Raw genomic sequence first — 72089 nt, forward strand, 5'->3', positions numbered from 1 at the left:
GCGGCTACTGCGCACACAATTCACAAACACAGAAAAAATATTTTGTTATTTGGTTTGGAGTGTACTTTGGAGGTTACAGCACCCTTTAACGGTCAAGCCAGCCGGCCCTTTACTTATGACACAGGCGCACGCTTGGCACTACTTTGATGATGCACGTGCGGCTACTGCGCACACAATTCACAAACACAGAAAATAATTTTTTTTTTGGTTTGGACTGGAGTGTACTTTGGGGTTACAGCACCCTTTAACGGTCAAGCCAGCCAGCCCTTTACTTATGACACAGGCGCACGCTTGGCTCTACTTTGTTGATGCAAGTGCGGCTACTGCGCACACAATTCACAAACACAGAAAATAATTTTTTTTTTTGTTTGGACTGGAGTGTACTTTGGGGGTTACAGCATCCTTTAACGGTCAAGCCAGCCGGCCCTTTACTTATGACACAGGCGCACGCTTGGCACTACTTTGTTGATGCACGTGCGGCTACTGCGCACACAATTCACAAACACAGAAAATAATTTTTTTTTTGGTTTGGACTGGAGTGTACTTTGGGGGTTACAGCACCCTTTAACGGTCAAGCCAGCCGGCCCTTTACTTATGACACAGGCGCACGCTTGGCACTACTTTGTTGATGCACGTGCGGCTACTGCGCACACAATTCACAAACACAGAGAATAATTTTTTTTTTGGTTGGACTGGAGTGTACTTTGGGGGTTACAGCACTCTTTAACGGTCAAGCCAGCCGGCCGTTTACTTATGACACAGGCGCACGCTTGGCACTACTTTGTTGATGCACGTGCGGCTACTGCGCACACAATTCACAAACACAGAAAATATTTTTTTTTTTGGTTTGGACTGGAGTGTACTTTGGGGGTTACAGCACCCTTTAACAGTCAAGCCAGCTGGCCCTTTACTTATGACACAGGCGCACGCTTGGCACTACTTTGTTGATGCACGTGCGGCTACTGCGCACACAATTCACAAACACAGAAAAAATATTTTGTTATTTGGTCTGGAGTGTACTTTGGGGGTTACAGCACCCTTTAACGGTCAAGCCAGCCGGCCCTTTACTTATGACACAGGCGCATGCTTGGCACTACTTTGTTGATGCACGTGCGGCTACTGCGCACACAATTCACAAACACAGAAAAAATATTTAGTTATTTGGTTTGGAGTGTACTTTGGGGGTTACAGCACCCTTTAACGGTCAAGCCAGCCGGCCCTTTACTTATGACACAGGCGCACGTTTGGCACTACTTTGTTGATGCACGTGCGGCTTCTGCGCACACAATTCACAAACACAGAAAAAATATTTTGCTATTTGGTTAGGAGTGTACTTTGGGGGTTAAAGCACCCTTTAACGGTCAAGCCAGCCGGCCCTTTACTTATGACACAGGCGCACGCTTGGCACTACTTTGTTGATGCATGTGCGGCTAATGCGCACACAATTCACAAACACAGAAAATAATTTTTTTTTTGGTTTGGACTGGAGTGTACTTTGGGGGTTACAGCACCCTTTAACGGTCAAGCCAGCTGGCCCTTTACTTATGACACAGGCGCACGCTTGGCACTACTTTGTTGATGCACGTGCGGCTACTGCGCACACAATTCACAAACACAGGAAAAATATTTTGTTATTTGGTTTGTAGTGTACTTTGGGGGTTACAGCACCCTTTAACGGTCAAGCCAGCCGGCCCTTTACTTATGACACAGGCGCACGCTTGGCACTACTTTGATGATGCACGTGCGGCTACTGCGCACACAATTCACAAACACAGAAAATAATTTTTTTTTTGGTTTGGACTGGAGTGTACTTTTGGGTTACAGCACCCTTTAACGGTCAAGCCAGCCGGCCTTTTCCTTATGACACAGGTGCACGCTTGGCACTACTTTGTTGATGCACGTGCGGCTACTGCGCACACAATTCACAAACACAGAAAATAATTTTTTTTTTGTTTGGACTGGAGTGTACTTTGGGGGTTACAGCACCCTTTAACGGTCAAGCCAGCCGGCCCTTTACTTATGACACAGGCGCATGCTTGGCACTACTTTGTTGATGCACGTGCGGCTTCTGCGCACACAATTCACAAACACAGAAAATAATTTTTTTTTTTGGTTTGGACTGGAGTGTACTTTGGGGTTACAGCACCCTTTAACGGTCAAGCCAGCCGGCCCTTTACTTATGACACAGGCACACGCTTGGCACTACTTTGTTGATGCATGTGCGGCTGCTGCGCACACAATTCACAAACACAGAAAAAATATTTTGTTATTTGGTTTGGAGTGTACTTTGGGGGTTAAAGCACCCTTTAACGGTCAAGCCAGCCGGCCCTTTACTTATGACACAGGCGCACGCTTGGCACTACTTTGTTGATGCACGTGCGGCTACTGCGCACACAATTCACAAACACAGAGAATAATTTTTTTTTTGGTTTGGATTGGAGTGTACTTTAGAGGTTACAGCACCCTTTAACGGTCAAGCCAGCCGGTCATTTACTTATGACACAGGCGCACGCTTGGCACTACTTTGTTGATGCATGTGCCTCTACTGCGCACACAATTCACAAACACAGAAAATATTTTTTTTTTTGGTTTGGACTGGAGTGTACTTTGGGGGTTACAGCACCCTTTAACGGTCAAGCCAGCCGGCCCTTTACTTATGACACAGGCGCACGCTGGCACTACTTTGTTGATGCACGTGCGGCTACTGCGCACACAATTCACAAACACGGAAAAAAAAATTTTTTTTGGTTTGGACTGGAGTGTACTTTGGGGGTTATAGCACCCTTTAACATTCAAGCCAGTTGGCCCTTTACTTATGACATAGGCGCACGCTTGGCACTACTTTGTTGATGCACGTGCGGCTGCTGCGCACACAATTCACAAACACAGAAAAAATATTTTGTTATTTGGTTTGGAGTGTACTTTGGGGGTTACAGCACCCTTTAATGGTCAAGCCAGCCGGCCCTTTACTTATGACACAGGCGCACGCTTGGCACTACTTTGTTGATGCACGTGCGGCTACTGCGCACACAATTCACAAACACAGAAAATAATTTTTTTTTTGGTTTGGACTGGAGTGTACTTTGGGGGTTACAGCACCCTTTAACGGTCCAGCCAGCCGGCCCTTTACTTATAACACAGGCGCACGCTTGGCACTACTTTGTTGATGCACGTGCGGCTACTGCGCATACAATTCACAAACACAGAAAATATATATTTTTTTGTTTTGGACTGGAGTGTACTTTGGGGGTTACAGCACCCTTTAACGGTCAAGCCAGCCGGCCCCTTACTTATGACACAGGCGCACGCTTGGCACTACTTTGTTAATGCACGTGCGGCTACTGCGCACACAATTCACAAACACAGAAAAAATATTTTGTTATTTGGTTTGGAGTGTACTTTGGGGGTTACAGCACCCTTTAACAGTCAAGCCAGCTGGCCCTTTACTTATGACACAGGCGCACGCTTGGCACTACTTTGATGATGCACGTGCGGCTACTGCGCACACAATTCACAAACACAGAAAATAAATTTTTTTTTGGTTTGGACTGGAGTGTACTTTAGTGTTTACAGCACCCTTTAATGGTCAAGCCAGCTGGCCCTTTACTTATGACACAGGCGCACGCTTGGCACTACTTTGTTGATGCACGTGCGGCTACTGCGCACACAATTCACAAACACAGAAAAAATATTTTGTTATTTGGTTTGGAGTGTACTTTGGGGGTTACAGCACCCTTTAACGGTCAAGCCAGCCGGCCCTTTACTTATGACACAGGCGCATGCTTGGCACTACTTTGCTGATGCACGTGCGGCTTCTGCGCACACAATTCACAAACACAGAAAAAAAATTTTGTTATTTGGTTTGGAGTGTACTTTGGGGGTTACAGCACCCTTTAACGGTCAAGCCAGCTGGCCATTTACTTATGACACAGGCGCACGCTTGGCACTACTTTGTTGATGCACATGCGGCTACTGCGCACACAATTCACAAACACAGAAAATATTTTTTTTTTTGGTTTGGACTGGAGTGTACTTTGGGGGTTACAGCACCCTTTAACGGTCAAGCCAGCCGGCCCTTTACTTATGACACAGGCGCACGCTGGCACTACTTTGTTGATGCACGTGCGGCTACTGCGCACACAATTCACAAACACGGAAAAAAAATATTTTTTTGGTTTGGACTGGAGTGTACTTTGGGGGTTATAGCACCCTTTAATGGTCAAGCCAGCCGGCCCTTTACTTATGACACAGGCGCACGCTTGGCACTACTTTGTTGATGCAAGTGCGGCTGCTGCGTACACAATTCACAAACACAGAAAATAAATTTTTTTTTGGTTTGGACTGGAGTGTACTTTGGGGGTTACAGCACCCTTTAACGGTCAAGCCAGCCGGCCCTTTACTTATGACACAGGCGCACGCTTGGCACTACTTTGTTGATGCACGTGCGGCTGCTGCGCACACAATTCACAAACACAGAAAAAATATTTTGTTATTTGGTTTGGAGTGTACTTTGGGGGTTACAGCACCCTTTAACGGTCAAGCCAGCTGGCCCTTTACTTATGACACAGGCGCACGCTTGGCACTACTTTGTTGATGCACGTGCGGCTACTGCGCACACAATTCACAAACACAGAAAAAATATTTTGTTATTTGGTTTGTAGTGTACTTTGGGGGTTACAGCACCCTTTAACGGTCAAGCCAGCCGGCCCTTTACTTATGACACAGGCGCACGCTTGGCACTACTTTGTTGATGCACGTGCGGCTACTGCGCACACAATTCACAAACACAGAAAATAATTTTTTTTTTGGTTTGGACTGGAGTGTACTTTGGGGGTTACAGCACCCTTTAATGGTCAAGCCAGCCGGCCCTTTACTTATAACACAGGCGCACGCTTGGCACTACTTTGTTGATGCACGTGCGGCTACCGCGCACACAATTCACAAACACAGAAAATATATATTTTTTTGGTTTGGACTGGAGTGTACTTTGGGGGTTACAGCACCCATTAACGGTCAAGCCAGCTGGCCCTTTACTTATGACACAGGCGCACGCTTGGCACTACTTTGTTGATGCACGTGCGGCTACTGCGCACACAATTCACAAACACAGAAAAAATATTTTGTTATTTGGTTTGGAGTGTACTTTGGAGGTTACAGCACCCTTTAACGGTCAAGCCAGCCGGCCCTTTACTTATGACACAGGCGCACGCTTGGCACTACTTTGATGATGCACGTGCGGCTACTGCGCACACAATTCACAAACACAGAAAATAATTTTTTTTTTGGTTTGGACTGGAGTGTACTTTGGGGTTACAGCACCCTTTAACGGTCAAGCCAGCCAGCCCTTTACTTATGACACAGGCGCACGCTTGGCTCTACTTTGTTGATGCAAGTGCAGCTACTGCGCACACAATTCACAAACACAGAAAATAATTTTTTTTTTTGTTTGGACTGGAGTGTACTTTGGGGGTTACAGCATCCTTTAACGGTCAAGCCAGCCGGCCCTTTACTTATGACACAGGCGCACGCTTGGCACTACTTTGTTGATGCACGTGCGGCTACTGCGCACACAATTCACAAACACAGAAAATAATTTTTTTTTTGGTTTGGACTGGAGTGTACTTTGGGGGTTACAGCACCCTTTAACGGTCAAGCCAGCCGGCCCTTTACTTATGACACAGGCGCACGCTTGGCACTACTTTGTTGATGCACGTGCGGCTACTGCGCACACAATTCACAAACACAGAGAATAATTTTTTTTTTGGTTTGGACTGGAGTGTACTTTGGGGGTTACAGCACTCTTTAACGGTCAAGCCAGCCGGCCGTTTACTTATGACACAGGCGCACGCTTGGCACTACTTTGTTGATGCACGTGCGGCTACTGCGCACACAATTCACAAACACAGAAAATATTTTTTTTTTTGGTTTGGACTGGAGTGTACTTTGGGGGTTACAGCACCCTTTAACGGTCAAGCCAGCTGGCCCTTTACTTATGACACAGGCGCACGCTTGGCACTACTTTGTTGATGCACGTGCGGCTACTGCGCACACAATTCACAAACAAGGAAAAAATTTTTTTTTTTGGTTTGGACTGGAGTGTACTTTGGGGGTTATAGCACCCTTTAATGGTCAAGCCAGCCGGCCCTTTACTTATGACACAGGCGCACGCTTGGCACTACTTTGTTGATGCACGTGCGGCTGCTGCGCACACAATTCACAAACACAGAAAAAATATTTTGTTATTTGGTTTGGAGTGTACTTTGGGGGTTACAGCACCCTTTAATGGTCAAGCCAGCCGGCCCTTTACTTATGACACAGGCGCACGCTTGGCACTACTTTGTTGATGCACGTGCGGCTACTGCGCACACAATTCACAAACACAGAAAATATATATTTTTTTGGTTTGGACTGGAGTGTACTTTGGGGGTTACAGCACCCTTTAACGGTCAAGCCAGCCGGCCCTTTACTTATGACACAGGCGCATGCTTGGCACTACTTTGTTGATGCACGTGCTGCTACTGCGCACACAATTCACAAACACAGAGAATAATTTTTTTTTTGGTTTGGACTGGAGAGTACTTTGGGGGTTACAGCACCCTTTAACGGTCAAGCCAGCCGGTCATTTACTTATGACACAGGCGCACGCTTGGCACTACTTTGTTGATGCACATGCGGCTACTGCGCACACAATTCACAAACACAGAAAAAATATTTTGTTATTTGGTTTGGAGTGTACTTTGGGGGTTACAGCACCCTTTAACGGTCAAGCCAGCCGGCCCTTTACTTATGACACAGGCGCACGCTTGGCACTACTTTGTTGATGCACGTGCGGCTACTGCGCACACAATTCACAAACACAGAAAAAATATTTTGTTATTTGGTTTGGAGTGTACTTTGGGGGTTACAGCACCCTTTAACGGTCAAGCCAGCCGGCCCTTTACTTATGACACAGGCGCACGCTTGGCACTACTTTGTTGATGCACGTGCGGCTACTGCGCACACAATTCACAAACACAGAAAATAATTTTTTTTTTGGTTTGGACTGGAGTGTACTTTGGGGGTTACAGCACCCTTTAATGGTCAAGCCAGCCGGCCCTTTACTTATAACACAGGCGCACGCTTGGCACTACTTTGTTGATGCACGTGCGGCTACCGCGCACACAATTCACAAACACAGAAAATATATATTTTTTTGGTTTGGACTGGAGTGTACTTTGGGGGTTACAGCACCCTTTAACGGTCAAGCCAGCTGGCCCTTTACTTATGACACAGGCGCACGCTTGGCACTACTTTGTTGATGCACGTGCGGCTACTGCGCACACAATTCACAAACACAGAAAAAATATTTTGTTATTTGGTTTGGAGTGTACTTTGGGGGTTACAGCACCCTTTAACGGTCAAGCCAGCCGGCCCTTTACTTATGACACAGGCGCACGCTTGGCACTGCTTTGTTGATGCACGTGCGGCTACTGCGCACACAATTCACAAACACAGAAAATTATTTTTTTTTTGGTTTGGACTGGAGTGTACTTTGGGGGTTACAGCACCCTTTAACGGTCAAGCCAGCCGGCCCTTTACTTATGACACAGGCGCACGCTTGGCACTACTTTGTTGATGCACGTGCGGCTACTGCGCACACAATTCACAAACACAGAAAAAATATTTTGTTATTTGGTCTGGAGTGTACTTTGGGGGTTACAGCACCCTTTAACGGTCAAGCCAGCCGGCCCTTTACTTATGACACAGGCGCATGCTTGGCACTACTTTGTTGATGCACGTGCGGCTACTGTGCACACAATTCACAAACACAGAAAAAATATTTAGTTATTTGGTTTGGAGTGTACTTTGGGGGTTACAGCACCCTTTAACGGTCAAGCCAGCCGGCCCTTTACTTATGACACAGGCGCACGTTTGGCACTACTTTGTTGATGCACGTGCGGCTTCTGCGCACACAATTCACAAACACAGAAAAAATATTTTGCTATTTGGTTAGGAGTGTACTTTGGGGGTTAAAGCACCCTTTAACGGTCAAGCCAGCCGGCCCTTTACTTATGACACAGGCGCACGCTTGGCACTACTTTGTTGATGCACGTGCGGCTAATGCGCACACAATTCACAAACACAGAAAATAATTTTTTTTTTGGTTTGGACTGGAGTGTACTTTGGGGGTTACAGCACCCTTTAACGGTCAAGCCAGCTGGCCCTTTACTTATGACACAGGCGCACGCTTGGCACTACTTTGTTGATGCACGTGCGGCTACTGCGCACACAATTCACAAACACAGAAAAAATATTTTGTTATTTGGTTTGGAGTGTACTTTGGGGGTTACAGCACCCTTTAACGGTCAAGCCAGCCGGCCCTTTACTTATGACACAGGCGCACGCTTGGCACTACTTTGATGATGCACGTGCGGCTACTGCGCACACAATTCACAAACACAGAAAATAATTTTTTTTTTGGTTTGGACTGGAGTGTACTTTTGGGTTACAGCACCCTTTAACGGTCAAGCCAGCCGGCCTTTTCCTTATGACACAGGTGCACGCTTGGCACTACTTTGTTGATGCACGTGCGGCTACTGCGCACACAATTCACAAACACAGAAAATAATTTTTTTTTTGTTTGGACTGGAGTGTACTTTGGGGGTTACAGCACCCTTTAACGGTCAAGCCAGCCGGCCCTTTACTTATGACACAGGCGCATGCTTGGCACTACTTTGTTGATGCACGTGCGGCTTCTGCGCACACAATTCACAAACACAGAAAATAATTTTTTTTTTGGTTTGGACTGGAGTGTACTTTGGGGTTACAGCACCCTTTAACGGTCAAGCCAGCCGGCCCTTTACTTATTACACAGGCACACGCTTGGCACTACTTTGTTGATGCATGTGCGGCTGCTGCGCACACAATTCACAAACACAGAAAAAATATTTTGTTATTTGGTTTGGAGTGTACTTTGGGGGTTAAAGCACCCTTTAACGGTCAAGCCAGCCGGCCCTTTACTTATGACACAGGCGCACGCTTGGCACTACTTTGTTGATGCACGTGCGGCTACTGCGCACACAATTCACAAACACAGAGAATAATTTTTTTTTTGGTTTGGATTGGAGTGTACTTTAGAGGTTACAGCACCCTTTAACGGTCAAGCCAGCCGGTCATTTACTTATGACACAGGCGCACGCTTGGCACTACTTTGTTGATGCACGTGCCTCTACTGCGCACACAATTCACAAACACAGAAAATATTTTTTTTTTTGGTTTGGACTGGAGTGTACTTTGGGGGTTACAGCACCCTTTAACGGTCAAGCCAGCCGGCCCTTTACTTATGACACAGGCGCACGCTGGCACTACTTTGTTGATGCACGTGCGGCTACTGCGCACACAATTCACAAACACGGAAAAAAAAATTTTTTTTGGTTTGGACTGGAGTGTACTTTGGGGGTTATAGCACCCTTTAACAGTCAAGCCAGTTGGCCCTTTACTTATGACATAGGCGCACGCTTGGCACTACTTTGTTGATGCACGTGCGGCTGCTGCGCACACAATTCACAAACACAGAAAAAATATTTTGTTATTTGGTTTGGAGTGTACTTTGGGGGTTACAGCACCCTTTAATGGTCAAGCCAGCCGGCCCTTTACTTATGACACAGGCGCACGCTTGGCACTACTTTGTTGATGCACGTGCGGCTACTGCGCACACAATTCACAAACACAGAAAAAATATTTTGTTATTTGGTTTGTAGTGTACTTTGGGGGTTAGAGCACCCTTTAACAGTCAAGCCAGCCGGCACTGTACTTATGACACAGGCGCACGCTTGGCACTACTTTGTTGATGCACGTGCGGCTACTGCGCACACAATTCACAAACACAGAAAATAATTTTTTTTTTGGTTTGGACTGGAGTGTACTTTGGGGGTTACAGCACCCTTTAACGGTCCAGCCAGCCGGCCCTTTACTTATAACACAGGCGCACGCTTGGCACTACTTTGTTGATGCACGTGCGGCTACTGCGCATACAATTCACAAACACAGAAAATATATATTTTTTTGTTTTGGACTGGAGTGTACTTTGGGGGTTACAGCACCCTTTAACGGTCAAGCCAGCCGGCCCCTTACTTATGACACAGGCGCACGCTTGGCACTACTTTGTTAATGCACGTGCGGCTACTGCGCACACAATTCACAAACACAGAAAAAATATTTTGTTATTTGGTTTGGAGTGTACTTTGGGGGTTACAGCACCCTTTAACAGTCAAGCCAGCCGGCCCTTTACTTATGACACAGGCGCACGCTTGGCACTACTTTGATGATGCACGTGCGGCTACTGCGCACACAATTCACAAACACAGAAAATAAATTTTTTTTTGGTTTGGACTGGAGTGTACTTTAGTGTTTACAGCACCCTTTAATGGTCAAGCCAGCTGGCCCTTTACTTATGACACAGGCGCACGCTTGGCACTACTTTGTTGATGCACGTGCGGCTACTGCGCACACAATTCACAAACACAGAAAAAATATTTTGTTATTTGGTTTGGAGTGTACTTTGGGGGTTACAGCACCCTTTAACGGTCAAGCCAGCCGGCCCTTTACTTATGACACAGGCGCATGCTTGGCACTACTTTGCTGATGCACGTGCGGCTTCTGCGCACACAATTCACAAACACAGAAAAAATATTTTGTTATTTGGTTTGGAGTGTACTTTGGGGGTTACAGCACCCTTTAACGGTCAAGCCAGCTGGCCATTTACTTATGACACAGGCGCACGCTTGGCACTACTTTGTTGATGCACATGCGGCTACTGCGCACACAATTCACAAACACAGAAAATATTTTTTTTTTTGGTTTGGACTGGAGTGTACTTTGGGGGTTACAGCACCCTTTAACGGTCAAGCCAGCCGGCCCTTTACTTATGACACAGGCGCACGCTGGCACTACTTTGTTGATGCACGTGCGGCTACTGCGCACACAATTCACAAACACGGAAAAAAAATATTTTTTTGGTTTGGACTGGAGTGTACTTTGGGGGTTATAGCACCCTTTAATGGTCAAGCCAGCCGGCCCTTTACTTATGACACAGGCGCACGCTTGGCACTACTTTGTTGATGCAAGTGCGGCTGCTGCGTACACAATTCACAAACACAGAAAATAAATTTTTTTTGGTTTGGACTGGAGTGTACTTTGGGGGTTACAGCACCCTTTAACGGTCAAGCCAGCCGGCCCTTTACTTATGACACAGGCGCACGCTTGGCACTACTTTGTTGATGCACGTGCGGCTGCTGCGCACACAATTCACAAACACAGAAAAAATATTTTGTTATTTGGTTTGGAGTGTACTTTGGGGGTTACAGCACCCTTTAACGGTCAAGCCAGCTGGCCCTTTACTTATGACACAGGCGCACGCTTGGCACTACTTTGTTGATGCACGTGCGGCTACTGCGCACACAATTCACAAACACAGAAAAAATATTTTGTTATTTGGTTTGTAGTGTACTTTGGGGGTTACAGCACCCTTTAATGGTCAAGCCAGCCGGCCCTTTACTTATGACACAGGCGCACGCTTGGCACTACTTTGTTGATGCACGTGCGGCTACTGCGCACACAATTCACAAACACAGAAAATAATTTTTTTTTTGGTTTGGACTGGAGTGTACTTTGGGGGTTACAGCACCCTTTAATGGTCAAGCCAGCCGGCCCTTTACTTATAACACAGGCGCACGCTTGGCACTACTTTGTTGATGCACGTGCGGCTACCGCGCACACAATTCACAAACACAGAAAATATATATTTTTTTGGTTTGGACTGGAGTGTACTTTGGGGGTTACAGCACCCATTAACGGTCAAGCCAGCTGGCCCTTTACTTATGACACAGGCGCACGCTTGGCACTACTTTGTTGATGCACGTGCGGCTACTGCGCACACAATTCACAAACACAGAAAAAATATTTTGTTATTTGGTTTGGAGTGTACTTTGGAGGTTACAGCACCCTTTAACGGTCAAGCCAGCCGGCCCTTTACTTATGACACAGGCGCACGCTTGGCACTACTTTGATGATGCACGTGCGGCTACTGCGCACACAATTCACAAACACAGAAAATAATTTTTTTTTTGGTTTGGACTGGAGTGTACTTTGGGGTTACAGCACCCTTTAACGGTCAAGCCAGCCAGCCCTTTACTTATGACACAGGCGCACGCTTGGCTCTACTTTGTTGATGCAAGTGCGCCTACTGCGCACACAATTCACAAACACAGAAAAAATATTTTGTTATTTGGTTTGGAGTGTACTTTGGGGGTTACAGCACCCTTTAACAGTCAAGCCAGCCGGCCCTTTACTTATGACACAGGCGCACGCTTGGCACTACTTTGATGATGCACGTGCGGCTACTGCGCACACAATTCACAAACACAGAAAATAAATTTTTTTTTGGTTTGGACTGGAGTGTACTTTAGTGTTTACAGCACCCTTTAATGGTCAAGCCAGCTGGCCCTTTACTTATGACACAGGCGCACGCTTGGCACTACTTTGTTGATGCACGTGCGGCTACTGCGCACACAATTCACAAACACAGAAAAAATATTTTGTTATTTGGTTTGGAGTGTACTTTGGGGGTTACAGCACCCTTTAACGGTCAAGCCAGCCGGCCCTTTACTTATGACACAGGCGCATGCTTGGCACTACTTTGCTGATGCACGTGCGGCTTCTGCGCACACAATTCACAAACACAGAAAAAATATTTTGTTATTTGGTTTGGAGTGTACTTTGGGGGTTACAGCACCCTTTAACGGTCAAGCCAGCTGGCCATTTACTTATGACACAGGCGCACGCTTGGCACTACTTTGTTGATGCACATGCGGCTACTGCGCACACAATTCACAAACACAGAAAATATTTTTTTTTTTGGTTTGGACTGGAGTGTACTTTGGGGGTTACAGCACCCTTTAACGGTCAAGCCAGCCGGCCCTTTACTTATGACACAGGCGCACGCTGGCACTACTTTGTTGATGCACGTGCGGCTACTGCGCACACAATTCACAAACACGGAAAAAAAATATTTTTTTGGTTTGGACTGGAGTGTACTTTGGGGGTTATAGCACCCTTTAATGGTCAAGCCAGCCGGCCCTTTACTTATGACACAGGCGCACGCTTGGCACTACTTTGTTGATGCAAGTGCGGCTGCTGCGTACACAATTCACAAACACAGAAAATAAATTTTTTTTTGGTTTGGACTGGAGTGTACTTTGGGGGTTACAGCACCCTTTAACGGTCAAGCCAGCCGGCCCTTTACTTATGACACAGGCGCACGCTTGGCACTACTTTGTTGATGCACGTGCGGCTGCTGCGCACACAATTCACAAACACAGAAAAAATATTTTGTTATTTGGTTTGGAGTGTACTTTGGGGGTTACAGCACCCTTTAACGGTCAAGCCAGCTGGCCCTTTACTTATGACACAGGCGCACGCTTGGCACTACTTTGTTGATGCACGTGCGGCTACTGCGCACACAATTCACAAACACAGAAAAAATATTTTGTTATTTGGTTTGTAGTGTACTTTGGGGGTTACAGCACCCTTTAACGGTCAAGCCAGCCGGCCCTTTACTTATGACACAGGCGCACGCTTGGCACTACTTTGTTGATGCACGTGCGGCTACTGCGCACACAATTCACAAACACAGAAAATAATTTTTTTTTTGGTTTGGACTGGAGTGTACTTTGGGGGTTACAGCACCCTTTAATGGTCAAGCCAGCCGGCCCTTTACTTATAACACAGGCGCACGCTTGGCACTACTTTGTTGATGCACGTGCGGCTACCGCGCACACAATTCACAAACACAGAAAATATATATTTTTTTGGTTTGGACTGGAGTGTACTTTGGGGGTTACAGCACCCATTAACGGTCAAGCCAGCTGGCCCTTTACTTATGACACAGGCGCACGCTTGGCACTACTTTGTTGATGCACGTGCGGCTACTGCGCACACAATTCACAAACACAGAAAAAATATTTTGTTATTTGGTTTGGAGTGTACTTTGGAGGTTACAGCACCCTTTAACGGTCAAGCCAGCCGGCCCTTTACTTATGACACAGGCGCACGCTTGGCACTACTTTGATGATGCACGTGCGGCTACTGCGCACACAATTCACAAACACAGAAAATAATTTTTTTTTTGGTTTGGACTGGAGTGTACTTTGGGGTTACAGCACCCTTTAACGGTCAAGCCAGCCAGCCCTTTACTTATGACACAGGCGCACGCTTGGCTCTACTTTGTTGATGCAAGTGCGGCTACTGCGCACACAATTCACAAACACAGAAAATAATTTTTTTTTTTGTTTGGACTGGAGTGTACTTTGGGGGTTACAGCATCCTTTAACGGTCAAGCCAGCCGGCCCTTTACTTATGACACAGGCGCACGCTTGGCACTACTTTGTTGATGCACGTGCGGCTATGCGCACACAATTCACAAACACAGAAAATAATTTTTTTTTTGGTTTGGACTGGAGTGTACTTTGGGGGTTACAGCACCCTTTAACGGTCAAGCCAGCCGGCCCTTTACTTATGACACAGGCGCACGCTTGGCACTACTTTGTTGATGCACGTGCGGCTACTGCGCACACAATTCACAAACACAGAGAATAATTTTTTTTTTGGTTTGGACTGGAGTGTACTTTGGGGGTTACAGCACTCTTTAACGGTCAAGCCAGCCGGCCATTTACTTATGACACAGGCGCACGCTTGGCACTACTTTGTTGATGCACGTGCGGCTACTGCGCACACAATTCACAAACACAGAAAATATTTTTTTTTTTGGTTTGGACTGGAGTGTACTTTGGGGGTTACAGCACCCTTTAACGGTCAAGCCAGCTGGCCCTTTACTTATGACACAGGCGCACGCTTGGCACTACTTTGTTGATGCACGTGCGGCTACTGCGCACACAATTCACAAACAAGGAAAAAATTTTTTTTTTTGGTTTGGACTGGAGTGTACTTTGGGGGTTATAGCACCCTTTAATGGTCAAGCCAGCCGGCCCTTTACTTATGACACAGGCGCACGCTTGGCACTACTTTGTTGATGCACGTGCGGCTGCTGCGCACACAATTCACAAACACAGAAAAAATATTTTGTTATTTGGTTTGGAGTGTACTTTGGGGGTTACAGCACCCTTTAATGGTCAAGCCAGCCGGCCCTTTACTTATGACACAGGCGCACGCTTGGCACTACTTTGTTGATGCACGTGCGGCTACTGCGCACACAATTCACAAACACAGAAAATATATATTTTTTTGGTTTGGACTGGAGTGTACTTTGGGGGTTACAGCACCCTTTAACGGTCAAGCCAGCCGGCCCTTTACTTATGACACAGGCGCATGCTTGGCACTACTTTGTTGATGCACGTGCTGCTACTGCGCACACAATTCACAAACACAGAGAATAATTTTTTTTTTGGTTTGGACTGGAGAATACTTTGGGGGTTACAGCACCCTTTAACGGTCAAGCCAGCCGGTCATTTACTTATGACACAGGCGCACGCTTGGCACTACTTTGTTGATGCACATGCGGCTACTGCGCACACAATTCACAAACACAGAAAAAATATTTTGTTATTTGGTTTGGAGTGTACTTTGGGGGTTACAGCACCCTTTAACGGTCAAGCCAGCCGGCCCTTTACTTATGACACAGGCGCACGCTTGGCACTACTTTGTTGATGCACGTGCGGCTACTGCGCACACAATTCACAAACACAGAAAAAATATTTTGTTATTTGGTTTGGAGTGTACTTTGGGGGTTACAGCACCCTTTAACGGTCAAGCCAGCCGGCCCTTTACTTATGACACAGGCGCACGCTTGGCACTACTTTGTTGATGCACGTGCGGCTACTGCGCACACAATTCACAAACACAGAAAATAATTTTTTTTTTGGTTTGGACTGGAGTGTACTTTGGGGGTTACAGCACCCTTTAATGGTCAAGCCAGCCGGCCCTTTACTTATAACACAGGCGCACGCTTGGCACTACTTTGTTGATGCACGTGCGGCTACCGCGCACACAATTCACAAACACAGAAAATATATATTTTTTTGGTTTGGACTGGAGTGTACTTTGGGGGTTACAGCACCCTTTAACGGTCAAGCCAGCTGGCCCTTTACTTATGACACAGGCGCACGCTTGGCACTACTTTGTTGATGCACGTGCGGCTACTGCGCACACAATTCACAAACACAGAAAAAATATTTTGTTATTTGGTTTGGAGTGTACTTTGGGGGTTACAGCACCCTTTAACGGTCAAGCCAGCCGGCCCTTTACTTATGACACAGGCGCACGCTTGGCACTGCTTTGTTGATGCACGTGCGGCTACTGCGCACACAATTCACAAACACAGAAAATTATTTTTTTTTTGGTTTGGACTGGAGTGTACTTTGGGGGTTACAGCACCCTTTAACGGTCAAGCCAGCCGGCCCTTTACTTATGACACAGGCGCACGCTTGGCACTACTTTGTTGATGCATGTGCGTCTACTGCGCACACAATTCACAAACACAGAAAATATATATTTTTTTGGTTTGGACTGGAGTGTACTTTGGGGGTTACAGCACCCTTTAACGGTCAAGCCAGCCGGCCCTTTACTTATGACACAGGCGCACGCTTGGCACTACTTTGTTGATGCACGTGCAGCTACTGCGCACACAATTCACAAACACAGAAAAAATATTTTGTTATTTGGTTTGGAGTGTACTTTGGGGGTTACAGCACCCTTTAACGGTCAAGCCAGCCGGCCCTTTACTTATGACACAGGCGCACGCTTGGCACTGCTTTGTTGATGCACGTGCGGCTACTGCGCACACAATTCACAAACACAGAAAATTATTTTTTTTTTGGTTTGGACTGGAGTGTACTTTGGGGGTTACAGCACCCTTTAATGGTCAAGCCAGCTGGCCCTTTACTTATGACACAGGCGCACGCTTGGCACTACTTTGTTGATGCACGTGCGGCTACTGCGCACACAATTCACAAACACAGAAAATATTTTTTTTTTTGGTTTGGACTGGAGTGTACTTTGGGGGTTACAGCACCCTTTAACGGTCAAGCCAGCCGGCCCTTTACTTATGACACAGGCACACGCTTGGCACTAGTTTGTTGATGCACGTGCGGCTACTGCGCACACAATTCACAAACACAGAAAAAATATTTTGTTATTTGGTTTGGAGTGTACTTTGGGGGTTACAGCACCCTTTAACGGTCAAGCCAGCTGGCCCTTTACTTATGACACAGGCGCACGCTGGCACTACTTTGTTGATGCACGTGCGGCTACTGCGCACACAATTCACAAACACAGAAAATAATTTTTTTTTTGGTTTGGACTGGAGTGTACTTTGGGGGTTACAGCACCCTTTAACGGTCAAGCCAGCTGGCCCTTTACTTATGACACAGGCACACGCTTGGCACTAGTTTGTTGATGCACGTGCGGCTACTGCGCACACAATTCACAAACACAGAAAAAATATTTTGTTATTTGGTTTGGAGTGTACTTTGGGGGTTACAGCACCCTTTAACGGTCAAGCCAGCTGGCCCTTTACTTATGACACAGGCGCACGCTGGCACTACTTTGTTGATGCACGTGCGGCTACTGCGCACACAATTCACAAACACAGAAAATAATTTTTTTTTTGGTTTGGACTGGAGTGTACTTTGGGGGTTACAGCACCCTTTAACGGTCAAGCCAGCTGGCCCTTTACTTATGACACAGGCGCACGCTTGGCACTACTTTGTTGATGCATGTGCGGCTTCTGCGCACACAATTCACAAACACAGAAAATAATTTTTTTTTTGGTTTGGACTGGAGTGTACTTTGGGGGTTACAGCACCCTTTAACGGTCAAGCCAGCCGGCCCTTTACTTATGACACAGGCACACGCTTGGCACTACTTTGTTGATGCATGTGCGGCTGCTGCGCACACAATTCACAAACAAAGAAAAAATATTTTGTTATTTGTTTGGAGTGTACTTTGGGGGTTACAGCACCCTTTAACGGTCAAGCCAGCCGGCCCTTTACTTATGACACAGGCGCATGCTTGGCACTACTTTGTTGATGCACGTGCGGCTACTGCGCACACAATTCACAAACACAGAGAATAATTTTTTTTTTGGTTTGGACTGGAGAGTACTTTGGGGGTTACAGCACCCTTTAACGGTCAAGCCAGCCGGCCCTTTACTTATGACACAGGCGCACGCTTGGCACTACTTTGTTGATGCAAGTGCGGCTACTGCGCACAACAATTCACAAACACAGAAAATAATTTTTTTTTTGTTTGGACTGGAGTGTACTTTGGGGGTTACAGCATCCTTTAATGGTCAAGCCAGCCGGCCCTTTACTTATGACACAGGCGCACGCTTGGCACTACTTTGTTGATGCACGTGCGGCTACTGCGCACACAATTCACAAACACAGAAAATAATTTTTTTTTTGGTTTGGACTGGAGTGTACTTTGGGGGTTACAGCACCCTTTAACGGTCAAGCCAGCCGGCCCTTTACTTATGACACAGGCGCACGCTTGGCACTACTTTGTTGATGCACGTGCGGCTACTGCGCACACAATTCACTAACACAGAAAATATTTTTTTTTTTGGTTTGGACTGGAGTGTACTTTGGGGGTTACAGCACCCTTTAACAGTCAAGCCAGCTGGCCCATTACTTATGACACAGGCGCACGCTTGGCACTACTTTGTTGATGCACGTGCGGCTACTGCGCACACAATTCACAAACAAGGAAAAAAATTTTTTTTTTGGTTTGGACTGGAATGTACTTTGGGGGATATAGCACCCTTTAATGGTCAAGCCAGCCGGCCCTTTACTTATGACACAGGCGCACGCTTGGCACTACTTTGTTGATGCACGTGCGGCTACTGCGCACACAATTCACAAACACAGAAAAAATATTTTGTTATTTGGTTTTGGAGTGTACTTTGGGGGTTACAGCACCCTTTAATGGTCAAGCCAGCTGGCCCTTTACTTATGACACAGGCGCACGCTTGGCACTGCTTTGTTGATGCACGTGCGGCTACTGCGCACACAATTCACAAACACAGAAAAATTTTTTTTTTGGTTTGGATTGGAGTGTACTTTGGGGGTTACAGCACCCTTTAACGGTCAAGCCAGCTGGCCTATACTTATGACACAGGCGCACGCTTGGCACTACTTTGTTGATGCACGTGCGGCTACTGCGCACACAATTCACAAACACAGAAAATATATATTTTTTTGGTTTGGACTGGAGTGTACTTTGGGGGTTACAGCACCCTTTAACTGTCAAGCCAGCCGGCCCTTTACTTATGACACAGGCGCACGCATGGCACTACTTTGTTGATGCACGTGCGGCTACTGCGCACACAATTCACAAACACAGAAAAAATATTTTGTATTTGGTTTGGAGTGTACTTTGGGGGTTACAGCACCCTTTAACGGTCAAGCCAGCCGGCCCTTTACTTATGACACAGGCGAACGCTTGGCACTACTTTGATGATGCACGTGCTGCTACTGCGCACACAATTCACAAACCACAGAAAATAATTTTTTTTTGGTTTGGACAGGAGTGTACTTTGGGGTTACAGCACCCTTTAACGGTCAAGCCAGCCGGCCCTTTACTTATGACACAGGCGCACGCTTGGCACTACTTTGTTGATGCAAGTGCGGCTACTGCGCACACAATTCACAAACACAGAAAATAATTTTTTTTTTGTTTGGACTGGAGTGTACTTTGGGGGTTACAGCATCCTTTAATGGTCAAGCCAGCCGGCCCTTTACTTATGACACAGGCGCACGCTTGGCACTACTTTGTTGATGCACGTGCGGCTACTGCGCACACAATTCACAAACACAGAAAATAATTTTTTTTTTGGTTTGGACTGGAGTGTACTTTGGGGGTTACAGCACCCTTTAACGGTCAAGCCAGCCGGCCCTTTACTTATGACACAGGCGCACGCTTGGCACTACTTTGTTGATGCACGTGCGGCTACTGCGCACACAATTCACTAACACAGAAAATATTTTTTTTTTTGGTTTGGACTGGAGTGTACTTTGGGGGTTACAGCACCTTTAACAGTCAAGCCAGCTGGCCCATTACTTATGACACAGGCGCACGCTTGGCACTACTTTGTTGATGCACGTGCGGCTACTGCGCACACAATTCACAAACAAGGAAAAAAATTTTTTTTTTGGTTTGGACTGGAGTGTACTTTGGGGGATATAGCACCCTTTAATGGTCAAGCCAGCTGGCCCTTTACTTATGACACAGGCGCACGCTTGGCACTACTTTGTTGATGCACGTGCGGCTACTGCGCACACAATTCACAAACACAGAAAATTTTTTTTTTTTGGTTTGGACTGGAGTGTACTTTGGGGGTTACAGCACCCTTTAACGGTCAAGCCAGCTGGCCCTTTACTTATGACACAGGCGCACGCTTGGCACTACTTTGTTGATGCACGTGCGGCTACTGCGCACACAATTCACAAACACAGAAAATATATATTTTTTTGGTTTGGACTGGAGTGTACTTTGGGGGTTACAGCACCCTTTAACTGTCAAGCCAGCCGGCCCTTTACTTATGACACAGGCGCACGCATGGCACTACTTTGTTGATGCACGTGCGGCTACTGCGCACACAATTCACAAACACAGAAAAAATATTTTGTTATTTGGTTTGGAGTGTACTTTGGGGGTTACAGCACCCTTTAACGGTCAAGCCAGCCGGCCCTTTACTTATGACACAGGCGAACGCTTGGCACTGCTTTGTTGATGCACGTGCGGCTACTGCGCACACAATTCACAAACACAGAAAATTATTTTTTTTTTTGGTTTGGACTGGAGTGTACTTTGGGGGTTACAGCACCCTTTAACGGTCAAGCCAGCCGGCCCTTTACTTATGACACATGCGCATGCTTGGCACTTACTTTGTTGATGCACGTGCGGCTACTGCGCACACAATTCACAAACACAGAAATATATTTTTTTGGTTTGGAGTGTACTTTGGGGGTTACAGCACCCTTTAACAGTCAAGCCAGCTGGCCCTTTACTTATGACACAGGCACACGCTTGGCACTAGTTTGTTGATGAACGTGCGGCTACTGCGCACACAATTCACAAACACAGAAAAAATATTTTGTTATTTGGTTTGAGTGTACTTTGGGGTTACAGCACCCTTTAACAGTCAAGCCAACTGGCCCTTTACTTATGACACAGGCGCACGCTGGCACTACTTTGTTGATGCACGTGCGGCTACTGCGCACACAATTCACAAACACAGAAAATAATTTTTTTTTTGGTTTTGACTGGAGTGTACTTTGGGGGTTACAGCACCCTTTAACGGTCAAGCCAGCCGGCCCTTTACTTATGACACAGGCGCACGCTTGGCACTACTGTATTGATGCACGTGCGGCTTCTGCGCACACAATTCACAAACACAGAAAATAATTTTTTTTTTGGTTTGGACTGGAGTGTACTTTGGGAGTTACAGCACCCTTTAACGCTCAAGCCAGCTGGCCCTTTACTTATGACACAGGCACACGCTTGGCACTACTTTGTTGATGCATGTGCGGCTGCTGCGCACACAAATTCACAAACAAAGAAAAAATATTTTGTTATTTGGTTTGGAGTGTACTTTGGGGGTTACAGCACCCTTTAACGGTCAAGCCAGCCGGCCCTTTACTTATGACACAGGCGCACGCTTGGCACTACTTTGTTGATGCACGTGCTGCTACTGCGCACACAATTCACAAACACAGAGAATAATTTTTTTTTTGGTTTGGACTGGAGAGTACTTTGGGGGTTACAGCACCCTTTAACGGTCAAGCCAGCCGGTCATTTACTTATGACACAGGTGCACGCTTGGCACTACTTTGTTGATGCACGTGCCGCTACTGCGCACACAATTCACAAACACAGAAAATATTATTTTTTTTGGTTTGGACTGGAGTGTACTTTGGGGGTTACAGCACCGTTTAACGGTCAAGCCAGCCGGCCCTTTACTTATGACACAGGCGCACGCTGGCACTACTTTGTTGATGCACGTGCGGCTACTGCGCACACAATTCACAAACACGGAAAAAAAAATTTTTTTGGGTTTGGACTGGAGTGTACTTTGGGGGTTACAGCACCCTTTAATGGTCAAGCCAGCCGGCCCTTTACTTATGACATAGGCGCACGCTTGGCACTACTTTGTTGATGCACGTGCGGCTGCTGCGCACACAATTCACAAACACAGAAAAAATATTTTGTTATTTGGTTTGGAGTGTACTTTGGGGGTTACAGCACCCTTTAACGGTCAAGCCAGCTGGCCCTTTACTTATGACACAGGTGCACGCTTGGCACTACTTTGTTGATGCACGTGCGGCTACTGCGCACACAATTCACAACACAGAAAAAATATTTTGTTATTTGGTTTGTAGTGTACTTTGGGGGTTACAGCACCCTTTAACAGTCAAGCCAGCCGGCACTTTACTTATGACACAGGCGCACGCTTGGCACTACTTTGTTGATGCATGTGCCGCTACTGCGCACACAATTCACAAACACAGAAAACATATATTTTTTTGGTTTGGACTGGAGTGTACTTTGGGGGTTACAGCATCCTTTAACGGTCAAGCCAGCCGGCCCTTTACTTATGACACAGGCGCACGCTTGGCACTACTTTGTTGATGCACGTGCGGCTACTGCGCACACAATTCACAAACACAGAAAAAATATTTTGTTATTTGGTTTGGAGTGTACTTTGGGGGTTACAGCACCCTTTAACGGTCAAGCCAGCCGGCCCTTTACTTATGACACAGGCGCACGCTTGGCACTACTTTGTTGATGCACGTGCGGCTACTGCGCACACAATTCACAAACACAGAGAATAATTTTTTTTTTGGTTTGGACTGGAGTGTACTTTGGGGTCTACAGCACCCTTTAACGGTCAAGCCAGCCGGCCATTTACTTATGACACAGGCGCACGCTTGGCACTACTTTGTTGATGCACATGCGGCTACTGCGCACACAATTCACAAACACAGAAAATAATTTTTTTTTTGGTTTGGACTGGAGTGTACTTTGGGGGTTACAGCACCCTTTAATGGTCAAGCCAGCCGGCCCTTTACTTATAACACAGGCGCACGCTTGGCACTACTTTGTTGATGCACGTGCGGCTACTGCGCACACAATTCACAAACACAGAAAATATATATTTTTTTGTTTGGACTGGAGTGTACTTTGGGGGTTACAGCACCCTTTAACGGTCAAGCCAGCTGGCCCTTTACTTATGACACAGGCGCACGCTTGGCACTACTTGTTGATGCACGTGCGGCTACTGCGCACACAATTCACAAACACAGAAAAAATATTTTGTTATTTGGTTTGGAGTGTACTTTGGGGGTTACAGCACCCTTTAACGGTCAAGCCAGCCGGCCCTTTACTTATGACACAGGCGCACGCTTGGCACTACTTTGATGATGCACGTGCGGCTACTGCGCACACAATTCACAAACACAGAAAATAATTTTTTTTTTGGTTTGGACTGGAGTGTACTTTGGGGTTACAGCACCCTTTAACGGTCAAGCCAGCCGGCCCTTTACTTATGACACAGGCGCACGCTTGGCACTACTTTGTTGATGCACGTGCGGCTACTGCGCACACAATTCACAAACACAGAAAATAATTTTTTTTTTGTTTGGACTGGAGTGTACTTTGGGGGTTACAGCACCCTTTAACGGTCAAGCCAGCCGGCCCTTTACTTATGACACAGGCGCACGCTTGGCACTACTTTGTTGATGCACGTGCGGCTTCTGCGCACACAATTCACAAACACAGAAAAAATATTTTGTTATTTGGTTTGGAGTGTACTTTGGGGGTTAAAGCACCCTTTAACGGTCAAGCCAGCCGGCCCTTTACTTATGACACAGGCGCACGCTTGGCACTACTTTGTTGATGCACGTGCGGCTACTGCGCACACAATTCACAAACACAGAGAATAATTTTTTTTTTGGTTTGGACTGGAGTGTACTTTAGGGGTTACAGCACCCTTTAACGGTCAAGCCAGCCGGTCATTTACTTATGACACAGGCGCACGCTTGGCACTACTTTGTTGATGCACGTGCCGCTACTGCGCACACAATTCACAAACACAGAAAATATTATTTTTTTTGGTTTGGACTGGAGTGTACTTTGGGGGTTACAGCACCCTTTAACGGTCAAGCCAGCCGGCCCTTTACTTATGACAGAGGTGCACGCTGGCACTACTTTGTTGATGCACGTGCGGCTACTGCGCACACAATTCACAAACACGGAAAAAAAAATTTTTTTTGGTTTGGACTGGAGTGTACTTTGGGGGTTATAGCACCCTTTAACGGTCAAGCCAGCTGGCCCTTTACTTATGACATAGGCGCACGCTTGGCACTACTTTGTTGTTGCACGTGCGGCTGCTGCGCACACAATTCACAAACACAAAAAAAATATTTTGTTATTTGGTTTGGAGTGTACTTTGGGGGTTACAGCACCCTATAACGGTCAAGCCAGCCGGCCCTTTACTTATGACACAGGCGCACGCTTGGCACTACTTTGTTGATGCACGTGCGGCTACTGCGCACACAATTCACAAACACAGAAAAAATATTTTGTTATTTGGTTTGTAGTGTACTTTGGGGGTTACAGCACCCTTTAACAGTCAAGCCAGCCGGCACTTTACTTATGACACAGGCGCACGCTTGGCACTACTTTGTGGATGCACGTGCGGCTACTGCGCACACAATTCACAAACACAGAAAATAATTTTTTTTTTGGTTTGGACTGGAGTGTACTTTGGGGGTTACAGCACCCTTTAACGGTCAAGCCAGCCTGCCCTTTACTTATGACACAGGCGCACGCTTGGCACTACTTTGTTGATGCACGTGCGGCTACTGCGCACACAATTCACAAACACAGAAAAAATATTTTGTTATTTGGTTTGGAGTGTACTTTGGGGGTTACAGCACCCTTTAACGGTCAAGCCAGCCGGCCCTTTACTTATGACACAGGCGCACGCTTGGCACTACTTTGTTGATGCACGTGCGGCTACTGTGCACACAATTCACAAACACAGATAATAATTTTTTTTTTGGTTTGGACTGGAGTGTACTTTGGGGGTTACAGCACCCTTTAACGGTCAAGCCAGCCGGCCATTTACTTATGACACAGGCGCACGCTTGGCACTACTTTGTTGATGCACATGCGGCTACTGCGCACACAATTCACAAACACAGAAAATATTTTTTTTTTTGGTTTGGACTGGAGTGTACTTTGGGGGTTACAGCACCCTTTAACGGTCAAGCCAGCCGGCCCTTTACTTATGACACAGGCGCACGCTGGCACTACTTTGTTGATGCACGTGCGGCTACTGCGCACACAATTCACAAACACGGAAAAAAAAAATTTTTTTGGTTTGGACTGGAGTGTTCTTTGGGGGTTATAGCACCCTTTAATGGTCAAGCCAGCCGGCCCTTTACTTATGACACAGGCGCATGCTTGGCACTACTTTGTTGATGCACGTGCGGCTGCTGCGCACACAATTCACAAACAGAAAAAATATTTTGTTATTTGGTTTGGAGTGTACTTTGGGGGTTACAGCACCCTTTAATGGTCAAGCCAGCTGGCCCTTTACTTATGACACAGGCGCACGCTTGGCACTACTTTGTTGATGCACGTGCGGCTACTGCGCACACAATTCACAAACACAGAAAATATATATTTTTTTGGTTTGGACTGGAGTGTACTTTGGGGGTTACAGCACCCTTTAACGGTCAAGCCAGCTGGCCCTTTACTTATGACACAGGCGCACGCTTGGCACTACTTTGTTGATGCACGTGCGGCTACTGCGCACACAATTCACAAACACAGAAAAAATATTTTGTTATTTGGTTTGGAGTATACTTTGGGGGTTACAGCACCCTTTAACGGTCAAGCCAGCCGGCCCTTTACTTATGACACAGGCGCACGCTTGGCACTACTTTGTTGATGCACGTGCGGCTACTGCGCACACAATTCACAAACACAGAAAATTATTTTTTTTTTGGTTTGGACTGGAGTGTACTTTGGGGGTTACAGCACCCTTTAACGGTCAAGCCAGCCGGCCCTTTACTTATAACACAGGCGCATGCTTGGCACTACTTTGTTGATGCACGTGCCGCTACTGTGCACACAATTCACAAACACAGAGAATAATTTTTTTTTTGGTTTGGACTGGAGTGTACTTTGGGGGTTACAGCACCCTTTAACGGTCAAGCCAGCCGGCCATTTACTTATGACACAGGCGCACGCTTGGCACTACTTTGTTGATGCACGTGCGGCTACTGCGCACACAATTCACAAACACAGAAAATATATTTTTTTGGTTTGGAGTGTACTTTGGGGGTTACAGCACACTTTAACAGTCAAGCCAGCTGGCCCTTTACTTATGACACAGGCACACGCTTGGCACTAGTTTTTGATGCACGTGCGGCTACTGCGCACACAATTCACAAACACAGAAAAAATATTTTGTTATTTGGTTTGGAGTGTACTTTGGGGGTTACAGCACCCTTTAACAGTCAAGCCAGCTGGCCCTTTACTTATGACACAGGCGCACGCTGGCACTACTTTGTTGATGCACGTGCGGCTACTGCGCACACAATTCACAAACACAGAAAATAATTTTTTTTTGGTTTGGACTGGAGTGTACTTTGGGGGTTACAGCACCCTTTAACGGTCAAGCCAGCCGTCCCTTTACTTATGACACAGGCGCACGCTTGGCACTACTTTGTTGATGCACGTGCGGCTTCTGCGCACACAATTCACAAACACAGAAAATAATTTTTTTTTTGTTTGTACTGGAGTGTACTTTGGGGGTTACAGCACCCTTTAACGGTCAAGCCAGCCGGCCCTTTACTTAAGACACAGGCACACGATTGGCACAACTTTGTTGATGCATGTGCGGCTGCTGCGCACACAATTCACAAACAAAGAAAAAATATTTTGTTATTTGGTTTGGAGTGTACTTTGGGGGTTACAGCACCCTTTAACGGTCAAGCCAGCCGGCCCTTTACTTATGACACAGGCGCACGCTTGGCACTACTTTGTTGATGCACGTGCTGCTACTGCGCACACAATTCACAAACACAGAAAATATTTTTTTTTTTGGTTTGGACTGGAGTGTACTTTGGGGGTTACAGCACCGTTTAACGGTCAAGCCAGCTGGCCCTTTACTTATGACACAGGCGCACGCTGGCACTACTTTTTTTGATGCACGTGCGGCTACTGCGCACACAATTCACAAACACGGAGAAAAATATTTTTTTTGGTTTGGACTGGAGTGTACTTTGGGGGTTACAGCACCCTTTAACGGTCAAGCCAGCCGGCCCTTTACTCATGACATAGGTGCACGCTTGGCACTACTTTGTTGATGCACGTGCGGCTGCTGCGCACACAATTCACAAACACAGAAAAAATATTTTGTTATTTGGTTTGGAGTGTACTTTGGGGGTTACAGCACCCTTTAATGGTCAAGCCAGCCAGCCCTTTACTTATGACACAGGCGCACGCTTGGCACTACTTTGTTGATGCACGTGCGGCTACTGCGCACACAATTCACAAACACAGAAAAAATATTTTGTTATTTGGTTTGTAGTGTACTTTGGGGGTTACAGCACCCTTTAACAGTCAAGCCAGCTGGCACTTTACTTATGACACAGGTGCACGCTTGGCACTACTTTGTTGATGCACGTGCGGCTACTGCGCACACAATTCACAAACACAGAAAATTATTATTTTTTTGGTTTGGACTGGAGTGTACTTTGGGGGTTACAGCACCCTTTAACAGTCAAGCCAGCCGGCCCTTTACTTATAACACAGGCGCACGCTTGGCACTACTTTGTTGATGCACGTGCGGCTACTGCGCATACAATTCACAAACACAGAAAATATATATTTTTTTGCTTTGGACTGGAGTGTACTTTGGGGGTTACAGCACCCTTTAACGGTGAAGCCAGCCTGCCCTTTACTTATGACACAGGCGCACGCTTGGCACTACTTTGTTGATGCACGTGCGGCTACTGCGCACACAATTCACAAACACAGGAAAAAAATTTTGTTATTTGGTTTGGAGTGTACTTTGGGGGTTACAGCACCCTTTAACGGTCAAGCCAGCTGGCCCTTTACTTATGACACAGGCGCACGCTTGGCACTACTTTGTTGATGCACGTGCTGCTACTGTGCACACAATTCACAAACACAGAGAATAATTTTTTTTTTGGTTTGGACTGGAGTGTACTTTGGGGGTTACAGCACCCTTTAACGGTCAAGCCAGCCGGCCATTTACTTATGACACAGGCGCACGCTTGGCACTACTTTGTTGATGCACGTGCGGCTACTGCGCACACAATTCACAAACACAGAAAATATATTTTTTTGGTTTGGAGTGTACTTTGGGGGTTACAGCACACTTTAACAGTCAAGCCAGCTGGCCCTTTACTTATGACACAGGCACACGCTTGGCACTAGTTTTTGATGCACGTGCGGCTACTGCGCACACAATTCACAAACACAGAAAAAATATTTTGTTATTTGGTTTGGAGTGTACTTTGGGGGTTACAGCACCCTTTAACAGTCAAGCCAGCTGGCCCTTTACTTATGACACAGGCGCACGCTGGCACTACTTTGTTGATGCACGTGCGGCTACTGCGCACACAATTCACAAACACAGAAAATAATTTTTTTTTGGTTTGGACTGGAGTGTACTTTGGGGGTTACAGCACCCTTTAACGGTCAAGCCAGCCGTCCCTTTACTTATGACACAGGCGCACGCTTGGCACTACTTTGTTGATGCACGTGCGGCTTCTGCGCACACAATTCACAAACACAGAAAATAATTTTTTTTTTGTTTGTACTGGAGTGTACTTTGGGGGTTACAGCACCCTTTAACGGTCAAGCCAGCCGGCCCTTTACTTAAGACACAGGCACACGATTGGCACAACTTTGTTGATGCATGTGCGGCTGCTGCGCACACAATTCACAAACAAAGAAAAAATATTTTGTTATTTGGTTTGGAGTGTACTTTGGGGGTTACAGCACCCTTTAACGTTCAAGCCAGCCGGCCCTTTACTTATGACACAGGCGCACGCTTGGCACTACTTTGTTGATGCACGTGCTGCTACTGCGCACACAATTCACAAACACAGAAAATATTTTTTTTTTTGGTTTGGACTGGAGTGTACTTTGGGGGTTACAGCACCGTTTAACGGTCAAGCCAGCTGGCCCTTTACTTATGACACAGGCGCACGCTGGCACTACTTTGTTGATGCACGTGCGGCTACTGCGCACACAATTCACAAACACGGAGAAAAATATTTTTTTTGGTTTGGACTGGAGTGTACTTTGGGGGTTACAGCACCCTTTAACGGTCAAGCCAGCCGGCCCTTTACTCATGACATAGGTGCACGCTTGGCACTACTTTGTTGATGCACGTGCGGCTGCTGCGCACACAATTCACAAACACAGAAAAAATATTTTGTTATTTGGTTTGGAGTGTACTTTGGGGGTTACAGCACCCTTTAATGGTCAAGCCAGCCAGCCCTTTACTTATGACACAGGCGCACGCTTGGCACTACTTTGTTGATGCACGTGCGGCTACTGCGCACACAATTCACAAACACAGAAAAAATATTTTGTTATTTGGTTTGTAGTGTACTTTGGGGGTTACAGCACCCTTTAACAGTCAAGCCAGCTGGCACTTTACTTATGACACAGGCGCACGCTTGGCACTACTTTGTTGATGCACGTGCGGCTACTGCGCACACAATTCACAAACACAGAAAATTATTATTTTTTTGGTTTGGACTGGAGTGTACTTTGGGGGTTACAGCACCCTTTAACAGTCAAGCCAGCCGGCCCTTTACTTATAACACAGGCGCACGCTTGGCACTACTTTGTTGATGCACGTGCGGCTACTGCGCATACAATTCACAAACACAGAAAATATATATTTTTTTTGCTTTGGACTGGAGTGTACTTTGGGGGTTACAGCACCCTTTAACGGTGAAGCCAGCCTGCCCTTTACTTATGACACAGGCGCACGCTTGGCACTACTTTGTTGATGCACGTGCGGCTACTGCGCACACAATTCACAAACACAGGAAAAAAATTTTGTTATTTGGTTTGGAGTGTACTTTGGGGGTTACAGCACCCTTTAACGGTCAAGCCAGCTGGCCCTTTACTTATGACACAGGCGCACGCTTGGCACTACTTTGTTGATGCACGTGCTGCTACTGTGCACACAATTCACAAACACAGAGAATAATTTTTTTTTGGTTTGGACTGGAGTGTACTTTGGGGTCTACAGCACCCTTTAACAGTCAAGCCAGCCGGCCATTTACTTATGACACAGGCGCACGCTTGGCACTACTTTGTTGATGCACATGCGGCTACTGCACACACAATTCACAAACACGGAAAAAAAATATTTTTTTGGTTTGGACTGGAGTGTTCTTTGGGGGTTATAGCACCCTTTAATGGGATAAGCCAGCCGGCCCTTTACTTATGACACAGGCGCACGCTTGGCACTACTTTGTTGATGCACGTGCGGCTGCTGCGCACACAATTCACAAACAGAAAAAATATTTTGTTATTTGGTTTGGAGTGTACTTTGGGGGTTACAGCACCCTTTAACGGTCAAGCCAGCCGGCCCTTTACTTATGACACAGGCGCACGCTTGGCACTACTTTGTTGATGCACGTGCGGCTACTGCGCACACAATTCACAAACACAGAAAAAAAATTTTGTTATTTGGTTTGGAGTGTACTTTGGGGGTTACAGCACCCTTTAACGGTCAAGCCAGCCGGCCCTTTACTTATGACACAGGCGCACGCTTGGCACTACTTTGTTGATGCACGTGCGGCTACTGCGCACACAATTCACAAACACAGAAAATAATTTTTTTTTTGGTTTGGACTGGAGTGTACTTTGGGGGTTACAGCACCCTTTAATGGTCAAGCCAGCCGGCCCTTTACTTATAACACAGGCGCACGCTTGGCACTACTTTTTTGATGCACGTGCGGCTACTGCGCACACAATTCACAAACACAGAAAATATATATTTTTTTGGTTTGGACTGGAGTGTACTTTGGGGGTTACAGCACCCTTTAACGGTCAAGCCAGCTGGCCCTTTACTTATGACACAGGCGCACGCTTGGCACTACTTTGTTGATGCACGTGCGGCTACTGCGCACACAATTCACAAACACAGAAAAAATATTTTGTTATTTGGTTTGGAGTGTACTTTGGGGGTTACAGCACCCTTTAACGGTCAAGCCAGCTGGCCCTTTACTTATGACACAGGCGCACGCTTGGCACTACTTTGATGATGCACGTGCGGCTACTGCGCACACAATTCACAAACACAGAAAATAATTTTTTTTTTGGTTTGGACTGGAGTGTACTTTGGGGTTACAGCACCCTTTAACGGTCAAGCCAGCCGGCCCTTTACTTATGACACAGGCGCACGCTTGGCACTACTTTGTTGATGCACGTGCGGCTACTGCGCACACAATTCACAAACACAGAAAATAATTTTTTTTTTGTTTGGACTGGAGTGTACTTTGGGGGTTACAGCACCCTTTAACGGTCAAGCCAGCCGGCCCTTTACTTATGACACAGGCGCACGCTTGGCACTACTTTGTTGATGCACGTGCGGCTGCTGCGCACACAATTCACAAACACAGAAAAAATATTTTGTTATTTGGTTTGGAGTGTACTTTGGGGGTTAAAGCACCCTTTAACGGTCAAGCCAGCCGGCCCTTTACTTATGACACAGGCGCACGCTTGGCACTACTTTGTTGATGCACGTGCGGCTACTGCGCACACAATTCACAAACACAGAGAATAATTTTTTTTTTGGTTTGGACTGGAGTGTACTTTAGGGGTTACAGCACCCTTTAACGGTCAAGCCAGCCGGTCATTTACTTATGACACAGGCGCACGCTTGGCACTACTTTGTTGATGCACGTGCCGCTACTGCGCACACAATTCACAAACACAGAAAATATTTTTTTTTTTGGTTTGGACTGGAGTGTACTTTGGGGGTTACAGCACCCTTTAACGGTCAAGCCAGCCGGCCCTTTACTTATGACAGAGGCGCACGCTGGCACTACTTTGTTGATGCACGTGCGGCTACTGCGCACACAATTCACAAACACGGAAAAAAAAATTTTTTTGGGTTTGGACTGGAGTGTACTTTGGGGGTTATAGCACCCTTTAACGGTCAAGCCAGCTGGCCCTTTACTTATGACATAGGCGCACGCTTGGCACTACTTTGTTGTTGCACGTGCGGCTGCTGCGCACACAATTCACAAACACAAAAAAAATATTTTGTTATTTGGTTTGGAGTGTACTTTGGGGGTTACAGCACCCTTTAACGGTCAAGCCAGCCGGCCCTTTACTTATGACACAGGCGCACGCTTGGCACTACTTTGTTGATGCACGTGCGGCTACTGCGCACACAATTCACAAACACAGAAAAAATATTTTGTTATTTGGTTTGTAGTGTACTTTGGGGGTTACAGCACCCTTTAACAGTCAAGCCAGCCGGCACTTTACTTATGACACAGGCGCACGCTTGGCACTACTTTGTGGATGCACGTGCGGCTACTGCGCACACAATTCACAAACACAGAAAATAATTTTTTTTTTGGTTTGGACTGGAGTGTACTTTGGGGGTTACAGCACCCTTTAACGGTCAAGCCAGCCTGCCCTTTACTTATGACACAGGCGCACGCTTGGCACTACTTTGTTGATGCACGTGCGGCTACTGCGCACACAATTCACAAACACAGAAAAAATATTTTGTTATTTGGTTTGGAGTGTACTTTGGGGGTTACAGCACCCTTTAACGGTCAAGCCAGCCGGCCCTTTACTTATGACACAGGCGCACGCTTGGCACTACTTTGTTGATGCACGTGCGGCTACTGTGCACACAATTCACAAACACAGAGAATAATTTTTTTTTTGGTTTGGACTGGAGTGTACTTTGGGGGTTACAGCACCCTTTAACGGTCAAGCCAGCCGGCCATTTACTTATGACACAGGCGCACGCTTGGCACTACTTTGTTGATGCACATGCGGCTACTGCGCACACAATTCACAAACACAGAAAATATTTTTTTTTTTGGTTTGGACTGGAGTGTACTTTGGGGGTTACAGCACACTTTAACAGTCAAGCCAGCTGGCCCTTTACTTATGACACAGGCACACGCTTGGCACTAGTTTTTGATGCACGTGCGGCTACTGCGCACACAATTCACAAACACAGAAAAAATATTTTGTTATTTGGTTTGGAGTGTACTTTGGGGGTTACAGCACCCTTTAACAGTCAAGCCAGCTGGCCCTTTACTTATGACACAGGCGCACGCTGGCACTACTTTGTTGATGCACGTGCGGCTACTGCGCACACAATTCACAAACACAGAAAATAATTTTTTTTTGGTTTGGACTGGAGTGTACTTTGGGGGTTACAGCACCCTTTAACGGTCAAGCCAGCCGTCCCTTTACTTATGACACAGGCGCACGCTTGGCACTACTTTGTTGATGCACGTGCGGCTTCTGCGCACACAATTCACAAACACAGAAAATAATTTTTTTTTTGTTTGGACTGGAGTGTACTTTGGGGGTTACAGCACCCTTTAACGGTCAAGCCAGCCGGCCCTTTACTTAAGACACAGGCACACGATTGGCACAACTTTGTTGATGCATGTGCGGCTGCTGCGCACACAATTCACAAACAAAGAAAAAATATTTTGTTATTTGGTTTGGAGTGTACTTTGGGGGTTACAGCACCCTTTAACGGTCAAGCCAGCCGGCCCTTTACTTATGACACAGGCGCACGCTTGGCACTACTTTGTTGATGCACGTGCTGCTACTGCGCACACAATTCACAAACACAGAAAATATTTTTTTTTTTGGTTTGGACTGGAGTGTACTTTGGGGGTTACAGCACCGTTTAACGGTCAAGCCAGCTGGCCCTTTACTTATGACACAGGCGCACGCTGGCACTACTTTGTTGATGCACGTGCGGCTACTGCGCACACAATTCACAAACACGGAGAAAAATATTTTTTTTGGTTTGGACTGGAGTGTACTTTGGGGGTTACAGCACCCTTTAACGGTCAAGCCAGCCGGCCCTTTACTCATGACATAGGTGCACGCTTGGCACTACTTTGTTGATGCACGTGCGGCTGCTGCGCACACAATTCACAAACACAGAAAAAATATTTTGTTATTTGGTTTGGAGTGTACTTTGGGGGTTACAGCACCCTTTAATGGTCAAGCCAGCCAGCCCTTTACTTATGACACAGGCGCACGCTTGGCACTACTTTGTTGATGCACGTGCGGCTACTGCGCACACAATTCACAAACACAGAAAAAATATTTTGTTATTTGGTTTGTAGTGTACTTTGGGGGTTACAGCACCCTTTAACAGTCAAGCCAGCCGGCACTTTACTTATGACACAGGCGCACGCTTGGCACTACTTTGTTGATGCACGTGCGGCTACTGCGCACACAATTCACAAACACAGAAAATTATTATTTTTTTGGTTTGGACTGGAGTGTACTTTGGGGGTTACAGCACCCTTTAACAGTCAAGCCAGCCGGCCCTTTACTTATAACACAGGCGCACGCTTGGCACTACTTTGTTGATGCACGTGCGGCTACTGCGCATACAATTCACAAACACAGAAAATATATATTTTTTTGCTTTGGACTGGAGTGTACTTTGGGGGTTACAGCACCCTTTAACGGTGAAGCCAGCCTGCCCTTTACTTATGACACAGGCGCACGCTTGGCACTACTTTGTTGATGCACGTGCGGCTACTGCGCACACAATTCACAAACACAGGAAAAAAATTTTGTTATTTGGTTTGGAGTGTACTTTGGGGGTTACAGCACCCTTTAACGGTCAAGCCAGCCTGCCCTTTACTTATGACACAGGCGCACGCTTGGCACTACTTTGTTGATGCACGTGCGGCTACTGCGCACACAATTCACAAACACAGAAAAAATATTTTGTTATTTGGTTTGGAGTGTACTTTGGGGGTTACAGCACCCTTTAACGGTCAAGCCAGCCGGCCCTTTACTTATGACACAGGCGCACGCTTGGCACTACTTTGTTGATGCACGTGCGGCTACTGTGCACACAATTCACAAACACAGAGAATAATTTTTTTTTTGGTTTGGACTGGAGTGTACTTTGGGGGTTACAGCACCCTTTAACGGTCAAGCCAGCCGGCCATTTACTTATGACACAGGCGCACGCTTGGCACTACTTTGTTGATGCACATGCGGCTACTGCGCACACAATTCACAAACACAGAAAATATTTTTTTTTTTGGTTTGGACTGGAGTGTACTTTGGGGGTTACAGCACCCTTTAACGGTCAAGCCAGCCGGCCCTTTACTTATGACACAGGCGCACGCTGGCACTACTTTGTTGATGCACGTGCGGCTACTGCGCACACAATTCACAAACACGGAAAAAAAAAATTTTTTTGGTTTGGACTGGAGTGTTCTTTGGGGGTTATAGCACCCTTTAATGGTCAAGCCAGCCGGCCCTTTACTTATGACACAGGCGCATGCTTGGCACTACTTTGTTGATGCACGTGCAGCTGCTGCGCACACAATTCACAAACAGAAAAAATATTTTGTTATTTGGTTTGGAGTGTACTTTGGGGGTTACAGCACCCTTTAATGGTCAAGCCAGCCGGCCCTTTACTTATGACACAGGCGCACGCTTGGCACTACTTTGTTGATGCACGTGCGGCTACTGCGCACACAATTCACAAACACAGAAAATATATATTTTTTTGGTTTGGACTGGAGTGTACTTTGGGGGTTACAGCACCCTTTAACGGTCAAGCCAGCTGGCCCTTTACTTATGACACAGGCGCACGCTTGGCACTACTTTGTTGATGCACGTGCGGCTACTGCGCACACAATTCACAAACACAGAAAAAATATTTTGTTATTTGGTTTGGAGTGTACTTTGGGGGTTACAGCACCCTTTAACGGTCAAGCCAGCCGGCCCTTTACTTATGACACAGGCGCACGCTTGGCACTACTTTGTTGATGCACGTGCCGCTACTGTGCACACAATTCACAAACACAGAGAATAATTTTTTTTTTGGTTTGGACTGGAGTGTACTTTGGGGGTTACAGCACCCTTTAACGGTCAAGCCAGCCGGCCATTTACTTATGACACAGGCGCACGCTTGGCACTACTTTGTTGATGCACGTGCGGCTACTGCGCACACAATTCACAAACACAGAAAATATATTTTTTTGGTTTGGAGTGTACTTTGGGGGTTACAGCACACTTTAACAGTCAAGCCAGCTGGCCCTTTACTTATGACACAGGCACACGCTTGGCACTAGTTTTTGATGCACGTGCGGCTACTGCGCACACAATTCACAAACACAGAAAAAATATTTTGTTATTTGGTTTGGAGTGTACTTTGGGGGTTACAGCACCCTTTAACAGTCAAGCCAGCTGGCCCTTTACTTATGACACAGGCGCACGCTGGCACTACTTTGTTGATGCACGTGCGGCTACTGCGCACACAATTCACAAACACAGAAAATAATTTTTTTTTGGTTTGGACTGGAGTGTACTTTGGGGGTTACAGCACCCTTTAACGGTCAAGCCAGCCGTCCCTTTACTTATGACACAGGCGCACGCTTGGCACTACTTTGTTGATGCACGTGCGGCTTCTGCGCACACAATTCACAAACACAGAAAATAATTTTTTTTTTGTTTGGACTGGAGTGTACTTTGGGGGTTACAGCACCCTTTAACGGTCAAGCCAGCCGGCCCTTTACTTAAGACACAGGCACACGATTGGCACAACTTTGTTGATGCATGTGCGGCTGCTGCGCACACAATTCACAAACAAAGAAAAAATATTTTGTTATTTGGTTTGGAGTGTACTTTGGGGGTTACAGCACCCTTTAACGGTCAAGCCAGCCGGCCCTTTACTTATGACACAGGCGCACGCTTGGCACTACTTTGTTGATGCACGTGCTGCTACTGCGCACACAATTCACAAACACAGAAAATATTTTTTTTTTTGGTTTGGACTGGAGTGTACTTTGGGGGTTACAGCACCGTTTAACGGTCAAGCCAGCTGGCCCTTTACTTATGACACAGGCGCACGCTGGCACTACTTTGTTGATGCACGTGCGGCTACTGCGCACACAATTCACAAACACGGAGAAAAATATTTTTTTTGGTTTGGACTGGAGTGTACTTTGGGGGTTACAGCACCCTTTAACGGTCAAGCCAGCCGGCCCTTTACTCATGACATAGGTGCACGCTTGGCACTACTTTGTTGATGCACGTGCGGCTGCTGCGCACACAATTCACAAACACAGAAAAAATATTTTGTTATTTGGTTTGGAGTGTACTTTGGGGGTTACAGCACCCTTTAATGGTCAAGCCAGCCAGCCCTTTACTTATGACACAGGCGCACGCTTGGCACTACTTTGTTGATGCACGTGCGGCTACTGCGCACACAATTCACAAACACAGAAAAAATATTTTGTTATTTGGTTTGTAGTGTACTTTGGGGGTTACAGCACCCTTTAACAGTCAAGCCAGCCGGCACTTTACTTATGACACAGGCGCACGCTTGGCACTACTTTGTTGATGCACGTGCGGCTACTGCGCACACAATTCACAAACACAGAAAATTATTATTTTTTTGGTTTGGACTGGAGTGTACTTTGGGGGTTACAGCACCCTTTAACAGTCAAGCCAGCCGGCCCTTTACTTATAACACAGGCGCACGCTTGGCACTACTTTGTTGATGCACGTGCGGCTACTGCGCATACAATTCACAAACACAGAAAATATATATTTTTTTGCTTTGGACTGGAGTGTACTTTGGGGGTTACAGCACCCTTTAACGGTGAAGCCAGCCTGCCCTTTACTTATGACACAGGCGCACGCTTGGCACTACTTTGTTGATGCACGTGCGGCTACTGCGCACACAATTCACAAACACAGGAAAAAAATTTTGTTATTTGGTTTGGAGTGTACTTTGGGGGTTACAGCACCCTTTAACGGTCAAGCCAGCTGGCCCTTTACTTATGACACAGGCGCACGCTTGGCACTACTTTGTTGATGCACGTGCTGCTACTGTGCACACAATTCACAAACACAGAGAATAATTTTTTTTTTGGTTTGGACTGGAGTGTACTTTGGGGTCTACACACCCTTTAACGGTCAAGCCAGCCGGCCATTTACTTATGACACAGGCGCACGCTTGGCACTACTTTGTTGATGCACATGCGGCTACTGCACACACAATTCACAAACACGGAAAAAAAATATTTTTTTGGTTTGGACTGGAGTGTTCTTTGGGGGTTATAGCACCCTTTAATGGTCAAGCCAGCCGGCCCTTTACTTATGACACAGGCGCACGCTTGGCACTACTTTGTTGATGCACGTGCGGCTGCTGCGCACACAATTCACAAACAGAAAAAATATTTTGTTATTTGGTTTGGAGTGTACTTTGGGGGTTACAGCACCCTTTAACGGTCAAGCCAGCCGGCCCTTTACTTATGACACAGGCGCACGCTTGGCACTACTTTGTTGATGCACGTGCGGCTACTGCGCACACAATTCACAAACACAGAAAAAAAATTTTGTTATTTGGTTTGGAGTGTACTTTGGGGGTTACAGCACCCTTTAAAGGTCAAGCCAGCCGGCCCTTTACTTATGACACAGGCGCACGCTTGGCACTACTTTGTTGATGCACGTGCGGCTACTGCGCACACAATTCACAAACACAGAAAATAATTTTTTTTTTGGTTTGGACTGGAGTGTACTTTGGGGGTTACAGCACCCTTTAATGGTCAAGCCAGCCGGCCCTTTACTTATAACACAGGCGCAAGCTTGGCACTACTTTTTTGATGCACGTGCGGCTACTGCGCACACAATTCACAAACACAGAAAATATATATTTTTTTGGTTTGGACTGGAGTGTACTTTGGGGGTTACAGCACCCTTTAACGGTCAAGCCAGCTGGCCCTTTACTTATGACACAGGCGCACGCTTGGCACTACTTTGTTGATGCACGTGCGGCTACTGCGCACACAATTCACAAACACAGAAAAAATATTTTGTTATTTGGTTTGGAGTGTACTTTGGGGGTTACAGCACCCTTTAATGGTCAAGCCAGCCGGCCCTTTACTTATGACACAGGCGCACGCTTGGCACTACTTTGATGATGCACGTGCGGCTACTGCGCACACAATTCACAAACACAGAAAATAATTTTTTTTTTGGTTTGGACTGGAGTGTACTTTGGGGTTACAGCACCCTTTAATGGTCAAGCCAGCCGGCCCTTTACTTATGACACAGGCGCACGCTTGGCACTACTTTGTTGATGCACGTGCGGCTACTGCGCACACAATTCACAAACACAGAAAATAATTTTTTTTTTGTTTGGACTGGAGTGTACTTTGGGGGTTACAGCACCCTTTAATGGTCAAGCCAGCCGGCCCTTTACTTATGACACAGGCGCACGCTTGGCACTACTTTGTTGATGCACGTGCGGCTTCTGCGCACACAATTCACAAACACAGAAAAAATATTTTGTTATTTGGTTTGGAGTGTACTTTTGGGGGTTAAAGCACCCTTTAACGGTCAAGCCAGCCGGCCCTTTACTTATGACACAGGCGCACGCTTGGCACTACTTTGTTGATGCACGTGCGGCTACTGCGCACACAATTCACAAACACAGAGAATAATTTTTTTTTTGGTTTGGACTGGAGTGTACTTTAGGGGTTACAGCACCCTTTAACGGTCAAGCCAGCCGGTCATTTACTTATGACACAGGCGCACGCTTGGCACTACTTTGTTGATGCACGTGCCGCTACTGCGCACACAATTCACAAACACAGAAAATATTTTTTTTTTTGGTTTGGACTGGAGTGTACTTTGGGGGTTACAGCACCCTTTAACGGTCAAGCCAGCCGGCCCTTTACTTATGACAGAGGCGCACGCTGGCACTACTTTGTTGATGCACGTGCGGCTACTGCGCACACAATTCACAAACACGGAAAAAAAATTTTTTTTTGGTTTGGACTGGAGTGTACTTTGGGGGTTATAGCACCCTTTAACGGTCAAGCCAGCTGGCCCTTTACTTATGACATAGGCGCACGCTTGGCACTACTTTGTTGTTGCACGTGCGGCTGCTGCGCACACAATTCACAAACACAAAAAAAATATTTTGTTATTTGGTTTGGAGTGTACTTTGGGGGTTACAGCACCCTTTAACGGTCAAGCCAGCCGGCCCTTTACTTATGACACAGGCGCACGCTTGGCACTACTTTGTTGATGCACGTGCGGCTACTTCGCACACAATTCACAAACACAGAAAAAATATTTTGTTATTTGGTTTGTAGTGTACTTTGGGGGTTACAGCACCCTTTAACAGTCAAGCCAGCCGGCACTTTACTTATGACACAGGCGCACGCTTGGCACTACTTTGTGGATGCACGTGCGGCTACTGCGCACACAATTCACAAACACAGAAAATAATTTTTTTTTTGGTTTGGACTGGAGTGTACTTTGGGGGTTACAGCACCCTTTAACGGTCAAGCCAGCCTGCCCTTTACTTATGACACAGGCGCACGCTTGGCACTACTTTGTTGATGCACGTGCGGCTACTGCGCACACAATTCACAAACACAGAAAAAATATTTTGTTATTTGGTTTGGAGTGTACTTTGGGGGTTACAGCACCCTTTAACGGTCAAGCCAGCCGGCCCTTTACTTATGACACAGGCGCACGCTTGGCACTACTTTGTTGATGCACGTGCGGCTACTGTGCACACAATTCACAAACACAGAGAATAATTTTTTTTTTGGTTTGGACTGGAGTGTACTTTGGGGGTTACAGCACCCTTTAACGGTCAAGCCAGCCGGCCATTTACTTATGACACAGGCGCACGCTTGGCACTACTTTGTTGATGCACATGCGGCTACTGCGCACACAATTCACAAACACAGAAAATATTTTTTTTTTTGGTTTGGACTGGAGTGTACTTTGGGGGTTACAGCACCCTTTAACGGTCAAGCCAGCCGGCCCTTTACTTATGACACAGGCGCACGCTGGCACTACTTTGTTGATGCACGTGCGGCTACTGCGCACACAATTCACAAACACGGAAAAAAAAAATTTTTTTGGTTTGGACTGGAGTGTTCTTTGGGGGTTATAGCACCCTTTAATGGTCAAGCCAGCCGGCCCTTTACTTATGACACAGGCGCATGCTTGGCACTACTTTGTTGATGCACGTGCGGCTGCTGCGCACACAATTCACAAACAGAAAAAATATTTTGTTATTTGGTTTGGAGTGTACTTTGGGGGTTACAGCACCCTTTAATGGTCAAGCCAGCCGGCCCTTTACTTATGACACAGGCGCACGCTTGGCACTACTTTGTTGATGCACGTGCGGCTACTGCGCACACAATTCACAAACACAGAAAATATATATTTTTTTGGTTTGGACTGGAGTGTACTTTGGGGGTTACAGCACCCTTTAACGGTCAAGCCAGCTGGCCCTTTACTTATGACACAGGCGCACGCTTGGCACTACTTTGTTGATGCACGTGCGGCTACTGCGCACACAATTCACAAACACAGAAAAAATATTTTGTTATTTGGTTTGGAGTGTACTTTGGGGGTTACAGCACCCTTTAACGGTCAAGCCAGCCGGCCCTTTACTTATGACACAGGCGCACGCTTGGCACTACTTTGTTGATGCACGTGCGGCTACTGCGCACACAATTCACAAACACAGAAAATTATTTTTTTTTTGGTTTGGACTGGAGTGTACTTTGGGGGTTACAGCACCCTTTAACGGTCAAGCCAGCCGGCCCTTTACTTATAACACAGGCGCATGCTTGGCACTACTTTGTTGATGCACGTGCCGCTACTGTGCACACAATTCACAAACACAGAGAATAATTTTTTTTTTGGTTTGGACTGGAGTGTACTTTGGGGGTTACAGCACCCTTTAACGGTCAAGCCAGCCGGCCATTTACTTATGACACAGGCGCACGCTTGGCACTACTTTGTTGATGCACATGCGGCTACTGCGCACACAATTCACAAACACAGAAAATATTTTTTTTTTTGGTTTGGACTGGAGTGTACTTTGGGGGTTACAGCACCCTTTAACGGTCAAGCCAGCTGGCCCTTTACTTATGACACAGGTGCACGCTGGCACTACTTTGTTGATGCACGTGCGGCTACTGCGCACACAATTCACAAACACGGAAAAAAAAAAATTTTTTGGTTTGGACTGGAGTGTTCTTTGGGGGTTATAGCACCCTTTAATGGTCAAGCCAGCCGGCCCTTTACTTATGACACAGGCGCATGCTTGGCACTACTTTGTTGATGCACGTGCGGCTGCTGCGCACACAATTCACAAACAGAAAAAATATTTTGTTATTTGGTTTGGAGTGTACTTTGGGGGTTACAGCACCCTTTAATGGTCAAGCCAGCCGGCCCTTTACTTATGACACAGGCGCACGCTTGGCACTACTTTGTTGATGCACGTGCGGCTACTGCGCACACAATTCACAAACACAGAAAATATATATTTTTTTGGTTTGGACTGGAGTGTACTTTGGGGGTTACAGCACCCTTTAACGGTCAAGCCAGCTGGCCCTTTACTTATGACACAGGCGCACGCTTGGCACTACTTTGTTGATGCACGTGCGGCTACTGCGCACACAATTCACAAACACAGAAAAAATATTTTGTTATTTGGTTTGGAGTGTACTTTGGGGGTTACAGCACCCTTTAACGGTCAAGCCAGCCGGCCCTTTACTTATGACACAGGCGCACGCTTGGCACTACTTTGTTGATGCACGTGCGGCTACTGCGCACACAATTCACAAACACAGAAAATTATTTTTTTTTTGGTTTGGACTGGAGTGTACTTTGGGGGTTACAGCACCCTTTAACGGTCAAGCCAGCCGGCCCTTTACTTATAACACAGGCGCACGCTTGGCACTACTTTGTTGATGCACGTGCGGCTTCTGCGCACACAATTCACAAACACAGAAAATATTTTTTTTTTTGGTTTGGACTGGAGTGTACTTTGGGGGTTACAGCACCCTTTAACGGTCAAGCCAGCTGGCCCTTTACTTATGACACAGGCACACGCTTGGCACTACTTTGTTGATGCATGTGCGGCTGCTGCGCACACAATTCACAAACACAGAAAAAATATTTTGTTATTTGGTTTGGAGTGTACTTTGGGGGTTAAAGCACCCTTTAACGGTCAAGCCAGCCGGCCCTTTACTTATGACACAGGCGCACGCTTGGCACTACTTTGTTGATGCACGTGCGGCTACTGCGCACACAATTCACAAACACAGAGAATAATTTTTTTTTTGGTTTGGACTGGAGTGTACTTTAGGGGTTACAGCACCCTTTAACGGTCAAGCCAGTCGGTCATTTACTTATGACACAGGCGCACGCTTGGCACTACTTTGTTGATGCACGTGCGGCTACTGCGCACACAATTCACAAACACAGAAAATATTTTTTTTTTTGGTTTGGACTGGAGTGTACTTTGGGGGTTACGGCACCCTTTAACGGTCAAGCCAGCCAGCCCTTTACTTATGACACAGGCGCACGCTGGCACTACTTTGTTGATGCACGTGCGGCTACTGCGCACACAATTCACAAACACGGAAAAAAAAATTTTTTTTGGTTTGGACTAGAGTGTACTTTGGGGGTTATAGCACCCTTTAACGGTCAAGCCAGCTGGCCCTTTACTGATGACATAGGCTCACGCTTGGCACTACTTTGTTGATGCACGTGCGGCTGCTGCGCACACAATTCACAAACACAGAAAAAATATTTTGTTATTTGGTTTGGAGTGTACTTTGGGGGTTACAGCACCCTTTAACGGTCAAGCCAGCCGGCCCTTTACTTATGACACAGGCGCACGCTTGGCACTACTTTGTTGATGCACGTGCTGCTACTGCGCACACAATTCACAAACACAGAAAAAATATTTTGTTATTTGGTTTGTAGTGTACTTTGGGGGTTACAGCACCCTTTAACAGTCAAGCCAGCCGGCACTTTACTTATGACACAGGCGCACGCTTGGCACTACTTTGTTGATGCACGTGCGGCTACTGCGCACACAATTCACAAACACAGAAAGTAATTTTTTTTTTGGTTTGGACTGGAGTGTACTTTGGGGGTTACAGCACCCTTTAACGGTCAAGCCAGCCGGCCCTTTACTTATAACACAGGCGCACGCTTGGCACTACTTTGTTGATGCACGTGCGGCTACTGCGCATACAATTCACAAACACAGAAAATATATATTTTTTTGTTTTGGACTGGAGTGTACTTTGGGGGTTACAGCACCCTTTAACGGTCAAGCCAGCCGGCCCTTTACTTATGACACAGGCGCACGCTTGGCACTACTTTGTTAATGCACATGCGGCTACTGCGCACACAATTCACAAACACAGAAAAAATATTTTGTTATTTGGTTTGGAGTGTACTTTGGGGGTTACAGCACCCTTTAACAGTCAAGCCAGCCGGCCCTTTACTTATGACACAGGCGCACGCTTGGCACTACTTTGCTGATGCACGTGCGGCTTCTGCGCACACAATTCACAAACACAGAAAAAATATTTTGTTATTTGGTTTGGAGTGTACTTTGGGGGTTAAAGCACCCTTTAACGGTCAAGCCAGCCGGCCCTTTACTTAAGACACAGGCGCACGCTTGGCACTACTTTGTTGATGCACGTGCCGCTACTGCGCACACAATTCACAAACACAGAGAATAATTTTTTTTTTGGTTTGGACTGGAGTGTACTTTGGGGGTTACAGCACCCTTTAATGGTCAAGCCAGCCTGCCATTTACTTATGACACAGGCGCACGCTTGGCACTACTTTGTTGATGCACATGCGGCTACTGCGCACACAATTCACAAACACAGAAAATATTTTTTTTTTTGGTTTGGACTGGAGTGTACTTTGGGGGTTACAGCACCCTTTAACGGTCAAGCCAGCCGGCCCTTTACTTATGACACAGGCGCACGCTTGGCACTACTTTGTTGATGCACGTGCGGCTACTGCGCACACAATTCACAAACACAGAAAATTATTTTTTTTTTGGTTTGGACTGGAGTGTACTTTGGGGGTTACAGCACCCTTTAACGGTCAAGCCAGCCGGCCCTTTACTTATAACACAGGCGCACGCTTGGCACTACTTTGTTGATGCACGTGCGGCTACTGCGCACACAATTCACAAACACAGAAAATATATATTTTTTTGGTTTGGACTGGAGTGTACTTTGGGGGTTACAGCACCCTTTAACGGTCAAGCCAGCTGGCCCTTTACTTATGACACAGGCGCACGCTTGGCACTACTTTGTTGATGCACGTGCGGCTACTGCGCACACAATTCACAAAAACAGAAAAAATATTTTGTTATTTGGTTTGGAGTGTACTTGGGGGTTACAGCACCCTTTAACGGTCAAGCCAGCCGGCCCTTTACTTATGACACAGGCGCACGCTTGGCACTACTTTGATGATGCACGTGCGGCTACTGCGCACACAATTCACAAACACAGAAAATTATTTTTTTTTTGGTTTGGACTGGAGTGTACTTTGGGGTTACAGCACCCTTTAACAGTCAAGCCAGCCGGCCCTTTACTTATGACACAGGCGCACGCTTGGCACTACTTTGATGATGCACGTGCGGCTACTGCGCACACAATTCACAAACACAGAAAATAATTTTTTTTTTTGTTTGGACTGGAGTGTACTTTGGGGGTTACAGCACCCTTTAACGGTCAAGCCAGCCGGCCCTTTACTTATGACACAGGCGCACGCTTGGCACTACTTTGTTGATGCATGTGCGGCTTCTGCGCACACAATTCACAAACACAGAAAATATTTTTTTTTTTGGTTTGGACTGGAGTATACTTTGGGGGTTACAGCACCCTTTAATGGTCAAGCCAGCCGGCCCTTTACTTATGACACAGGCGCACGCTTGGCACTACTTTGTTGATGCACGTGCGGCTACTGCGCACACAATTCACAAACACAGAAAATTATTTTTTTTTTGGTTTCGACTGGAGTGTACTTTGGGGGTTACAGCACCCTTTAATGGTCAAGCCAGCCGGCCCTTTACTTATAACACATGCGCACGCTTGGCACTACTTTGTTGATGCACGTGCGGCTACTGCACACACAATTCACAAACACAGAAAATATATATTTTTTTGGTTCGGACTGGAGTGTACTTTGGGGGTTACAGCACCCTTTAACGGTCAAGCCAGCTGGCCCTTTACTTATGACACAGGCGCACGCTTGGCACTACTTTGTTGATGCACGTGCGGCTACTGCGCACACAATTCACAAAAACAGAAAAAATATTTTATTTGGTTTGGAGTGTACTTGGGGGTTACAGCACCCTTTAACGGTCAAGCCAGCCGGCCCTTTACTTATGACACAGGCGCACGCTTGGCACTACTTTGATGATGCACGTGCGGCTACTGCGCACACAATTCACAAACACAGAAAATTATTTTTTTTTTGGTTTGGACTGGAGTGTACTTTGGGGTTACAGCACCCTTTAACGGTCAAGCCAGCCGGCCCTTTACTTATGACACAGGCGCACGCTTGGCACTACTTTGATGATGCACGTGCGGCTACTGCGCACACAATTCACAAACACAGAAAATAATTTTTTTATTTTGTTTGGACTGGAGTGTACTTTGGGGGTTACAGCACCCTTTAACGGTCAAGCCAGCCGGCCCTTTACTTATGACACAGGCGCACGCTTGGCACTACTTTGTTGATGCACGTGCGGCTTCTGCGCACACAATTCACAAACACAGAAAATATTTTTTTTTTTGGTTTGGACTGGAGTGTACTTTGGGGGTTACAGCACCCTTTAACGGTCAAGCCAGCTGGCCCTTTACTTATGACACAGGCACACGCTTGGCACTACTTTGTTGATGCACGTGCGGCTGCTGCGCACACAATTCACAAACACAGAAAAAATATTTTGTTATGAGGTTTGGAGTGTACTTTGGGGGTTAAAGCACCCTTTAACGGTCAAGCCAGCCGGCCCTTTACTTATGACACAGGCGCACGCTTGGCACTACTTTGTTGATGCACGTGCGGCTACTGCACACACAATTCACAAACACAGAGAATAATTTTTTTTTTGGTTTGGACTGGAGTGTACTTTGGGGGTTACAGCACCCTTTAACGGTCAAGCCAGCCGGTCATTTACTTATGACACAGGCGCACGCTTGGCACTACTTTGTTGATGCACGTGCCGCTACTGCGCACACAATTCACAAACACAGAAAATATTTTTTTTTTTGGTTTGGACTGGAGTGTACTTTGGGGGTTACAGCACCCTTTAATGGTCAAGCCAGCCAGCCCTTTACTTATGACACAGGCGCACGCTGGCACTACTTTGTTGATGCACGTGCGGCTACTGCGCACACAATTCACAAACACGGAAAAAAAATTTTTTTTGGTTTGGACTAGAGTGTACTTTGGGGGTTATAGCACCCTTTAACGGTCAAGCCAGCTGGCCCTTTACTGATGACATAGGCGCACGCTTGGCACTACTTTGTTGATGCACGTGCGGCTGCTGCGCACACAATTCACAAACACAGAAAAAATATTTTGTTATTTGGTTTGGAGTGTACTTTGGGGCTTACAGCACCCTTTAACGGTCAAGCCAGCCGGCCCTTTACTTATGACACAGGCGCACGCTTGGCACTACTTTGTTGATGCACGTGCGGCTACTGCGCACACAATTCACAAACACAGAAAAAATATTTTGTTATTTTGTTTGTAGTGTACTTTGGGGGTTACAGCACCCTTTAACAGTCAAGCCAGCCGGCACTTTACTTATGACACAGGCGCACGCTTGGCACTACTTTGTTGATGCACGTGCGGCTACTGCGCACACAATTCACAAACACAGAAAATAATTTTTTTTTTGGTTTGGACTGGAGTGTACTTTGGGGGTTACAGCACCCTTTAACGGTCAAGCCAGCCGGCCCTTTACTTATAACACAGGCGCACGCTTGGCACTACTTTGTTGATGCACGTGCGGCTACTGCGCATACAATTCACAAACACAGAAAATATATATTTTTTTTTTTTTACTGGAGTGTACTTTGGGGGTTACAGCACCCTTTAACGGTCAAGCCAGCCAGCCCTTTACTTATGACACAGGCGCACGCTTGGCACTACTTTGTTAATGCACGTGCGGCTACTGCGCACACAATTCACAAACACAGAAAAAAAAATTTGTTATTTGGTTTGGAGTGTACTTTGGGGGTTACAGCACCCTTTAACAGTCAAGCCAGCCGGCCCTTTACTTATGACACAGGCGCACGCTTGGCACTACTTTGCTGATGCACGTGCGGCTTCTGCGCACACAATTCACAAACACAGAAAAAATATTTTGTTATTTGGTTTGGAGTGTACTTTGGGGGTTAAAGCACCCTTTAACGGTCAAGCCAGCCGGCCCTTTACTTAAGACACAGGCGCACGCTTGGCACTACTTTGTTGATGCACGTGCCGCTACTGCGCACACAATTCACAAACACAGAGAATAATTTTTTTTTTGGTTTGGACTGGAGTGTACTTTGGGGGTTACAGTACCCTTTAACGGTCAAGCAGCCCACCATTTACTTATGACACAGGCGCACGCTTGGCACTACTTTGTTGATGCACATGCGGCTACTGCGCACACAATTCACAAACACAGAAAATATTTTTTTTTTTGGTTTGGACTGGAGTGTACTTTGGGGGTTACAGCACCCTTTAACGGTCAAGCCAGCTGGCCCTTTACTTATGACACAGGCGCACGCTGGCACTACTTTGTTGATGCACGTGCGGCTACTGCGCACACAATTCACAAACACGGAAAAAAAAAATTTTTTTGGTTTGGACTGGAGTGTACTTTGGGGGTTATAGCACCCTTTAATGGTCAAGCCAGCCGGCCCTTTACTTATGACACAGGCGCACGCTTGGCACTAGTTTGTTGATGCACGTGCGGCTGCTGCGCACACAATTCACAAACACAGAAAAAATATTTTGTTATTTGGTTTGGAGTGTACTTTGGGGGTTACAGCACCCTTTAACGGTCAAGCCAGCCAGCCCTTTACTTATGACACAGGCGCACGCTTGGCACTACTTTGTTGATGCACGTGCGGCTACTGCGCACACAATTCACAAACACAAAAAAAATATTTTGTTATTTGGTTTGGAGTGTACTTTGGGGGTTACAGCACCCTTTAACGGTCAAGCCAGCCGGCCCTTTACTTATGACACAGGCGCACGCTTGGCACTACTTTGTTGATGCACGTGCGGCTACTGCGCACACAATTCACAAACACAGAAAATAATTTTTTTTTTGGTTTGGACTGGAGTGTACTTTGGGGGTTACAGCACCCTTTAACGGTCAAGCCAGCCGGCCCTTTACTTATAACACAGGCGCACGCTTGGCACTACTTTGTTGATGCACGTGCGGCTACTGCGCACACAATTCACAAACACAGAAAATATATATTTTTTTGGCTTGGACTGGAGTGTACTTTGGGGGTTACAGCAGCCTTTAACGGTCAAGCCAGCTGGCCTTTTTCTTATGACACAGGCGCACGCTTGGCACTACTTTGTTGATGCACGTGCGGCTACTGCGCACACAATTCACAAACACAGAAAAAATATTTTGTTATTTGGTTTGGAGTGTACTTTGGAGGTTACAGCACCCTTTAACGGTCAAGCCAGCCGGCCCTTTACTTATGACACAGGCGCACGCTTGGCACTACTTTGATGATGCACGTGCGGCTACTGCGCACACAATTCACAAACACAGAAAATATTTTTTTTTTTGGTTTGGACTGGAGTGTACTTTGGGGTTACAGCACCCTTTAACGGTCAAGCCAGCCGGCCCTTTACTTATGACACAGGCGCACGCTTGGCACTACTTTGTTGATGCAAGTGCGGCTACTGCGCACACAATTCACAAACACAGAAAATATTTTTTTTTTGGTTTGGACTGGAGTGTACTTTGGGGGTTACAGCACCCTTTAACGGTCAAGCCAGCCGGCCCTTTACTTATGACACAGGCGCACGCTTGGCACTACTTTGTTGATGCACGTGCTGCTACTGCGCACACAATTCACAAACACAGAAAATAATTTTTTTTTTGGTTTGGACTGGAGTGTACTTTGGGGGTTACAGCACCCTTTAACGGTCAAGCCAGCCGGCCCTTTACTTATGACACAGGCGCACGCTTGGCACTACTTTGTTGATGCACGTGCGGCTACTGCGCACACAATTCACAAACACAGAGAATAATTTTTTTTTTGGTTTGGACTGGAGTGTACTTTGGGGGTTACAGCACTCTTTAACGGTCAAGCCAGCCGGCCCTTTACTTATAACACAGGCGCACGCTTGGCACTACTTTGTTGATGCACGTGCGGCTACTGCGCACACAATTCACAAACACAGAAAATATATATTTTTTTGGTTTGGACTGGAGTGTACTTTGGGGGTTACAGCACCCTTTAATGGTCAAGCCAGCTGGCCCTTTACTTATGACACAGGCGCACGCTTGGCACTACTTTGTTGATGCACGTGCGGCTACTGCGCACACAATTCACAAACACAGAAAAAATATTTTGTTATTTGGTTTGGAGTGTACTTTGGGGGTTACAGCACCCTTTAACGGTCAAGCCAGCTGGCCCTTTACTTATGACACAGGCGCACGCTTGGCACTACTTTGATGATGCACGTGCGGCTACTGCGCACACAATTCACAAACACAGAAAATAATTTTTTTTTTGGTTTGGACTGGAGTGTACTTTGGGGTTACAGCACCCTTTAACGGTCAAGCCAGCCGGCCCTTTACTTAAGACACAGGCGCACGCTTGGCACTACTTTGTTGATGCACGTGCGGCTACTGCGCACACAATTCACAAACACAGAAAATAATTTTTTTTTTTGTTTGGACTGGAGTGTACTTTGGGGGTTACAGCACCCTTTAATGGTCAAGCCAGCCGGCCCTTTACTTATGACACAGGCGCACGCTTGGCACTACTTTGTTGATGCACGTGCGGCTTCTGCGCACACAATTCACAAACACAGAAAATAATTTTTTTTTTGGTTTGGACAGGAGTGTACTTTGGGGGTTACAGCACCCTTTAACGGTCAAGCCAGCCGGCCCTTTACTTATGACACAGGCACACGCTTGGCACTACTTTGTTGATGCATGTGTGGCTGCTGCGCACACAATTCACAAACACAGAAAAAATATTTTGTTATTTGGTTTGGAGTGTACTTTGGGGGTTAAAGCACCCTTTAACGGTCAAGCCAGCCGGCCCTTTACTTATGACACAGGCGCACGCTTGGCATTACTTTGTTGATGCACGTGCGGCTACTGCGCACACAATTCACAAACACAGAGAATAATTTTTTTTTTGGTTTGGACTGGAGTGTACTTTAGGGGTTACAGCACCCTTTAACGGTCAAGCCAGCCGGTCATTTACTTATGACACAGGCGCACGCTTGGCACTACTTTGTTGATGCACGTGCCGCTACTGCGCACACAATTCACAAACACAGAAAATATTTTTTTTTGGGTTTGGACTGGAGTGTACTTTGGGGTTACAGCACCCTTTATCGGTCAAGCCAGCCGGCCCTTTACTTATGACACAGGCGCACGCTGGCACTACTTTGTTGATGCACGTGCGGCTACTGCGCACACAATTCACAAACACGGAAAAAAAAATTTTTTTTGGTTTGGACTGAAGTGTACTTTGGGGGTTATAGCACCCTTTAACGGTCAAGCCAGCTGGCCCTTTACTTATGACATAGGCGCACGCTTGGCACTACTTTGTTGATGCACCTGCGGCTGCTGCGCACACAATTCACAAACACAGAAAAAATATTTTGTTATTTGGTTTGGAGTGTACTTTGGGGGTTACAGCACCCTTTAACGGTCAAGCCAGCCGGCCCCTTTACTTATGACACAGGCGCACGCTTGGCACTACTTTGTTGATGCACGTGCGGCTACTGCGCACGACAATTCACAAACACAGAAAAAATATTTTGTTATTTGGTTTGTAGTGTACTTTGGGGGTTACAGCACCCTTTAACAGTCATGCCAGCCGGCACTTTACTTATGACACAGGCGCACGCTTGGCACTACTTTGTTGATGCACGTGCGGCTACTGCGCACAACAATTCACAAACACAGAAAATAATTTTTTTTTTGGTTTGGACTGGAGTGTACTTTAGGGGTTACAGCACCCTTTAACGGTCAAGCCAGCCGGTCATTTACTTATGACACAGGCGCACGCTTGGCACTACTTTGTTGATGCACGTGCCGCTACTGCGCACACAATTCACAAACACAGAAAATATTTTTTTTTGGGGTTTGGACTGGAGTGTACTTTGGGGGTTACAGCACCCTTTATCGGTCAAGCCAGCCGGCCCTTTACTTATGACACAGGCGCACGCTGGCACTACTTTGTTGATGCACGTGCGGCTACTGCGCACACAATTCACAAACACGGAAAAAAAATTTTTTTTTGGTTTGGACTGAAGTGTACTTTGGGGGTTATAGCACCCTTTAACGGTCAAGCCAGCTGGCCCTTTACTTATGACATAGGCGCACGCTTGGCACTACTTTGTTGATGCACCTGCGGCTGCTGCGCACACAATTCACAAACACAGAAAAAATATTTTGTTATTTGGTTTGGAGTGTACTTTGGGGGTTACAGCACCCTTTAACGGTCAAGCCAGCCGGCCCTTTACTTATGACACAGGCGCACGCTTGGCACTACTTTGTTGATGCACGTGCGGCTACTGCGCACACAATTCACAAACACAGAAAAAATATTTTGTTATTTGGTTTGTAGTGTACTTTGGGGGTTACAGCACCCTTTAACAGTCATGCCAGCCGGCACTTTACTTATGACACAGGCGCACGCTTGGCACTACTTTGTTGATGCACGTGCGGCTACTGCGCACACAATTCACAAACACAGAAAATAATTTTTTTTTTGGTTTGGACTGGAGTGTACTTTGGGGGTTACAGCACCCTTTAACGGTCAAGCCAGCCGGCCCTTTACTTATGACACAGGCGCACGCTTGGCACTACTTTGTTGATGCACGTGCCGCTACTGTGCACACAATTCACAAACACAGAGAATAATTTTTTTTTTGGTTTGGACTGGAGTGTACTTTGGGGGTTACAGCACCCTTTAACGGTCAAGCCAGCCGGCCATTTACTTATGACACAGGCGCACGCTTGGCACTACTTTGTTGATGCACATGCGGCTACTGCGCACACAATTCACAAACACAGAAAATATTTTTTTTTTGGTTTGGACTGGAGTGTACTTTGGGGGTTACAGCACCCTTTAAAGGTCAAGCCAGCCGGCCCTTTACTTATGACACAGGCGCACGCTGGCACTACTTTGTTGATGCACGTGCTGCTACTGCGCACACAATTCACAAACACGGAAAAAAATTTTTTTTTTGGTTTGGACTGGAGTGTACTTTGGGGGTTATAGCACCCTTTAATGGTCAAGCCAGCCGGCCCTTTACTTATGACACAGGCGCACGCTTGGCACTATTTTGTTGATGCACGTGCGGCTGCTGCGCACACAATTCACAAACACAGAAAAAATATTTTGTTATTTGGTTTGGAGTGTACTTTGGGGGTTACAGCACCCTTTAACGGTCAAGCCAGCCGGCCCTTTACTTATGACACAGGCGCACGCTTGGCACTACTTTGTTGATGCACGTGCGGCTACTGCGCACACAATTCACAAACACAGAAAAAATATTTTGTTATTTGGTTTGGAGTGTACTTTGGGGGTTACAGCACCCTTTAACAGTCAAGCCAGCCGGCCCTTTACTTATGACACAGGCGCACGCTTGGCACTACTTTGTTGATGCACGTGCGGCTACTGCGCACACAATTCACAAACACAGAAAATAATTTTTTTTTGGTTTGGACTGGAGTGTACTTTGGGGGTTACAGCACCCTTTAACGGTCAAGCCAGCCGGCCCTTTACTTATAACACAGGCGCACGCTTGGCACTACTTTGTTGATGCACGTGCGGCTACTGCGCACACAATTCACAAACACAGAAAAAATATTTTGTTATTTGGTTTGGAGTGTACTTTGGGGGTTACAGCACCCTTTAATGGTCAAGCCAGCCGGCCCTTTACTTATGACACAGGCGCACGCTTGGCACTACTTTGATGATGCACGTGCGGCTACTGCGCACACAATTCACAAACACAGAGAATAATTTTTTTTTTCGATTGGACTGGAGTGTACTTTGGGGGTTACAGCACCCTTTAACGGTCAAGCCAGCCGGCCCTTTACTTATGACACAGGCGCACGCTTGGCACTACTTTGTTGATGCACGTGCGGCTACTGCGCACACAATTCACAAACACAGAGAATAATTTTTTTTTTGGTTTGGACTGGAGTGTACTTTGGGGATTACAGCACTCTTTAACGGTCAAGCCAGCCGGCCCTTTACTTATAACACAGGCGCACGCTTGGCACTACTTTGTTGATGCACGTGCGGCTACTGCGCACACAATTCACAAACACAGAAAATATATATTTTTTTGGTTTGGACTGGAGTGTACTTTGGGGGTTACAGCACCCTTTAATGGTCAAGCCAGCTGGCCCTTTACTTATGACACAGGCGCACGCTTGGCACTACTTTGTTGATGCACGTGCGGCTACTGCGCACACAATTCACAAACACAGAAAAAATATTTTGTTATTTGGTTTGGAGTGTACTTTGGGGGTTACAGCACCCTTTAATGGTCAAGCCAGCCGGCCCTTTACTTATGACACAGGCGCACGCTTGGCACTACTTTGATGATGCACGTGCGGCTACTGCGCACAAAATTCACAAACACAGAGAATAATTTTTTTTTTCGATTGGACTGGAGTGTACTTTAGGGGTTACAGCACCCTTTAACGGTCAAGCCAGCCGGTCATTTACTTATGACACAGGCGCACGCTTGGCACTACTTTGTTGATGCACGTGCCTCTACTGCGCACACAATTCACAAACACAGAAAATATTTTTTTTTGGGGTTTGGACTGGAGTGTACTTTGGGGGTTACAGCACCCTTTAACGGTCAAGCCAGCCAGCCCTTTACTTATGACACAGGCGCACGCTGGCACTACTTTGTTGATGCACGTGCGGCTACTGCGCACACAATTCACAAACACGGAAAAAAAATTTTTTTTTGGTTTGGACTGGAGTGTTCTTTGGGGGTTATAGCACCCTTTAATGGTCAAGCCAGCCGGCCCTTTACTTATGACACAGGCGCACGCTTGGCACTACTTTGTTGATGCACGTGCGGCTGCTGCGCACACAATTCACAAACAGAAAAAATATTTTGTTATTTGGTTTGGAGTGTACTTTGGGGGTTACAGCACCCTTTAACGGTCAAGCCAGCCGGCCCTTTACTTATGACACAGGCGCACGCTTGGCACTACTTTGTTGATGCACGTGCGGCTACTGCGCACACAATTCACAAACACAGAAAAAATATTTTGTTATTTGGTTTGGAGTGTACTTTGTGGGTTACAGCACCCTTTAACGGTCAAGCCAGCCGGCCCTTTACTTATGACACAGGCGCACGCTTGGCACTACTTTGTTGATGCACGTGTGGCTACTGCGCACACAATTCACAAACACAGAAAATTATTTTTTTTTTGGTTTGGACTGGAGTGTACTTTGGGGGTTACAGCACCCTTTAACGGTCAAGCCAGCCGGCCCTTTACTTATAACACAGGCGCACGCTTGGCACTACTTTGTTGATGCACGTGCGGCTACTGCGCACACAATTCACAAACACAGAAAATATATTTTTTTTTGGTTTGGACTGGTGTGTACTTTGGGGGTTACAGCACCCTTTAACGGTCAAGCCAGCTGGCCCTTTACTTATGACACAGGCGCACGCTTGGCACTACTTTGTTGATGCACGTGCGGCTACTGTGCACACAATTCACAAAAACAGAAAAAATATTTTGTTATTTGGTTTGGAGTGTACTTTGGGGGTTACAGCACCCTTTAACGGTCAAGCCAGCCGGCCCTTTACTTATGACACAGGCGCACGCTTGGCACTACTTTGTTGATGCACGTGCGGCTACTGCGCACACAATTCACAAACACAGAGAATAATTTTTTTTTTGGTTTGGACTGGAGTGTACTTTAGGGGTTACAGCACCCTTTAACGGTCAAGCCAGCCGGTCATTTACTTATGACACAGGCGCACGCTTGGCACTACTTTGTTGATGCACGTGCCGCTACTGCGCACACAATTCACAAACACAAAAAATATTTTTTTTTTGGTTTGGACTGGAGTGTACTTTGGGGGTTACAGCACCCTTTAACGGTCAAGCCAGCCGGCCCTTTACTTATAACACAGGCGCACGCTTGGCACTACTTTGTTGATGCACGTGCGGCTACTGCGCACACAATTCACAAACACAGAAAAAATATTTTGTTATTTGGTTTGTAGTGTACTTTGGGGGTTACAGCACCCTTTAACAGTCAAGCCAGCCGGCACTTTACTTATGACACAGGCGCACGCTTGGCACTACTTTGTTGATGCACGTGCGGCTACTGCGCACACAATTCACAAACACAGAAAATAATTTTTTTTTTGGTTTGGACTGGAGTGTACTTTGGGGGTTACAGCACCCTTTAACGGTCAAGCCAGCCGGCCCTTTACTTATAACACAGGCGCACGCTTGGCACTACTTTGTTGATGCACGTGCGGCTACTGCGCATACAATTCACAAACACAGAAAATATATTTTTTTTTGTTTTGGACTGGAGTGTACTTTGGGGGTTACAGCACCCTTTAACGGTCAAGCCAGCCGGCCCTTTACAAATGACACAGGCGCACGCTTGGCACTACTTTGTTAATGCACGTGCGGCCACTGCGCACACAATTCACAAACACAGAAAAAATATTTTGTTATTTGGTTTGGAGTGTACTTTGGGGGTTACAGCACCCTTTAACAGTCAAGCCAGCCGGCCCTTTACTTATGACACAGGCGCACGCTTGGCACTACTTTGCTGATGCACGTGCGGCTTCTGCGCACACAATTCACAAACACAGAAAAAATATTTTGTTATTTGGTTTGGAGTGTACTTTGGGGGTTAAAGCACCCTTTAACGGTCAAGCCAGCCGGCCCTTTACTTTAGACACAGGCGCACGCTTGGCATTACTCTGTTGATGCACGTGCCGCTACTGCGCACACAATTCACAAACACAGAGAATAATTTTTTTTTTGGTTTGGACTGGAGTGTACTTTGGGGGTTACAGCACCCTTTAACGGTCAAGCCAGCCGGCCATTTACTTATGACACAGGCGCACGCTTGGCACTACTTTGTTGATGCACATGCGGCTACTGCGCACACAATTCACAAACACAGAAAATATTTTTTTTATTGGTTTGGACTGGAGTGTACTTTGGGGGTTACAGCACCCTTTAATGGTCAAGCCAGCCGGCCCTTTACTTATGACACAGGCGCACGCTGGCACTACTTTGTTGATGCACGTGCGGCTACTGCGCACACAATTCACAAACACGGAAAAAAAAATTTTTTTTGGTTTGGACTGGAGTGTACTTTGGGGGTTATAGCACCCTTTAATGGTCAAGCCAGCCGGCCCTTTACTTATGACACAGGCGCACGCTTGGCACTACTTTGTTGATGCACGTGTGGCTGCTGCGCACACAATTCACAAACACAGAAAAAATATTTTGTTATTTGGTTTGGAGTGTATTTTGGGGGTTACAGCACCCTTTAACGGTCAAGCCAGCTGGCCCTTTACTTATGACACAGGCGCACGCTTGGCACTACTTTGTTGATGCACGTGCGGCTACTGCGCACACAATTCACAAACACAGAAAATAATTTTTTTTTTGGTTTGGACTGGAGTGTACTTTGGGGGTTACAGCACCCTTTAACGGTCAAGCCAGCCGGCCCTTTACTTATAACACAGGCGCACGCTTGGCACTACTTTGTTGATGCACGTGCGGCTACTGCGCACACAATTCACAAACACACAAAATATATATTTTTTTGGTTTGGACTGGAGTGTACTTTGGGGGTTACAGCAGCCTTTAACGGTCAAGCCAGCCGGCCCTTTACTTATGACACAGGCGCACGCTTGGCACTACTTTGATGATGCACGTGCCGCTACTGTGCACACAATTCACAAACACAGAGAATAATTTTTTTTTTGGTTTGGACTGGAGTGTACTTTGGGGGTTACAGCACCCTTTAACGGTCAAGCCAGCCAGCCCTTTACTTATGACACAGGCGCACGCTTGGCACTACTTTGTTGATGCACGTGCCGCTACTGTGCACACAATTCACAAACACAGAGAATAATTTTTTTTTTGGTTTGGACTGGAGTGTACTTTGGGGGTTACAGCACCCTTTAACGGTAAAGCCAGCCGGCCATTTACTTATGACACAGGCGCACGCTTGGCACTACTTTGTTGATGCACGTGCCGCTACTGCGCACACAATTCACAAACACAGAAAATATTTTTTTTTTTGGTTTGGACTGGAGTGTACTTTGGGGGTTACAGCACCCTTTAACGGTCAAGCCAGCCGGCCCTTTACTTATGACACAGGCGCACGCTTGGCACTACTTTGTTGATGCACGTGCGGCTACTGCGCACACAATTCACAAACACAGAAAAAATATTTTGTTATTTGGTTTGTAGTGTACTTTGGGGGTTACAGCACCCTTTAACAGTCAAGCCAGCCGGCACTTTACTTATGACACAGGCGCACGCTTGGCACTACTTTGTTGATGCACGTGCGGCTACTGCGCACACAATTCACAAACACAGAAAATAATTTTTTTTTTGGTTTGGACTGGAGTGTACTTTGGGGGTTACAGCACCCTTTAACGGTCAAGCCAGCCGGCCCTTTACTTATAACACAGGCGCACGCTTGGCACTACTTTGTTGATGCACGTGCGGCTACTGCGCATACAATTCACAAACACAGAAAACATATATTTTTTTGTTTTGGACTGGAGTGTACTTTGGGGTTTACAGCACCCTTTAACGGTCAAGCCAGCCGTCCCTTTACTTATGACACAGGCGCACGCTTGGCACTACTGTGTTAATGCACGTGCGGCTACTGCGCACACAATTCACAAACACAGAAAAAATATTTTGTTATTTGGTTTGGAGTGTACTTTGGGGGTTACAGCACCCTTTAACAGTCAAGCCAGCCGGCCCTTTACTTATGACACAGGCGCACGCTTGGCACTACTTTGCTGATGCACGTGCGGCTTCTGCGCACACAATTCACAAACACAGAAAAAATATTTTGTTATTTGGTTTGGAGTGTACTTTGGGGGTTAAAGCACCCTTTAACGGTCAAGCCAGCCGGCCCTTTACTTAAGACACAGGCACACGCTTGGCACTACTTTGTTGATGCACGTGCCGCTACTGCGCACACAATTCACAAACACAGAGAATAATTTTTTTTTTGGTTTGGACTGGAGTGTACTTTGGGGGTTACAGCACCCTTTAACGGTCAAGCCAGCCGGCCATTTACTTATGACACAGGCGCACGATTGGCACTACTTTGTTGATGCACATGCGGCTACTGCGCACACAATTCACAAACACAGAAAATATTTTTTTTATTGGTTTGGACTGGAGTGTACTTTGGGGGTTACAGCACCCTTTAACGGTCAAGCCAGCCGGCCCTTTACTTATGACACAGGCGCACGCTGGCACTACTTTGTTGATGCACGTGCGGCTACTGCGCACACAATTCACAAACACGGAAAAAAAAAATTTTTTTGGTTTGGACTGGAGTGTACTTTGGGGGTTATAGCACCCTTTAATGGTCAAGCCAGCCGGCCCTTTACTTATGACACAGGCGCACGCTTGGCACTACTTTGTTGATGCACGTGCGGCTGCTGCGCACACAATTCACAAACACAGAAAAAATATTTTGTTATTTGGTTTGGAGTGTACTTTGGGGGTTACAGCACCCTTTAACGGTCAAGCCAGCCGGCCCTTTACTTATGACACAGGCGCACGCTTGGCACTACTTTGTTGATGCACGTGCGGCTACTGCGCACACAATTCACAAACACAGAAAATAATTTTTTTTTTGGTTTGGACTGGAGTGTACTTTGGGGGTTACAGCACCCTTTAACGGTCAAGCCAGCCGGCCCTTTACTTATAACACAGGCGCACGCTTGGCACTACTTTGTTGATGCACGTGCGGCTACTGCGCACACAATTCACAAACACAGAAAATATATATTTTTTTGGTTTGGACTGGAGTGTACTTTGGGGGTTACAGCAGCCTTTAACGGTCAAGCCAGCTGGCCTTTTACTTATGACACAGGCGCACGCTTGGCACTACTTTGTTGATGCACGTGCGGCTACTGCGCACACAATTCACAAACACAGAAAAAATATTTTGTTATTTGGTTTGGAGTGTACTTTGGAGGTTACAGCACCCTTTAATGGTCAAGCCAGCCGGCCCTTTACTTATGACACAGGCGCACGCTTGGCACTACTTTGATGATGCACGTGCCGCTACTGTGCACACAATTCACAAACACAGAGAATAATTTTTTTTTTGGTTTGGACTGGAGTGTACTTTGGGGGTAAAAACACCCTTTAACGGTCAAGCCAGCCGGCCCTTTACTTATGACACAGGCGCACGCTTGGCACTACTTTGTTGATGCACGTGCGGCTACTGTGCACACAATTCACAAACACAGAGAATAATTTTTTTTTTGGTTTGGACTGGAGTGTACTTTGGGGGTTACAGCACCCTTTAACGGTCAAGCCAGCCGGCCATTTACTTATGACACAGGCGCACGCTTGGCACTACTTTGTTGATGCACATGCGGCTACTGCGCACACAATTCACAAACACAGAAAATATTTTTTTTTTTGGTTTGGACTGGAGTGTACTTTGGGGGTTACAGCACCCTTTAACGGTCAAGCCAGCCGGCCCTTTACTTATGACACAGGCGCACGCTGGCACTACTTTGTTGATGCACGTGCGGCTACTGCGCACACAATTCACAAACACGGAAAAAAAAATTTTTTTTTGGTTTGGACTGGAGTGTTCTTTGGGGGTTATAGCACCCTTTAATGGTCAAGCCAGCTGGCCCTTTACTTATGACACAGGCGCACGCTTGGCACTACTTTGTTGATGCACGTGCGGCTGCTGCGCACACAATTCACAAACAGAAAAAAATATTTTGTTATTTGGTTTGGAGTGTACTTTGGGGGTTACAGCACCCTTTAATGGTCAAGCCAGCCGGCCCTTTACTTATGACACAGGCGCACGCTTGGCACTACTTTGTTGATGCACGTGCGGCTACTGCGCACACAATTCACAAACACAGAAAAAATATTTTGTTATTTGGTTTGGAGTGTACTTTGGGGGTTACAGCACCCTTTAACGGTCAAGCCAGCCGGCCCTTTACTTATGACACAGGCGCACGCTTGGCACTACTTTGTTGATGCACGTGCGGCTACTGCGCACACAATTCACAAACACAGAAAATTATTTTTTTTTTGGTTTGGACTGGAGTGTACTTTGGGGGTTACAGCACCCTTTAACGGTCAAGCCAGCCGGCCCTTTACTTATAACACAGGCGCACGCTTGGCACTACTTTGTTGATGCACGTGCGGCTACTGCGCACACAATTCACAAACACAGAAAATATATTTTTTTTTGGTTTGGACTGGAGTGTACTTTGGGGGTTACAGCACCCTTTAACGGTCAAGCCAGCTGGCCCTTTACTTATGACACAGGCGCACGCTTGGCACTACTTTGTTGATGCACGTGCGGCTACTGTGCACACAATTCACAAAAACAGAAAAAATATTTTGTTATTTGGTTTGGAGTGTACTTTGGGGGTTACAGCACCCTTTAACGGTGAAGCCAGCCGGCCCTTTACTTATGACACAGGCGCACGATTGGCACTACTTTGATGATGCACGTGCGGCTACTGCGCACACAATTCACAAACACAGAAAATTATTTTTTTTTTGGTTTGGTCTGGAGTGTACTTTGGGGTTACAGCACCCTTTAACGGTCAAGCCAGCCGGCCCTTTACTTATGACACAGGCGCACGCTTGGCACTACTTTGTTGATGCACGTGCGGCTACCGCGCACACAATTCACAAACACAGAAAATAATTATTTTTTTTTGTTTGGACTGGAGTGTACTTTGGGGGTTACAGCACCCTTTAACGGTCAAGCCAGCCGGCCCTTTACTTATGACACAGGCGCACGCTTGGCACTAATTTGTTGATGCACGTGCAGCTTCTGCGCACACAATTCACAAACACAGAAAATAATTTTTTTTTTGGTTTGGACTGGAGTGTACTTTGGGGGTTACAGCACCCTTTAACAGTCAAGCCAGCTGGCCCTTTACTTATGACACAGGCACACGCTTGGCACTACTTTGTTGATGCATGTGCGGCTGCTGCGCACACAATTCACAAACACAGAAAAAATATTTTGTTATTTGATTTGGAGTGTACTTTGGGTGTTAAAGCACCCTTTAACGGTCAAGCCAGCCGGCCCTTTACTTATGACACAGGCGCATGCTTGGCACTACTTTGTTGATGCACGTGCGGCTTCTGCGCACATAATTCACAAACACAGAAAATAATTTTTTTTTTGGTTTGGACTGGAGTGTACTTTGGGGGTTACAGCACCCTTTAACGGTCAAGCCAGCTGGACCTTTACTTATGACACAGGCACACGCTTGGCACTACTTTGTTGATGCACGTGCCGCTACTGCGCACACAATTCACAAACACAGAAAATATTTTTTTTTTTGGTTTGGACTGGAGTGTACTTTGGGGGTTACAGCACCCTTTAACGGTCAAGCCAGCCGGAACTTTACTTATGACACAGGCGCACGCTTGGCACTACTTTGTTGATGCACGTGCGGCTACTGCGCACACAATTCACAAACACAGAAAAAATATTTTGTTATTTGGTTTGTAGTGTACTTTGGGGGTTACAGCACCCTTTAACAGTCAAGCCAGCCGGCACTTTACTTATGACACAGGCGCACGCTTGGCACTACTTTGTTGATGCACGTTCGGCTACTGCGCACACAATTCACAAACACAGAAAATAATTTTTTTTTTGGTTTGGACTGGAGTGTACTTTGGGGGTTACAGCACCCTTTAACGGTCAAGCCAGCCGGCCCTTTACTTATAACACAGGTGCACGCTTGGCACTACTTTGTTGATGCACGTGCGGCTACTGCGCATACAATTCACAAACACAGAAAATATATATTTTTTTGTTTTGGACTGGAGTGTACTTTGGGGGTTACAGCACCCTTTAACGGTCAAGCCAGCCGGCCCTTTACTTATGACACAGGTGCACGCTTGGCACTACTTTGTTAATGCACGTGCGGCTACTGCGCACACAATTCACAAACACAGAAAAAATATTTTGTTATTTGGTTTGGAGTGTACTTTGGGGGTTACAGCACCCTTTAACAGTCAAGCCAGCCGGCCCTTTACTTATGACACAGGCGCACGCTTGGCACTACTTTGCTGATGCACGTGCGGCTTCTGCGCACACAATTCACAAACACAGAAAAAATATTTTGTTATTTGGTTTGGAGTGTACTTTGGGGGTTAAAGCACCCTTTAACGGTCAAGCCAGCCGGCCCTTTACTTAAGACACAGGCGCACGCTTGGCACTACTTTGTTGATGCACGTGCGGCTACTGCGCACACAATTCACAAACACAGAGAATAATTTTTTTTTTGGTTTGGAATGGAGTGTACTTTGGGGGTTACAGCACCCTTTAATGGTCAAGCCAGCCGGCCATTTACTTATGACACAGGCGCACGCTTGGCACTACTTTGTTGATGCACATGCGGCTACTGCGCACACAATTCACAAACACAGAAAATATTTTTTTTATTTGTTTGGACTGGAGTGTACTTTGGGGGTTACAGCACCCTTTAACGGTCAAGCCAGCCGGCCCTTTACTTATGACACAGGCGCACGCTGGCACTACTTTGTTGATGCACGTGCGGCTACTGCGCACACAATTCACAAACACGGAAAAAAAAAATTTTTTTGGTTTGGACTGGAGTGTACTTTGGGGGTTATAGCACCCTTTAATGGTCAAGCCAGCCGGCCCTTTACTTATGACACAGGCGCACGCTTGGCACTACTTTGTTGATGCACGTGCGGCTGCTGCGCACACAATTCACAAACACAGAAAAAATATTTTGTTATTTGGTTTGGAGTGTACTTTGGGGGTTACAGCACCCTTTAACGGTCAAGCCAGCCGGCCCTTTACTTATGACACAGGCGCACGCTTGGCACTACTTTGTTGATGCACGTGCGGCTACTGCGCACACAATTCACAAACACAGAAAATAATTTTTTTTTTTGTTTGGACTGGAGTGTACTTTGGGGGTTACAGCACCCTTTAACGGTCGAGCCAGCCGGCCCTTTACTTATAACACAGGCGCACGCTTGGCACTACTTTGTTGATGCACGTGCGGCTACTGCGCACACAATTCACAAACACAGAAAATATATATTTTTTTGGTTTGGACTGGAGTGTACTTTGGGGGTTACAGCAGCCTTTAACGGTCAAGCCAGCTGGCCTTTTACTTATGACACAGGCGCACGCTTGGCACTACTTTGTTGATGCACGTGCGGCTACTGCGCACACAATTCACAAACACAGAAAAAATATTTTGTTATTTTGTTTGGAGTGTACTTTGGAGGTTACAGCACCCTTTAACGGTCAAGCCAGCCGGCCCTTTACTTATGACACAGGCGCACGCTTGGCACTACTTTGATGATGCACGTGCGGCTACTGCGCACACAATTCACAAACACAGAAAATATTTTTTTTTTTGGTTTGGACTGGAGTGTACTTTGGGGTTACAGCACCCTTTAACGGTCAAGCCAGCCAGCCCTTTACATATGACACAGGCGCACGCTTGGCACTACTTTGTTGATGCAAGTGCGGCTACTGCGCACACAATTCACAAACACAGAAAATATATTTTTTTTTTGTTTGGACTGGAGTGTACTTTGGGGGTTACAGCACCCTTTAACGGTCAAGCCAGCCGGCCCTTTACTTATGACACAGGCGCACGCTTGGCACTACTTTGTTGATGCACGTGCGGCTACTGCGCACACAATTCACAAACACAGAAAATATTTTTTTTTTTGGTTTGGACTGGAGTGTACTTTGGGGGTTACAGCACCCTTTAACGGTCAAGCCAGCCGGCCCTTTACTTATGACACAGGCGCACGCTTGGCACTACTTTGTTGATGCACGTGCGGCTACTGCGCACACAATTCACAAACACAGAGAATAATTTTTTTTTTGGTTTGGACTGGAGTGTACTTTGGGGGTTACAGCACTCTTTAACGGTCAAGCCAGCCGGCCCTTTACTTATAACAGAGGCGCACGCTTGGCACTACTTTTTTGATGCACGTGCGGCTACTGCGCACACAATTCACAAACACAGAAAATATATATTTTTTTGGTTTGGACTGGAGTGTACTTTGGGGGTTACAGCACCCTTTAACGGTCAAGCCAGCTGGCCCTTTACTTATGACACAGGCGCACGCTTGGCACTACTTTGTTGATGCACGTGCGGCTACTACGCACACAATTCACAAACACAGAAAAAATATTTTGTTATTTGGATTGGAGTGTACTTTGGGGGTTACAGCACCCTTTAATGGTCAAGCCAGCCGGCCCTTTACTTATGACACAGGCGCACGCTTGGCACTACTTTGATGATGCACGTGCGGCTACTGCGCACACAATTCACAAACACAGAAAATAATTTTTTTTTTGGTTTGGACTGGAGTGTACTTTGGGGTTACAGCACCCTTTAACGGTCAAGCCAGCCGGCCCTTTACTTATGACACAGGCGCACGCTTGGCACTACTTTGTTGATGCACGTGCGGCTACTGCGCACACAATTCACAAACACAGAAAATAATTTTTTTTTTGTTTGGACTGGAGTGTACTTTGGGGGTTACAGCACCCTTTAACGGTCAAGCCAGCCGGCCCTTTACTTATGACACAGGCGCACGCTTGGCACTACTTTGTTGATGCACGTGCGGCTTCTGCGCACACAATTCACAAACACAGAAAATAATTTTTTTTTTGGTTTGGACTGGAGTGTACTTTGGGGGTTACAGCACCCTTTAACGGTCAAGAAAGCCGGCCCTTTACTTATGACACAGGCACACGCTTGGCACTACTTTGTTGATGCATGTGCGGCTGCTGCGCACACAATTCACAAACACAGAAAAAATATTTTGTTATTTGGTTTGGAGTGTACTTTGGGGGTTAAAGCACCCTTTAACAGTCAAGCCAGCCGGCCCTTTACTTATGACACAGGCGCACGCTTGGCACTACTTTGTTGATGCACGTGCGGCTACTGCGCACACAATTCACAAACACAGAGAATAATTTTTTTTTTGGTTTGGACTGGAGTGTACTTTAGGGGTTACAGCACCCTTTAATGGTCAAGCCAGCCGGTCATTTACTTATGACACAGGCGCACGCTTGGCACTACTTTGTTGATGCACGTGCGGCTACTGCGCACACAATTCACAAACACGGAAAAAATTTTTTTTTTTGGTTTGGACTGGAGTGTACTTTGGGGGTTATAGCACCCTTTAACGGTCAAGCCAGCTGGCCCTTTACTTATGACATAGGCGCACGCTTGGCACTACTTTGTTGATGCACGTGCGGCTGCTGCGCACACAATTCACAAACACAGAAAAAATATTTTGTTATTTGGTTTGGAGTGTACTTTGGGGGTTACAGCACCCTTTAATGGTCAAGCCAGCCGGCCCTTTACTTATGACACAGGCGCACGCTTGGCACTACTTTGTTGATGCACGTGCAGCTATTTGCGCACACAATTCACAAACACAGAAAAAATATTTTGTTATTTGGTTTGTAGTGTACTTTGGGGGTTACAGCACCCTTTAACAGTCAAGCCAGCCGGCACTTTACTTATGACACAGGCGCACGCTTGGCACTACTTTGTTGATGCACATGCGGCTACTGCGCACACAATTCACAAACACAGAAAATAATTTTTTTTTTGGTTTGGACTGGAGTGTACTTTGGGGGTTACAGCACCCTTTAATGGTCAAGCCAGCTGGCCCTTTACTTATGACACAGGCGCACGCTTGACACTACTTTGTTGATGCAAGTGCGGCTACTGCGCACACAATTCACAAACACAGAAAAAATATTTTGTTATTTGGTTTGGAGTGTACTTTGGGGGTTACAGCACCCTTTAACGGTCAAGCCAGCTGGCCCTTTACTTATGACACAGGCGCACGCTTGGCACTACTTTGTTGATGCACGTGCGGCTTCTGCGCACACAATTCACAAACACAGAAAAAATATTTTGCTATTTGGTTTGGAGTGTACTTTGGGGGTTAAAGCACACTTTAACGGTCAAGCCAGCTGGCCCTTTACTTATGACACAGGCGCACGCTTGGCACTACTTTGTTGATGCACGTGCCGCTACTGTGCACACAATTCACAAACACAGAGAATAATTTTTTTTTTGGTTTGGACTGGAGTGTACTTTGGTGGTTACAGCACCCTTTAACGGTCAAGCCAGCCGGCCATTTACTTATGACACAGGTGCACGCTGGCACTACTTTGTTGATGCACGTGCGGCTACTGCGCACACAATTCACAAACACGGAAAAAAAATTTTTATTTGGTTTGGACTGGAGTGTACTTTGGGGGTTATAGCACCCTTTAATGGTCAAGCCAGCCGGCCCTTTACTTATGACACAGGCGCACGCTTGGCACTACTTTGTTGATGCACGTGCGGCTGCTGCGCACACAATTCCCAAACAGAAAAAATATTTTGTTATTTGGTTTGGAGTGTACTTTGGGGGTTACAGCACCCTTTAACGGTCAAGCCAGCCGGCCCTTTACTTATGACACAGGCGCACGCTTGGCACTACTTTGTTGATGCACGTGCGGCTACTGCGCACACAATTCACAAACACAGAAAATAATTTTTTTTTTGGTTTGGACTGGAGTGTACTTTGGGGGTTACAGCACCCTTTAACGGTCAAGCCAGCCGGCCCTTTACTTATAACACAGGTGCACGCTTGGCACTACTTTGTTGATGCACGTGCGGCTACTGCGCACACAATTCACAAACACAGAAAATATATATTTTTTTGGTTTGGACTGGAGTGTACTTTGGGGGTTACAGCAGCCTTTAACGGTCAAGCCAGCTGGCCTTTTACTTATGACACAGGCGCACGCTTGGCACTACTTTGTTGATGCACGTGCGGCTACTGCGCACACAATTCACAAACACAGAAAAAATATTTTGTTATTTGGTTTGGAGTGTACTTTGGAGGTTACAGCACCCTTTAACGGTCAAGCCAGCCGGCCCTTTACTTATGACACAGGCGCACGCTTGGCACTACTTTGATGATGCACGTGAGGCTACTGCGCACACAATTCACAAACACAGAAAATAATTTTTTTTTTGGTTTGGACTGGAGTGTACTTTGGGGTTACAGCACCCTTTAACGGTCAAGCCAGCTGGCCCTTTACTTATGACACAGGCACACGCTTGGCACTAGTTTGTTGATGCACGTGCGGCTACTGCGCACACAATTCACAAACACAGAAAAAATATTTTGTTATTTGGTTTGGAGTGTACTTTGGGGGTTACAGCACCCTTTAACAGTCAAGCCAGCTGGCCCTTTACTTATGACACAGGCGCACGCTGGCACTACTTTGTTGATGCACGTGCGGCTACTGCGCACACAATTCACAAACACAGAAAATAATATTTTTTTTGGTTTGGACTGGAGTGTACTTTGGGGGTTACAGCACCCTTTAACGGTCAAGCCAGCCGGCCCTTTACTTATGACACAGGCGCATGCTTGGCACTACTTTGTTGATGCACGTGCGGCTTCTGCGCACACAATTCACAAACACAGAAAATAATTTTTTTTTTGGTTTGGACTGGAGTGTACTTTGGGGGTTACAGCACCCTTTAACGGTCAAGCCAGCCGGCCCTTTACTTATGACACAGGCACACGCTTGGCACTACTTTGTTGATGCATGTGCGGCTGCTGCGCACACAATTCACAAACAAAGAAAAAATATTTTGTTATTTGGTTTGGAGTGTACTTTGGGGGTTACAGCACCCTTTAACGGTCAAGCCAGCCGGCCCTTTACTTATGACACAGGCGCACGCTTGGCACTACTTTGTTGATGCACGTGCGGCTACTGCGCACACAATTCACAAACACAGAAAATATATATTTTTTTGGTTTTGACTGGAGTGTACTTTGGGGGTTACAGCACCCTTTAACGGTCAAGCCAGCCGGCCCTTTACTTATGACACAGGCGCACGCTTGGCACTACTTTGTTGATGCACGTGCGGCTACTGCGCACACAATTCACAAACACAGAAAATATATATTTTTTTGGTTTGGACTGGAGTGTACTTTGGGGGTTACAGCACCCTTTAACGGTCAAGCCAGCCGGCCCTTTACTTATGACATAGGCGCACGCTTGGCACTACTTTGTTGATGCACGTGCGGCTGCTGCGCACACAATTCACAAACACAGAAAAAATATTTTGTTATTTGGTTTGGAGTGTACTTTGGGGGTTACAGCACCCTTTAACGGTCAAGCCAGCAGGCCCTTTACTTATGACACAGGCACACGCTTGGCACTACTTTGTTGATGCACGTGCTGCTACTGCGCACACAATTCACAAACACAGAGAATAATTTTTTTTTTGGTTTGGACTGGAGAGTACATTGGGGGTTACAGCACCCTTTAACGGTGAAGCCAGCCGGTCATTTACTTATGACACAGGCGCACGCTTGGCACTACTTTGTTAATGCACGTGCGGCTACTGCGCACACAATTCACAAACACGGAAAAAAAATTTTTTTTTGGTTTGGACTGGAGTGTACTTTGGTGGTTACAGCACCCTTTAACGGTCAAGCCAGCCGGCCCTTTACTTATGACATAGGCGCACGCTTGGCACTACTTTGTTGATGCACGTGCGGCTGCTGCGCACACAATTCACAAACACAGAAAAAATATTTTGTTATTTGGTTTGGAGTGTACTTTGGGGGTTACAGCACCCTTTAATGGTCAAGCCAGCCGGCCCTTTACTTATGACACAGGCGCACGCTTGGCACTACTTTGTTGATGCACGTGCGGCTACTGCGCACACAATTCACAAACACAGAAAATAATTTTTTTTTTGGTTTGGACTGGAGTGTACTTTGGGGGTTACAGCACCCTTTAACGGTCAAGCCAGCCGGCCCTTTACTTATGACACAGGCGCACGCTTGGCACTACTTTGCTGATGCACGTGCGGCTACTGCGCACACAATTCACAAACACAGAAAATATATTTTTTTGGTTTGGAGTGTACTTTGGGGGTTACAGCACCCTTTAACAGTCAAGCCAGCTGGCCCTTTACTTATGACACAGGCACACGCTTGGCACTAGTTTGTTGATGCACGTGCGGCTACTGCGCACACAATTCACAAACACAGAAAAAATATTTTGTTATTTGGTTTGGAGTGTACTTTGGGGGTTACAGCACCCTTTAACAGTCAAGCCAGCTGGCCCTTTACTTATGACACAGGCGCACGCTGGCACTACTTTGTTGATGCACGTGCGGCTACTGCGCACACAATTCACAAATACAGAAAATAATTTTTTTTTTGGTTTGGACTGGAGTGTACTTTGGGGGTTACAGCACCCTTTAACGGTCAAGCCAGCCGGCCCTTTACTTATGACACAGGCGCACGCTTGGCACTACTTTGTTGATGCACGTGCGGCTTCTGCGCACACAATTCACAAACACAGAAAATAATTTTTTTTTTGGTTTGGACTGGAGTGTACTTTGGGGGTTACAGCACCCTTTAACGGTCAAGCCAGCCAGCCCTTTACTTATGACACAGGCACACGCTTGGCACTACTTTGTTGATGCATGTGCGGCTGCTGCGCACACAATTCACAAACAAAGAAAAAATATTTTTTTGGTTTGGAGTGTACTTTGGGGGTTACAGCACCCTTTAACAGTCAAGCCAGCTGGCCCTTTACTTATGACACAGGCACACGCTTGGCACTAGTTTGTTGATGCACGTGCGGCTACTGCGCACACAATTCACAAACACAGAAAAAATATTTTGTTATTTGGTTTGGAGTGTACTTTGGGGGTTACAGCACCCTTTAACAGTCAAGCCAGCTGGCCCTTTACTTATGACACAGGCGCACGCTGGCACTACTTTGTTGATGCACGTGCGGCTACTGCGCACACAATTCACAAACACAGAAAATAATTTTTTTTTTGGTTTGGACTGGAGTGTACTTTGGGGGTTACAGCACCCTTTAACGGTCAAGCCAGCCGGCACTTTACTTATGACACAGGCGCATGCTTGGCACTACTTTGTTGATGCACGTGCGGCTTCTGCGCACACAATTCACAAACACAGAAAATAATTTTTTTTTTGGTTTGGACTGGAGTGTACTTTGGGGGTTACAGCACCCTTTAACGGTCAAGCCAGCCGGCCCTTTACTTATGACACAGGCACACGCTTGGCACTACTTTGTTGATGCATGTGCGGCTGCTGCGCACACAATTCACAAACAAAGAAAAAATATTTTGTTATTTGGTTTGGAGTGTACTTTGGGGGTTACAGCACCCTTTAACGGTCAAGCCAGCCGGCCCTTTACTTATGACACAGGCGCACGCTTGGCACTACTTTGTTGATGCACGTGCTGCTACTGCGCACACAATTCACAAACACAGAGAATAATTTTTTTTTTGGTTTGGACTGGAGAGTACTTTGGGGGTTACAGCAC

Source organism: Taudactylus pleione, unplaced genomic scaffold, assembly GCF_031769625.1.
Source record: "Taudactylus pleione unplaced genomic scaffold, aTauple2 ptg000960l, whole genome shotgun sequence".
NCBI classification, from domain to species: Eukaryota; Metazoa; Chordata; class Amphibia; order Anura; family Myobatrachidae; genus Taudactylus; species Taudactylus pleione.